We start from the raw sequence: 72,089 nt of genomic DNA on the forward strand, positions 1-72,089 counted from the left end.
AGATTGCACTTAGCAGTTTATTCGGTCACTTGAGCACTTTTAGCACTTCGGTTGTGTCTATAATAGTGATTGCACTAAGGTTCAGTCAGTCTTACCTAGCCTACACGATCGTGTGTAACAGAAAAGGCGCTATTTTGTTAAGGATTTTTATTTGGTTGGCGAATTTGTTTGTCGAAAATTGTTTTTCGATAAAATTAGATGGATAGATAAATTCCCTATTCTGTACAATATAAGCACAAATTCACCGTATGTCCTAATACAACGGAAAATTAAATACATTTTTCGGAACAAGTTTTGACTTCAAAATAAAAACCTGCATTGAAAATGAAAAGTAAATATGTATCTAGAGAATTGATTAGACAGGTAGCTTAATAGAATTTTCAAGGATGGTAGAGATCTGGACATATTCCCTCTCAACTACCAAGGCATTCAAATTTTAAAATCTGTATCACTCTCATATCAAATCAAATCAACAACAGATTTAGTTATTGGCCATTTTTCACAATAGATTAGAAAAGAAGATTTAGAGAATTTATCATTAAGTAGCGCCTTTACTCTGCATCACGTCACGATCGTGTTTAAAAGCTATCAGGAAAGGACGTGCCCCTCTCCCGCATGGACGATAAAGCCGCTCCCAGGGCTCACGACAGTGCTTAAACGGCATGGACGTTGAATGCCGTCCTTAGGGCCTGAGGCAACATAGCCGTGTCTAAACACTATCAGGAGAGGACATGTTCCATTCTGGTATGGACGTTGAAGGCAGTCCTCAGGGCCTGAGGCGTCACGACCGTGCTTAAACGCTATCAGGAGAGGACAAGTCCCGTTCTGGCATGGACGTGGAAGGCCGCTCCCAAGGCCCGGGCCAGGCGCGGGCCGGGAGCGCCACCGGCCTTCATATGACGTGCTGTGGCGGCTCCTCGTCCTTAGGTAACAGAAGATAAGATAAGAATATGCACAGACTAAACAGACACCGCATTATCAAGAACGCGAAGTCACCACACAACCTAGAAACCTTGTAAACACAGAACAGCTCATATTCATTCATAGAACTCAATTTTTGTGACTTAAGGTCATCAAATCAAGATCAAATTTGTAGGTACTAGAGGGTGTGTGGTGACCGTGAGTTATCTGCATTTTATGATTGAGAGAAACTGAGAGTATTTGTATACATCAATGGGTCTCAATGTTAAAAAAGTTAAAGGACAATGGAGCGGATTGTCAAAGTTTCTATGCGAGATCAAAATGTAGAAGCGAGGCCCAGGAGAAAGAGAGAGACTTACGTGCAGCAGTTGGTGTAAGACATTTCTCGTAGAACCAAAGTGCGCTGAGGCAGAATTTTTCTTAAGTGGCAACCGCAAACCAGAGGACAAGTTTGAACAACATATACCTTCATGAGTACGTAAGCCACGGGTCGCTTGACGTCCGCGGGGGGCGAGGGCGTGCGGCGCGGGGGGCAGCCGCAGGGGGACAGTGAGCTGCTGTATAGCGAGCTGCCGTAGAGCGCGCCGCCGTAGAGGGCCTGGGGACAAATTATACAATTTAACTCTTAGTTACGCTTTTGTAACTATTATTTGCTAACTATGAGTAAAAACCACGTTAGTGCTTCCCGAGCTAAATTCATTTTGATATTCCAGTAGGGTTAATATGGTTGGCTCTTTATCATTTGTCACCATGCCTGTCACGTTCTAACAAATATGTAAGTGCGAAAGTGACGCATGGTATGATAGGTGATATAAATGCGACCATGATACCGCTTCAGAAAACCAGACCTGCATTAAAGATATTGAGCCCACCTACTCACATAAGCAAGCATCTATAAAACTTATGTTCAGCTTTAATTCTACCCGCAGAAAAATATCAAATCTCTTCTTGCGAATTTACGTGTTGGGCTCTTGAGTATAGTAAAAAATAAATCAAAGTTCCACATACAGACATTACCTGCAAATGGGCCAGCTCCGCCGCCAGCTTCCCATCTTCTGGGGGCAGCTTGAAGGGGTAGAATGGGTAGAGGGGTGGAAACAGTGCGCGGCTTAGCTCAGGCTTGTCCAGGGGCATGGGCATCGGAGGCGGCAGCAGCCGCGGCACCGGCGCCATCAGCCCGCTGATGTTGAACCCGAACTTCGGCTCCTTCTTGACGAGCGCTTTGGGTTTTCGGCGTGGACGGTATTTGTAGTCGGGGTGCTCTTTCATGTGGAGGGCTCTGGAAAGAAGGTGGGGTTTAGTCAGTAGGAAGTTACTTAAAAATTAATAAGCAAGATTTTTGAAGAGAGAAAAAAAGATGCCGATTTTCACAAGGTCTCAGCATACTATTTTCTAACATCGACCGGACCCAGACTGGTATCCAGTCGATTAAAAAACCACTCAAAAAATCTTATTTTGTTTAAGTCAACATGATTGACTTAACTTATACAGTATGTCTTAGACATTTCCATTCAAACTGAATCGAGTAAAAATGACTGTTGAGGTCAATTTAATTTGCGCTCAGTCAGTGACCAACCATTTACGAGAAGCCAAGGATTTTGACCATGTAAGTAATACAGTTAACTAGTCTAGTCTAACTCACATGAGTCGTCGCCTATCTAAATAACTGACAGTACCAACATCAAAACCTAGTAGCGGATGAGACTACGGACAAATGTGTCTAAGTAAGTAGGTACTATTCTTTAATAACGAGCAGGTTTTATACCACTCATTATCATAAACACTCGTATGTGCTTTCATAAGAAAAGTTATAGAGCTTATATTACTATGTGCCTACACTTATGATAAAAGGTAGGTACTAGCGTAGCTTTGGATTATTTATATTGTATTTCAGTTGTACTTAGGTTTTAAACATGATTAGCATTATGTATATTAATTAATGGCCTGATGATGCCGACATGGCTCCCTGCTTCAGCTGCCACAAATGCGGTCGCAAATGCCGGTCCCGTATTGGCTTATACAACCACGAGAGACGTTGTTCCTCGCTTACAGACGCTGCATAAATCATCTGTCAAGATGTTAAAGGCCAAGATAATATTAATTAATAGGTATCAACTACGTATTTCTACTACGATACTATTTATTCATTCAAGGGTAAATAAAGTAGCGAATAATCAAATCATCCGAAATGCAAATCGAATACCTAAGATTCCACGATAACGTTTTTATATATTCTACGCAATAAAAAACAGATCACCACGTTATTGCCTCGAAAACCCACATAAAGCGAGCCTTATTATTATTATCGATATCATATCGATATTTACCGTATTCGATTAACTTGACGAAAATATCGATAAAAAGATACGTTTTTTCTGGATATTGTGTATTTTGTATTTCCTTCGTATCGCGTTTATTTGGTCGGCAAACAAAGTAATGAAGGAATTGATAGTGGACGGTCGACGACCCCAGTTTTTGTCGGAATCACAGATCGCGCACTAGATGGAGCAAATAAGAGCAGTCGCGGTGTGACACATCATATCATATAATTTTTGACGTATCTTAAAGTTCGAATCGAATCAGGCGGCCTAGCCAAGGTCATAGGCGTACCCACGGTGGGGCAAGGTGGGGCAGTTGCCCCACCCTGGTCTCTGACCATAAGCTAAGAATTTCTGTTTCAACCGTACCCTGTTACAACGTACCCAGCCTCCCCTACTTCTGCCCCACCCATTAAAAAATGCTGCGTACGCCCATGGCCAAGGTGACAATCGCCTACGCTTCGCCAGTGAATCGCTTTGGGTATCTCTGTCACTCTTCCATATTTGTGACAGTGACAATTGCGTTTCGTTCGCTACGGAGCGTTAGCGATTGGCATGTCGTCTACGAGGCCGTGTGTACTGCGGAGTCTAATAGAGCTACTCTACGGTCAAAATCGATCGTCTTACGAAATGTCAACTGGAATAACAAAAGTGATAAAGAGTCAATATCCACGGGACTTCGTTTCTTGCGAATAGTGAGTATATGAACGTATGTTATAGTTTTGGTGTCCACGTTCGACGTGTTGCCTCCCTGTCACACTTACGTGCGAATTTACAAGTGCGACAGAGAGGCAACATGTTCAACGTGGTTCGCGGTAGGCCCTCAGGTCCCTTGTAGGGGCGATGTTTGGCTTTTAAAACGTTATTTATGTTGTGTGCGCAATGTTCTCATAATATTTGTAGATGATAACGTTGAAATGTATCAGTTATAATAGTTTGAATAACAGTAAAATCGACGGTATTATCATTTATTCTATACTAGTTTACACGTATACAGAAAAATATTTTTTTTCCGAATTGAACTGATTCAGACAGGAAAATTTTGAAAAAAAAGGCAGGAACAAAATGATATGAAAAAAGCATGGGAAAATTGCAAACATTTCGATAAAATAAATTGAACTGATTTTATTTATATGTTTGAATTAGAATGTGTAACAAATTTTCACTTGCCATTTGTATGACTATGAGTAGTACTGATAAGTATAGTAGTTTAAGTTTACATTAAGTAATTTTAGATTATAGTTCGTTTTTTTTAGCATTAGAAATAAGGTAAACAATCTTGATGTGTCTTTTAATTGAAAAACGCATTTTAAAAATAAGTTACGGCAAATATGTAACAATTATGAATCTAATACGATCATTTATATTCTTCTGCTTTCATTAAGTAATAGTTACTGATTTTTAAAAAGCGTTTTTCAATTAAAAGACATGTCAAGATCGCTTACCTTCTTTCAAGTTCTTTCTAATGCTAAAAAAAACGAACTATAGAGATCATCCCCTATTATTAACGATTTACATTTAGAGTGCAAGGTAAGATTTTTTTTGCTGGTAGATATATCGTTGGATATTTATTTATTATTTACTTACCTACTATAGTTTTACACGTATTAACTTGCTATAATTTAACACGTCCAGAATAGAGTCAGCGAATGACCTAATCCATAATCGCGGCATCGTTATGACGTGATTCACTCCAGAACAATGATCCTAATCATTCACAAAACATCCCAAACATCGAACTATCGCCCCGTCCACTCGCATAATTACAATCGACTCGACTCGCTGACAATCGCGATTCTATCACAAAGCTCGCATAATCGGACGCTATGTCGACTGCACCCACAACAGTATACGTCAAAATCACCAAGCTTGCACAATCAAAAATGAACTTTAACGCAAAAGCGTAAGGTTTAATTTTCCTTGTGTTGTATGATCACATAGTGATGGGAACGTGTGAATGCTCGATTGTGACTGGGACAATGCAATAATCCTTGCATTGTTGGGTCGACATTGTTGTTTTAAGGGCGGCGCGCGCGACAATTGTACGCTTTATTGCATAAATAATATTATTTTGGCCGGTGACGTTTCATTGTCGCACTTTTGTTGCTAAAATTTGATATCGCGGAGGGATATAAGTTTTCGTTGTTTGTCTGGAGCGTCAAGAGTCTCGAAAGAGGGATGTTTCGAGTGATTTGATTACCGACACCATTTCGTTCGAGACATTTCTAAGGTTGTTTTTCTCAATCATACATGTTTTCGTGGAACAGGGTCTTAGAATGTGAAACTTATGTATTTTTAACGCATCGCATATTGCAAAATTAGTTGATTATTCAGTGTTGCTGTTTAGGTAAATTTAGTAAATTTAGTAGTTGTAAAAAGTTTGAAATGTGTTAATTTGCTGCAGTTGGCCATGTAATTGTTGTGATTAGAAAAATATCTGATTGTAATTTGTTGTTATTATTATCTAATAGTTCTGTCGTTAGACGGTGCATTCAGAGCTTAATAGTAGAATCTTTTCTGAAAGAGAAGAGTCGTGGAATGTATTGAGCCGCATACATTCACGACTCTTCTCTTTCCGCACAAACTCTACTATTAAGCTTCATTTATAAAGTGATTCTAATTGTTAATTTATAATATATATTATATTACCTATGCCATTGATTCGATATCAATCTCTATCCCCTATTCATCTCTCTCGCATTCCGCCAATATAGGAATGAGGGCGTGCGGGATGCACTGACAGTAATAATAGGTAATACAATTTTAAATCAATATCATATATTTTTTTAATCTGAATTCGCCTAGATTAACTCAAAGGCTGCATGTCTGTTGTGGTTTTTCATAATGATAATACCCACAATGTGTGTTGGAATTTTTGCACGTTGCGCGATAAAAACACTGACACTGCGGGGTTGCGAACTGCATCGCAGCCATAATTGTGTTTTTAGTTTTAAGATATATTTTGTAATAATATGTATGCTAGTTTTAAGGTATTTATCTTATGGGCCAATAGTTGCCTGAAAATAAATGTTTTCATTCATTCATAAAAAAGGTGCAGTCGGCAGCATTACCGTAGCAGTATTGTAGCGCGACATACTGCCACCTGCATTGCGGCCGCAAATGTCAAAATCGATGTTATAAAATTGACATTTAAAGCAATGCAGTCGGCAGTGAATCTCGAAGTATCACAGATGATATACAAATAACACCGTAACAGATACTGCACTCCTTGGCTCAACCACACCCCAACGTAGGTACCCATTTATTTTGACTTCCAAGTAAGTTCCTTCTGGCCGTTTCTCGGAATATTATTGCGTCGAACATCAAAAAGCCACAATTGTATCAAAAAACCAATAGTCACTGGATGCATATTGTATGTCGATCAAACATGATAAAAGCGGTGAACAAATAGGCGTCGCCCATTGTGACCGATAACGGTATGGGAACTTTAAAATAATTCTACAAACAATGTATTGATATGCGTTGCAACATACTTATTTCCTGTATTTAAACTACGACTTTTGGAGTTCTTATGAAAGTTATCTATGTTTCAATAAAGTACATAATAACATTAAATTTTAAATTTTAATATCACCCAGCACGTAAAATAATTAACCAATTTTGATAAATCATGTCTAAAAAGTAAAAACCACCGCTAAAAAACCTGCTTTTAAATATAAAAAAACGGATCAAAATCGGTTCACCCATTTAAGAGCTACAGTGCCACATACATACAGACAGAGACACACACATAGCGGTCAAACTTATTAACACCCATCTTTTTGCGTCAGGGGTTAAAAAGCAAGATAAAAGTACCTAAAACAAAGCGTTTACTTATGATTTAGTTTAGATATTTGACACTTGTGCAAATTATATTGTACAAGGCCCATGTCCAGCAGTGGACGTCCTCTGGCTGATATGATGATGACAAATTATAACTGACCGAGCGAGAGCGAAGGCCTCCATTTTAGCATGGACATAAATGGATTCGTATGTCTGTCCGTTTATCCGGGGGTTCTCTACAGGACGCATTTCTCTGGCAAGGTAAGCAGGTTCGATATTTTTTTGTCAATTATAGGTTTGTATTTTTTAGGGTTCCGTACCCAAGGGGTAAAAACGGGACCCTATTACTAAGACTCCACTGTCCGTCTGTCCATCTGTCTGTCTGTCTGTATGTCTGTTTGTCTGTCTGTCACCAGCCTGTATCTCATGAACCGTGATAGTTAGTCAGTTAAAATTTTCACAAGATCATTTTGTCAGTATTGACATAGTATTACGAGTATGTACAAAAGACCAGCCGACCCTTATTTAATGCAATACAAGGCGGAATGTGGCAATTAAATGGGTTAGTGCCACTTGCACTATCCCACTAACCCGGGGTTAACAGGTTAAACCGTCAACCCAGTGTCAAATTGTACTGGTAACCATGGTAACTCCAGGTTTAACTTAACCCCGGGTTAGTGAATGTTGCAACAGTACCTACACAGTTTTGAATGAATCACGGTTAGTTTCATTAGACTTATATCGACCGGGATATAAACCGTGATTACCTTTTGTATTGTTTTGTTTTGTTTTGATATTGAATATCAGGAGCTCGAAAACAATAGAAAAGGTAATCACACGCTTCATATCCCGACGTCGATATAAGTCTAGTACCTACACAATAAAAAACATACTCCTACTATACTCCTACCTATTGTATCTGTGTTTGAACTTCTAATATCACACATCTGACACGGTATGCAACTCGAGCCGATAACGAAGTTTCCGCCGTACAAAGAAGGGTTCGAATGCGTCCTCAAAGAGATTCACTATTCAGGGTAAAATGTGTTTGATTACCTATTCTATAACTAGAAGGGTAAGCTTGGATTACATATTTCCATAGTGGGATAGGGTTCAAAATTAGTACCGTAAAATTATAAAACTTTGCCCTTTTTTGCCCCCCGCGTCACAGTTCAGTAAAATCGAAGTAACTTAAAAGTACATAGTTACATACACTTTCTTCACTTTCCTTAGAATGTAAGGGTACGCTCGGCTGTTTGTGGGTCATATAATTTATTTACTAATGCTGATATAAAAAAAAAATACCAAATATTTTTTAATACTGACTGTAACTTGCCAAAAACCGAACTTAATATCTCATTATTTCTGAATGTTTGCTTACTAGTACTACACCTAAGTTTTTTCTCAGAACTCCGATATTGGTCTACATGTTTTCAAATCGTCCCATTTCCAATGTCTGTCCCTAATCTGTTTTCTGTTTAGAGCCGTAAGCCGCTTTTTATAGCCCTGCGCGCGGCGATAGCACACAAAGAGCCACAATGAAGACATTATAGCATACTACTGATGGGGTTGGGCAAACTTATGGAGATTAAATTGATTTGTAAGGGTTGGGGACTTTTGTTTTTGAATTAGAAGACTGTCTGGTTAATGAATGCCTTTGACGCGGCTGCCACATTGATATTAGATTTTTTGTACCTACCTTGTTAATATTTAAATACCTCTTTAATAATTGCGTATTTTTTTGTGTGTACGTACGCCGTGTACGGATTATGATAGATTGTAACATTTGTAACTAATAACATTGGTGACCGAAGAGCTGGCGGCTACCTCGCACAACGTATCAGCATTGCGATACAGCGAGGAAATGCCGCCAGCATCCTTGGTACAATGCCTCAAGGGCCTATTTTAGATTTAAGCTAGTTATTAATTTCGTTTAGTAGTACCACTGTATATATATTGTATGTAAATAAATGTTTTATTCCCAGTTGTAAAAAAAAAAAAATAATAACATTATCAGACATTGGAATTTCGGGGGCAAAATTTAATGATTACGTATGTAGAAAGTACCTATATTACCTATCGATAAACTCTAATTTCTCGAGGCCAAGTCTTATTATGGGTCAATGAGCCAACGGATTAGGTATGTAAGTAGAGTTAGATCAAGAAAAGTCTGCAACGATTTTGATAGCATACGCAGTGCAAGTGTTATTGATACGTCATAATTTAATAGAAGTTTAAAATAACACTTGCACTGCGTGTTTATCAAAATCGTTGTAGATTTGTCTTGGTCTGACTCTATCGACGCATCTCTATTTTGATGTTTTATAATAAAAATTTTGAAACATAGATATAATGTATAAATATAATAAGATTTTTGAAGCTTCATTCTTAATTTTTTAATAACCTAGCATCATTTAAAATATGCTTTGTGAAAACTAAGTATATTATTGATTCTGAAATAATACTTAAAAAAATATAAACACTTACTAATAAACCTGGGGCAATCAGTAGTATTTGAGAAAATTATATATATTTGATTTTATCGACACAGTAACTCCCAAAGTGTTTTATAATTTGCCTCTAATAATTAATAATCCGATGTCTGAACCTTATCTATAAATATGAATATGCCGTAGTGCAGGTAAGGAAACATATAATTTAACGCTTATATTATCAGTGTCACTCATAAAAAAAACAATGATAATATGAACAGAAACCCCATACCTTAAAAAAAAGCGAGAGCTTATTGTCATAACATAAAACTAACTTACTTATTTTATCACCTTAAACAAATAAGTAACAACTTTATTTTTCTTATCAAATAAAAGCACGGGCTTTTTAAGTTTTAATGTATAAAGCACCATGACATCTTTATCAATTAAAAAAAAACATCCGGCTGCTCTATTTGCTTCTGGTACACAGATTTAAGGGAGAATACCAACTTATAATGCAGCTAAACACGTTATCAAAATAGCAAGACGTGTTGTAAGTTTTTTTCTTGGCCACCCGCAAACTTGTGTTGGTATTCTGGAGGCATAGTGTAGGTCTGATTAAATAGTTTTTGTTGTATAATAATGATAACAACAGGTGCGATTGTCTCACTGTATGTTCGAGATAACACGATGGAAGTATTGTGGGTACAAATTAGATTATGAAGTAGGGTGCGAAGTGGGAGACATTTTATGTTTGTCCAAGGAATGGTCTTACAAGTGTTTTTACCACAGATCTACAATGACGCTTAAGTTTAAAGATAATTTAAGTGTGCAAAAGGGAAGCCATCACGTATATAACATTTCATGAGTGCGAAAGAGGCAGAGGACTACAAATGAAAAACGTGACCACTCTTAGCTTCATAGCGGCCGCTAACTGCTGCTTGAAAGGACAATACGACCGACAACAGTGTTGCCAGGTTGCCACTCTCAATATTATTCTTTAAGGGAGCGTTCAAGTATTACGTAACGCAATTTTTGTACATTTTTGACCCCCCTCCCCGCCATGTAACGCGCCGTAACGATTTTCTGTACATCCCCCCCCCCCTAGTAAAACGCTACGTAACCACCAAGTGACCATTATTTTACCTAAAGGCCACAATTATGTGGCGTAAAGTACCGGAAAGTCGCTAAAATACCTTTGTTTAACATTTGAAATGTCTAAAATTTTGAGAAAAATCACGTTTTAAAAAATGCGTGTGAGAATCTCTCTACGCGACCGTTCTGAAGGGTTAAAAGGCAATGTTACGTAACGCGGAGTTCAAACCCCCCCCTCCCACCCCTGTAACGCATCGTAACGTTTTACAAGACCCCCCTCCCCCCCAAATTCGTTACGTAATACTTGAACGCTCCCTTAGGTTCCGAAACAGTTGTTTTATTTCACATTAAGACATTTGATACTAATGACATTTATACATAGTATCGATAATCGAGTTTATCGATATAGGAACTCTCTACCGTCCATTTTGCCATAAAATGTTGCCCCCTAGAATCTAATGTCTGCTTAATATAAGTATAAGACATATCTAACTTCGTATAAGACGAATAAAGTCTAAGGAAAAAACGTGCCTCGGAATTGAAGCAAAAGTCATTCTCGAATAGATGGCGCACACACCTTTAGCCTATCCTCGGCTAGATGGCGTGACGACACCGTTTCATATTTAACAATTTTAACACATAGATATTAGTGAATGAACATGGATCAAAATGATATAAAAATAATAAAATCATTTATCCATATATATACATTTTTTGATAACTTTATACGTTTTCATTTTGAGTTTTAGTCGTGTGTCGATAGATGGCAGTAAATTTACTGTGACTACAAAATTTACAATGACAGGACCCCTCTATACTATCTATTCTTTTTGATATAAGTATAAGAACGCTACTGTTTAACAATCCATGCACTTGATACGCCAGTGTCTCTGAGGGGGAACAATGGCTGCCGGCCGCCATTTGCCCGCCCCGCCTTTCTTGGCACGTTCTTTTGGAAGGGGACACAGATAAGACAATGGCAATTTTGCACTCTGTGGTTATGTTGGTAGCAATTAACCTAAGAATAGGTAAACACGAACTTTGCACTGATAAACGATGTTAAAGGTATTTAAAATGTTTTTATAGAATATATTATTCAGTTACTTATAGGTAGTTTTTTTAATTTATGAATAATACACTTTTATTTATTTTAACTTAGATACACCTCAAAATAAAATAACCACAACTATTATCTTTCTGAGGTATGAAACTGATTTTTCATTTCTCATGCTCTGAAGAGGGTTATTTGAGGCTCTGTTGTTCTAAAAGGTGTGCAGAAAATGATACGTTTCTGCACTAGAGCATTTTAGGTTCCAAGTACGATTTTTTTTACGATAAGCAACTGAAATTTAGGTATATATGGATTTGTTATACAATTTCCATTCTGATGTTTGACTCCCCATTCCATAAATAACGAAACTTTTGCCTAAATTGTTAATTGAAAGTACCGTCAAAAAATACTATAAAAATGTATACTTAGTCATGTTTAAAAAAAAAACACATGCATTTTACTTTCCTCGTATTCGAAATGAAAATTAGAGTGTTTATCTCGGGTGAAAGGCATTATTTTAGCCTCGGACTATTTGCGTTCTCCCTGCGTTCGACCGCCAAACTACCTCGGCAGAAATGAGTGCCTTTAATCCCTTTGTTAACAATCTACTATTATAATATTATCTTAGGCGCTTTGAATGTTGAGTTGAGAGTGTACTATTATTTATTTTATTTAAAGTACTTACAATCATTAGTAACCTCTAACCCTTTAGTGTCTTTTGGCGAGAAGGGATAGAGATACAGATACGACACGATAGTGGTAATTTGGGGGCTCTGCAATTATGTTGGTAGAGTTAGACCAAGAAAAATCTGAAGTGTTATTTTTACGTCATAATTCGGACCCAGGACAATCGGCTCCACAGGCAGGGTCACTACTACCCACTAGGCCAGGCCGGTTACAGTTATTTGTACAACAAGAGATCAAAGTTTGATATTTCTTCGAGTGCTTATTTTGAGTCCCGTGCAAGCGAAATATTCTATAATAGATTCACGAGCGTAGCGAGTGAATCTAATTTAGAATCTTGAGCGTAGTAAGGGACTCTTAAGCGCACGAGATGTAAATAACTTTGATCTCGTGTAGTACACAACATTTTTCACACCTTAGCAGTGAGAACCTACCTACCTATTAGACAACTTGAAAAATGTAATCCTTCTTCGTCACTTAATACCTATGCACTGATGTTTTCTTAAGATATACAAACAATTAAGTTTAATTACCGCAATCGAACACAAAAACAAAAAGTAATAATAAATTTCAGTAAAATAATATGGAAATAACGAACATCAACAACTGACACTTCAACCGACAACTTTTTTTTTGTAAAAAAAAAAACTTCGTAAGATACGGTCCGAATTGCGGATACGTACTATTTGTCAACTATAGTAGAAATTCTTAAAAGTAAAATAATTAATTTTGCGTGATAATCTGTGTATTCTTTGAGTTCATTATTTTAATTGTACAATAAAATACCTAAAATATAGTATTTTTAAGAAATCTTAAACTTTATTTTAATTAAATAATTATTAAGAATTCATACTCGTACGGAGCTCGTACGTGGTTTGGAACGATGCGTTCTGAAGTTTTTCGGGGGTCTATTATAAACAGTCAATATACCGTTGAATGTCGTTTGAACTTTTATTCGTCTGTTTCTTTTTGCTAACAGTGTGAAAGGGACAGAGATAATAGAACCCAAGTATTTCGAACTTGTATTAGACCCCGCATGTTGAAATGACATTTGACTATAAAGGTCACTTGAATGTCATTTTGTCTCACTCAGTGAGCAAAATCGCATTTTGCTCACTATTTTTAAGAAGCAAAGTACCCTTGTTCGAGCTGCTGAGGTGAAAAAATAATTATGTGATCTTTCTTAGTAACCGTGTTTCTAACGTCGAGAGGGGAACTCAGATTAAGACAATGATGATTTTGCACACTGTGATTCCTGGTAGTAGATAATTAAACTAGCCAATTAAGGACTAATAATTGACAGATAGAGAGAAACGATTCATAGCTAATTCGGGCCAGTAACGCGTTTATGAATTATGCCATTAGATTTAAAAAATAATGCAATTATTTGTCTATCTGGGTTACTAAATTGGTTTTGGAATATTAGCGTAAAATTAAAAAATTGGTACTTATATGTATTCTGAGAATGCACTTTTATTTAGGGATGTAATGATACATGATTTTGCCGATACGATACCGATACCGATTTTTGAAGTAAATAATCGGCGATACCGATACAGATACCGATATCGATGGCACAGTAGTTAGTTAATAAATAAAATAAATAAGGAATTATATACTTAATATGCATAAAACATACTTATGTATAATAGACAGTCGATTTTGTGAAGTGTGAAAAACTGTAAAACAAATAAAGTAAAATGCCAAATCAGAAACAAAGAAAATAATTATTTAGGTACTTGACCATCAAGCAATCAATGCAAAAGTAAATCCAAATCAGTAAATATAGTTCACTTTAGGTAGATTTTTTGTTATGGAAACAAAGTTTATTCAAATTATTAGCAGCGTCATTCGTTTCACGCGCTTTTTAAACTGTGATATCGGCTGAATTTGAATCGGCGATGCCGATATATCGGCTTGCCGATTATATCGGCCGATATATCGGTATCGGTATCGTTACATCCCTACTTTTATTTATAACAAGGTATGTAGATAAATTTATTTTAGATCATTTTCTCTACAGAGTGCAGTGTAAGTAGATACCTACTTAAGAAATAACATTTTAGTTACTTAGTTGCAAAATAATGTTTTGAATTTTGATTAAAGACGTTAAACATTTAGCATCCGATTTTCATGTTGTGTAACTACTTAAAATAGTATGTGTATAAACTTTATAATTTATAACATGTAATGTACAGTCGCCATCAGATATATCGGAGCGGCCAAGGTGTTCACAATATCTGAACACGCGCTCTAACGCCCTGACAATAGAGGCGTGTTCCGATATTTGTGAGCACCTTGGCCGCTCGGATATATCTGATGGCGACTGTACCCATACAGTTACTAATTAGGCTACCGGTATAATATTACCTACTGATTATAGGTAGTATTTTTATTACCTATTAGAATATAATAAGTACTTGATTTTGAACATGATTTACCTAACTCATTTCCATTATCTTAGTTTTTTAAAGAATTAATATATTTTTTTGTTTTAGTAACTGTCAAAGTTTGGCAATATTTGTAACATTATTTTTATAGATTAAAGTGGTTAAACATATTTTTTGTTTTTAATTCAAAACCTGTATCTTGAGCCAACACAATAAGTGCAATGAATGCTCAGCAATTTTAATAAACACCACTAACACTATTAGGTATTACAAAATTAAATACAATATGGGAGATTGTAACGAAAAATAAATAAGTAATGTGATCTTTTTTACTTAACTGTTTAGAAATATGATTCCAGAGGAAAAAACTTGTACGTGAAGTGAATACAGATGTAAGAATTACTTTAATATATTTTTAGTATTTTTAAAACATTTATTAGAAATGAAAAACCGCCACAAAACACAGACACCGTACTTCGCTCACCTCAACCGCTTCGCTTCATCTATAAACGGCCGTTTTTCCATCTCCGTCAGTAGTTTCCATTCAGCCCCAAGCCGCTTCGAGATCTCCGAGTTATGCATCTTCGGATTGTCCTGGGCCATCTTTCTCCGCTGTCCCCTCGACCACACCATAAAAGCGTTCATCGGCCGCTTAATATGCTCAACGGGCTGCTTACCCAACGACATTTTCGAACGTTAGAATTCAAATTTCGAATCACATACACATTATTTCGAATTTTCGAAACTCATTTGTTTTTCGCGGACGCGTGAAAAGCTCCCGAAAGCTCAATGCGGTGCTTTTCTTGCCAGTGTCATGTTTAAAACGACGAGACCTCGGCCTTGCTTCCCCCCTTGCGTTAGCCCCCTCTAACATTCGACCAATGGGAGGGCAGCATGGGCGGCCGCTGGGCGCTGATTGGTTGAGACGCGGCGCGGCTCGGGCGCTTGCAACAGGTAGCCGGTGCGTTCTTGTTTGCATGTTTATTAGCAGATTAAATTTCTTTTTAAGCCGCAACCCGGCGAGATCGCGCGCTGATTTCATTTGGAAAGGTGGTGTGATGAAATGAATTGAGATGAATTTTCGGGTTTACTTTTGGATTGTCCGTTTGATTTATGTAGGCGAAGCTCGTCGTTTAGTTGCAAAAATATGTTTAACAACTAGCAGTGTGTATGACTAGGTATAGGTAAATTGTGAGTTTTTGTTTTATAATAATATACATCAAATTTGATAAATGTTACACAATACACATCATTTCATACCTATAAAATATTTTTTGAACAATAAGGTATTTTATTGTATAAAAAATCAGTTTTAGTCAATAAATTTTTCTTATTAATTCTGTTTTTTTACCATATACAAGTACCCACAATACATTGCGTAATAAAATAACACTAGTTACAATAACTAATTTAAAAATAAATATAAATTTTAATTTATTTTACAAATCCCTGATTTTCTCTCCCTACTGATTTTCATTAGATTCTGGTTGATTTCCACTTCGATAGCGCACTTTTTTTTAATGAAGCTAATTATTTTCTCATTCAACCATTGTAAACAAAACAACCATATTGTAGTTTCGGCGGTGGGTGGATCGCCGTGACATAACGTAGTTTTGCGTAACGCGGTTACCTGCCCCGCTCCCCGCGCCCCGCGCCCCGCTCCGGGCGGTGGCGAAAATGCCAATTTTGTTACGTGCCTGTGTGTCACGGTAAAAGCGGTGAAATGGGCAATGTGAAAATGGCTGGCTTTTGTTATTTTTCATTAAAAATTTGCATCAATAATGGAGTACAGTCAGCTTCAAATATACCTATAATAGCTGCAAAAGTGGTCAAATTGTTCGTTACATCATATATTTAGTACGATGTGACGAACTATTTGGCCACCTTGGCTGCTACAATATATTTGACGCTGACTGCACCTACAATACCTACATCAAAAATTATGGACATTAAATTGGATTTGTGAACTTAATTTGTATGACTGTCATTACATATACCTAAGTATATGCATTGATTGCTATTGCAGCTTTGTTTAGATACTCCTAGTAAAATAATTTACACCTTCAATGAGATGAGATTAAAGGAAAGAGCGATTCAAGGCGAAAAATAATGTTTAAGACGATATACTTACTTATAGGAAATAAAATACTACCCTAGTAGCATTTTCGTTGGGGCCCACGGTGCCAACGGTAGGGAAAACGTTGGGATGAGGTTCGTTCCGTAGCCAACATTAATTTTGTATTGGCCCACCATCGCATTTACCAACATTCGCTGTGGCACAGATGCCCAACAATGGGCCTTTGTGTATTTTGGTACCGTTGGCTAAACAACGATAATATTCGTTGGCCCAATGATGACATATATCGCATTTACCAACATTGGCAGTGGCAGTGATGCCCAACAATGGGCCTTTGTGTATTTTGGTAACGTTGGCTAGTCAAGGATATCATCCGATGGCCCAATGACGAAAAATATCACATTTACCAACATTGACTGTAGCATTGATGCCCAACAATGGGCATTTGTGTATTTTGGTAACGTTGGCTAATCAACGATATCATCCGATGGCCCAATGACGACAAATATCGCATTTACCAACATTGGCTGTGGCACTGACGCCTAACAATGGGCCTTTGTGTATTTTGGTACCGGTGGCTAAACAACGATAACATTCGTTGGCCCAGTGAGCACAAATATCGCATTTACCAACATTGGCTGTGGTACTGATGCCCAACAATACCAGTTGAGTTTGCTTGTGGCATCACTAGATGGCGTTACTGTCTCCAAACATCGAAGTTATAGTTATTTTCTCGATTATTCCGGATATAATCATAATATTTTTTAAAGTAACTTATAAATCTAATAGCTATAACTATAAAATTTATACATAAATTTAAAAAATTGTATTTTACCAACATTTTCTCAATTTAAATCTCAAAAAACATAAATCTCGCTTACGAAGTTTCGAAGTGCGGTTAGTATATATACAAATTAGAGTGTATAGTAAGTGTACTTGCTTCGGCAGTACATATACTAAAATTGGAACGATACAGAGAAGATTAACAACAACTACTGCCTAGCCTTAGGGCCTTCATGTGGATACAACCAATGCCTACCGTAGTGTAATTGTAATATTTATCAGCAAAGGCCCAACGTCGTATTACACAACCACTTACTTAACGTAGGGTAACTGTAGGACTCGTAAACAAAAGCCCATTACATAATTAGACTGTAGGCACACTATAAATTACACAACTATTTACCTACGGTAGTATTGTAAGAATCCTACACAAGGCCCAACGTTAAAGTTACAATGTTGGCCCTTTGTGGGACAAGCTGTGTTGGGCCTTCAACCTGGTGCACGACTACCTACCGACCTACCTGACTTGCCGTTGGGTAATTGTTGAATTTGCAAACAGAAGCACAACGAAAAAATTGCCCTTTTTTATTTTTTTGCAGTTGGCCCTACAGCAAGCCATACGGCCAAATGTAACAATTAACCAACCATCAAACAAATGTGTATAGGCCCAACCACGGCCCAACCAAAACCACCACCGTTGAATAATTGTATGATTTATTTAAATAGGCCCAACGAAAAAATTACTCTAATGGCCCTCTGTTGGGAATCTTCGGGAGGGCCTTTGTCGAGGGCCCTCCAGCAAATCGTACGGCCAAATGTAACAATTAACCAACCATCAAACAAATGTGTATAGGCCCAACCACGGCCCAACCAAAACCACCACCGTTGAATAATTGTATGATTTATTTAAATAGGCCCAACGAAAAAATTACTCTTATGGCCCTCTGTTGGGAATCTTCGGGAGGGCCTTTGTCGAGGGCCCTCCAGCAAATCGTACGGCCAAATATAACGGTTGCCCAACTAATACGTAAACAAAGGCCCAACAAAATCCCTACAAGAAAATGCTATTAGGGTAGTGGCTCTGTGAGCTGTAGACCTCGCGAGCATATCTTATTGGGCACGATGAAAATATAGTAAATAAAAAAAAAACAATACGAAAAGTGTAAAAAAAAATACAAAAAGTTATATCCCAGCATATAATTATTGGGGATCGAACCCAGACCTTCTGTGCAAATAAAAAAAAGCGAACGTTTGCAAAATACGCCATGATGGTTCTTACTTAAGGTGACGAAATTTAGCTACTCATTCTCAAGTAAAAACTAAATATCTTAATACCTCCAAAACCAGCGAAATAAAATTTCTGAATTTTTAGCCATTTAATCTGTAAACATGTCTCAAAAAGAATACAGTCTTATGATACCGATACGACTATTTGTTTAAGCGCGAGCTATCACAACTCTTCCATTTAAAAAAAAATCCAAAAACTGGCTCGACAAAATCTTTTTATTCGATCATATTATTCGGTTACAAAATTTCATGAGAATCAGTTAATAATTGCGACCTGTAGAGGAGAACATCCGGACATACAAACTAAAATATCTTAATACCTCCAAAACCAGCGAAATAAAATTTCTGAATTTTTAGCCATTTAATCTGTAAACATGTCTCAAAAAGAATACACTCTTATGATACCGATACGACTCTTTGTTTAAGCGCGAGCTGTCACAACTTTTCCATTTAAAAAAAAATCCAAAAACAGGCTCGACAGTTTTTTTTTATCGAATCATAGAATTTGGTTACAAAATTTCACGAGAATTGGTTAAGAATTGCGACCCGTAGAGGAGAACATCCGGACATACAAAAGCAAAATGCCCGAGTCAAAACGTAGACCTTCGCTACGCTTCGGTCAATTACGCATGCTAATTTCCAATGTCCATCATTTCAGTTTTCCAAATCCAACACTCCTGAAGAAAAAGTTTAAATAGACACTCTAGGGATTCCATTTATTATGATTTGGTTTACAATTTTTTTGTACGAGTCAGGAAAAACACGAGTTTTTGAATAAAAGCCACTATTTTAGCATCTAAATGCGACCAGCCTGCGGCGTCAAAATGGCACATAACGTGATATTGTCTACTGTACCGCCACGTCCACAAGTGTCTGCGATGCGATACAAGTTATACCTACAACAGGACGGGAAGCATTAAAAAAACCGGACAAGTGCGAGTCGGACTCGCCCACCGAGGGTTCCGTACTTTTTAGTATTTGGTGTTATAGCGGCAACAGAAATAGATCATCTGTGAAAATTTCAACTGCCTAGCTATAACGGTTCATGAGATACAGCCTGGTGACAGACGGACGGACGGACGGACGGACGGACAGCGGAGTCTTAGTAATAGGGTCCCGTTTTTACCCTTTGGGTACGGAACCCTAAAAATAAAAACCGGGCAAGTGCGAGTCGGACTCGCCCACTGATGGTTCCGTACGTTTTAGTATTTGTTGTTATAGCGGCAACAGAAATACATCATCTGTGAAAATTTCAACTGCCTAACTATCACGGTTCATGAGATACAGCCTGGTGACAGACGGACGGACAGCGGAGTCTTAGTAATAGGGTTCCGTTTTTACCCTTTGGGTACGGAACCCTTAAAACACTTTATTTGAAAAATAACAACTAACTTTCCTATACCTAGTTTAGTTTCTTTACCTTGGATTATATTAATGTTATCAAATCTTCCTTCTTGGTATTTTCCTGCAGAACATCTAATTTAATATGTCGACGTCACACCTTTAAGTAAATTATCGACTTTTGGTTAAATAATATTCCACATATTTTTTTTGTAAATTTTGTGTTATCTTAAATATTTTGATTTAAAGTCTTCTAAAGACCACCAAAACCAAAACCATAATCCAACCAACCAACCAACCAACCAACTAACCAACCAACCAACCAACCAAGGTACCATGAAGCTAAAAACAAGTAGGTATTAATGCTAAAAATAATATACTTATGGTGGGTGTCACGCTTTTACATGTGTTTAGACAAGGTGATAAGTAAAGGTGACATTTGACGTCCCCCCCCTCGCAAAAATCGGCAGACTGTTTCGTACAGAAAATGGCAGCAATGATGTCTCCAGTTACTATTGCTCTAAAGGGGCCCACTGATTTAACAGTCCGCCGGACGGTATTCGGCCTGTCTTGTAATTTTGTTCTAACTGACAGGCTGATACCGTCCGGCGGACTGTTAATCAGTGAGCCACTAAAGAGTGCTGCGCGCGACAGTACCCGTCAGTAACCGAATCAGCCGCGGCTATGTTCCAATCTCTGCCTTCCATCGTCCACACTACTAGGTACTACAGACTAAACGTAAGCCTTATTACCAACACATAAGGTTCACCGACGGTCGGATAAAATTGTTGCTGGTAGTACAGTCGAGTTCACATAGATCTTTACAATCCATCGTTCCAAAAATATTTTACACGACCTTATTGTCAGTGTTACAGGCCAATTCGAGTTTTATTATTTATTTCCGATACTGATGTGTCAGTGTCAAAAGTGACATTATATTTAAACAACCAAAAACGTCACTTTAGACACTGACAGATCAGTATCATATCGGAAACAGATCGAATAACTAAAACTGGAATTGACCTATTAGACGCGTGTAAATATATTTTTGAAACTTTTGTTAAAATTTTTAAGCTGACCAAATATATTTTTGAAACTTTTGTTGAAATTTTTAAGCTGACCGTATATCTCATAGTCCGAAACCTAAATGGTCAGCTTAAAAAATGACAACTATACCTAACTCTGACAAGCATACACGTAACATTTTATTGATTTGACTGCTATTGTCAACTGACCGATTTTACATAATGCAAGACTGATAGCTATTGACTGTGGTTTTAAATTCATTTAGCGTCATAGATAGTTACCGTAATCAGTATGTAACTTTAGTAAAAATAGTCCAAGATCATTCGTGTACACATCTTGAAATTTGGTTTGTTGGTCTGTCTGTAGCTTAGCACAGCAGCGCTTCTTACGAGATAGACTACCCGTCCTTCTCTGATTATACAGTTAGAAAAAGACATGTACTTACGGGCGTGATACTGTTGCGTCGCTCCTAAAGACATATGTAACTCCGTATAAGATGAATAAAGTCTAAGAAAAAAACGTGCCTCGGAAATCAAGAAAAAGTCATTCTCGGATAGATGGCGCACACACCTTTGGCCTATGGTCGGCTAGATGGCGTTGACGACACCGTTTCATATTTAACAATTTTAACACATAGGTATCAGTGAATGAACATGGGTCAAAATGATATAAAAATAATAAAATCATTTATCCATATATATAATTTTTTTCGATAGTTTTATACGTTTTCATTTTGAGTTTTAGTCGTGTGTCGATAGATGGCAGTAAATTTACTTTGACTACAAAATTTACTATGACAGGACCCCTCTATACTATCTATTCTCTTTGGTTATACTAAGCCTGACCGGGTTGCTACTAATTTATTAGCAAATTATCTTCGACGGATTAGCAGAGATATTGTTTAATTTAATCATTTTTTTTTTCACTTATGTAATTAGTTTTGAATGTTTTAATCACACATGGAATATTTCTGGAATAAATTAATTTCATTCATTCATTCATCATAGTGAATAAATCTAAAAATAAATAACATAAATACGATATAACAAAGAAAGTTTGCGACATACCTATTCATAAATAACATTGTGACCCTTGTTAGCACCCAGTTTGGGCTAAATTTAGCTATTATACAAACAATTTTTTATTCTATGAAGGGTATTCTATTTCCCGCAGATATTCTATCACATATATTATTTTTTATTTTTTTCTTTAATGTTTTTGGTATATCGTATCTTGTGTGTTATAAATCTGATACGTTTACAACTTTAGTAGCCAGGAAATTGGTAAATTTCTACCATTAACCATCCATTTTTTATGCAAGCAAGATGCACTATATGCCAGCACCAGTACCAGTACGGCAAATAATGTAATGTAAGAAATAAATTCTATTGATAATCATTTTTTTGATGGCTCAGGACAGGGATAAGTGGTGGACTCAATGAGAGCGATAAATGTTCAACAGTGGGCGATAAAAGGCTGATATGATGATGATGATGACGATGAAACATTTTTTGCACCTTCCTTACATTTCAGCTAAACTAAATTAATAAATTACTCTTAACTTAACTTTTTTCATTTTTAAACGAAGAAAATAAAGTTTTCTTCGAACTTGGCCGGCATTTACCGCGCTAATAATTCCGGGCGTGTGGTCGCATTAGCATGAGACTGGTCGCCGCAAACACCCCGTGTGAATGCGCCTTAATGGGCCTTCTGTGTGCTACTATGGGCGCCAATGGGTCTATAGTGCAGTGTAAGAAAATTGTGTTACAGATTGAGTATTACAGTGCGACATAAAATAGTAGAAAATAAATGAGGGCCCCCCTGTCTACGTGACTGTCACATTTTTGACGTTAAATGCTTAAACATGGCAACAATTTAGTATGGAATTTTTTTAGTTCCATTTTATTAAATTTCTACAATTTTATGTCGCACTATAACTTTGATATACGATTAATTTAATATTATTGTTACATATTATTTTAATTTGTTTTATTGGTTATAATGCAATTGCACTACGAAATCAATCACCAGTTCTTAAAACCATTAGCCTACTTTTTGGTTTAATCGCAGTCGGTTAATATGTTGGTACGGGCATGTGATTCGGAGGTATGAAAGTCATGTAGCGAGACGAATGAATGTGGAGGGAGGTACGAGGAAAGGAAAATTGAGGAAAAGGTGGATGGACTGTGTGAGTTAATTTCATCTTTTTTTATATTAACATATTCATTGCCACTAAGTGCTACGGGTTTCGCTCGAAGCGCGTAGCCACGTCTTTGCCGTATGGGGCTCATAGTTGCTACGAACAGTGTACCCGACGAATACGTCGGGTTCTTGGTGCTGAATGTGTTAAAGTAATAAAGAAGTTAAGGTTATAATAATATAATATCTTTTACATTTTCTGACATCTCTGATTGTTGCTTTTATCAGAAAAACGGTCAACGAACACATGACAAAATTGTCACAAAACATCACAAACTGTCAAAATCCGTGCATAATTGTGCCCCACAATAATGAGATCACGTGGTCACGGCGTAGCGCGCTACGTGCGTAGCCGCCGGGCGCAATAATGCGCTACGGCCGCCATGTTTGCGTCCGGTGTCTACGAGTCTACGAGCTAATAAAGGGGATGGTGCTTTTGTTTGCTCGTAGAAAAGTGGATAGAATAGAAAAATGTTTGTGACAATCGTGCAGTAAGGTAAACGTACTAGTGATCGACATGCTAATGCCCAATAGATGACACCTTGCTGCCTCTATTGACAATGACTTAAGTTTCAAGATGACATGTACTGGGACCGCGTCGAGCACCAGTGCGTTTACCTTATAGATACAATCGTAGAGAACAATAGTTGCGAGGCGGTTTATTAAGACAAGGCTGGCATTCCTATCGTCAAGATAATGACGGGAATTTAACTCAAAAGATGTGCGGAAATAATGTCGAAAAACCGAAAGGTACTAAATAGAATCTGTCTAAACTAAGTGGCATTTTTTAAAAATTTAATAACAGGTTATGAATTAGATCCATAATTCAACCAGATCGAATTCATAACCTGTTATTAAAATATTAGTCTGAACCTGAACCGACCTGTCAAGCGATGGAGTGTGGATGCGCCATTATAAACCTCAAATTCTTATAAAATAATTGTGAAATTTTTAGGGGCAGATTTAGCTTAGGTCAGATGTCCATCTAAGTAAACGTAGGTACCTATTTGCTTTAAAGTTTATGTCTTAAAAAAATAAATGACGGTCTTCTAAAGGATCGACAACACGCATGTGACACGTCTGATGAGATTCGCTTTCTACGTGTCAGACTGTATGCTTTTTCGCCACCAACGTGGTATTATAGTTATTTATGATACAAGTGCGAAATTCGCCACGAGTGGCGAATTTTAAAACATGACAAGGGAGAGTCGTACAGCGTTTTAAAGTACATATGGTCCAAATTTTCGACGTAGTTACGTAATGTGCTTATTATAGCACAGGGTATCATAATGGAGCGCCAGATGTTCTGTAAAATATATAAATAGCGGACAGAAACAACAAAACGCGATACGAAAGTGTTGTTACAGAGGCCTACCGCGAACCACGTTCGACGTGTTGCCTCCCTGTCACACTTACGTACGAATTTACAAGTTAGACAGAGAGGCAATACGTTGAACGTGGCTCGCGGTAGGCCCCCAGGCCCCGCGGCGCTCGGCGGGCGCTGATAGCAATTAGGCCGTCGTCCAGGGCTATTAGTGCCGCCTAGCTGCCATAAGTCTTCGTTATGGCTTTTAACCGGCTTTCAAAGGGTTGTGTTCGTGTAGTTTTGACAAAGATATTAGATAAGAGATGCCACAAATATTCGGCAACTATTCGGTATTCGGCCTATTCGGCCATTTTGCCAAATATTCGGTATTCGGCCGAATCTTGCCTAATATTCGGCCTAATACCGAATATCTGTTGCACGTACCTAAAAATAAAAGTTACACTACTAACTACAGTATGTAGTTAAATACGAATATCTGCTTTTTTTAAGCCATTGTTGATTACAAAATATTTTATTTTTATAGTGGGTCTGATTTGATTGACTCTAACTACAATCAACTACAATATCATTATCTTAGCACACGTTGTGCTTTGTTGGCGAACAGTTTTCATAATAAGGGTTCCCCCAAATTTGCCGAATCCGCGTCGATATATCTGGGGAGACCCCAATTGTGACTCATAATGCTCGCATGTTATGCCGAATATTCGGCGCTTCGGCCGAGAGAGGGGCCGAATATTCAGTATTCGGCCAAAATCACTATTCGAGGCATCTCTATATTAGATCTTACAAACAAGTGCAACTTTGAACTGCGGCTTACAAACGTGCAACATCGCAGCGCACTTTAAATTCGCACTCAAAAAGTTCAATTAACATTCCATGAGATTCTAGCCACGATCTAGGCGATATCTAGGGAAAACTGGGAAAAGAGACCACAAGTGACGTCAATGCCCAACATACATCGCCAAACGCAAAACAAAAACCAAATGTATCAGGATGACAGATGCTTGAGAATTTCCCTACATTATTTAAGTTTCAATTGGCGTATTCTATCATTGTCATGTTGGCTAGGCCCCCTGGAATAGCAAGGACAGAACGACAAGGACAGCGTGAACCCTATATGAGCACAGCGTCCACACAAACAAGCGGCAGGGAGAAAGGAAAATGTTACTCCCGCCGTATAATAGAATGTCTTCGGAGACGGCGTAGTAAACGGGGAAACTAATGCAGAGACTTATCTGACGATATCTAGGTAGTGCCACTTGCACCATCCCACTAACCCGGGGTTAACCATTTAGGCCGTTAACCCAGTGTCATGGTAACCATGGTAAGTCCAGGTTTAACCGGTCAACCCCGGGTTAGTGGGATGGTGCAAGTGGTGCTTAGTTGATCTTATATAAACGTCTAACAATCCCTTGATAATTGTTTATCAATTTTCTTAATGTTGTAATTTTTATTTCTTAGATTTTTTTTACAGTGATTTGCATAGTTTTATATATAAGGGGGATACTAGAGATAGATAAAAAGACATACAGGAGTGTGTCAGTGTGTATGAGACTGTATGAGCTTCATAGCGTCCACACAAACAAGCGGCAGGGAGAAAGGTAAATGTTACTCCCGCCGTATAATAGAATGTCTTCGGAGACGGCAGGGAGAGCGGGGACATTTTATAGAGACAAATCTGAAGATACAATTTTAATGCAACGCAATGTTTATTCATAACTAGCTTTTGCCCGCGGCTTCACACGCGCAGGAGAGTTTTTTTAATTTTGTTTTTTTTTTTACGGACTGAACAGTGACTGACCTTAGTCTCACCTGCTGGAAAGTGATGACAAGGCCGAAGGTGTAGCTCACTATTTCAGTAAAAGCTTATTCACAGTATTCACTCTTGACTTGAAGACACCTGAATTGTATTTATATTTAATATAATCTAATGTACGTTTTGTACCTAACACCTTTTAATTTATATTTATATAATCCTTGGTACAATGCCTCAAGGGCCTATTTTAGATTTAAGCTAGCTATTAATTTAGTTTAGTAGTACCACTGTATATATATTGTATGTAAATAAATAATTTATATTTTTTATTTATGTAGTTGTAGCCTTTTGTACCTATAGCACCTCCTTATACACTACATTAGTGGTTCTCCCTTGGATTGCTAGAGGACGATAAACATTGGGACTCAACTTTAGAGGAAGCTGCGTTGTGCGATTCTCCCTTCAAGCTGCGTGAACTTTTCATAATAATGTTAGTTTTTGACATTGGAAATGTCTTTTCGTTCGCTCCAGTATACGGTCCGATTTCACGAAAAAGAGCGATCCCCTTATATCTCGGAAAGTTGTGAAGATATGATATTAAAACATAGGCTCAAAAGACGCATAATCACGAGAGCTGTAAGGTACAAAAATAATTATTCGAGAAAGTCAAAAACAAAAAAAGTTATGGTCGAAATAGTGAAAATAAAATTCAATTTTTTCCGGATTTTTGATTTTAGTGCTCGATAATTTGGAAACGAAGAATGATATAAAAAATTTGAGAAAAACGGCTCTGGACAATTTAGTCAGCTACAATTTGAGCCTAAAACAAAGACGATCGGGTTAAGGGTTTGCCCTGTAGCCTAACCTTAAAATAGTCAAAAAGTCAGAACGACATTTTTCACAGGACATTTATGACTTCATGTTTCGCAGAGTTCGTTATCGGTGTTTGTTGTGAATTATCGGGATTATGACGGCAGAATAACACTTGCACTGCGTGGGCTTTCAAAATCGCTGCAGATTTTTCTTGGTCTAACTCTATCTATCCTGTTTGAGACGGGCGTAGATAACGCACTATTCGACAATCTATGCATTCTTGTGGTGGTGGAAATAGAAATAGAGATAGAGGGAGAGGGAGAGGGAGAGGGAGAGGGAGAGGGAGAGGGAGAGGGAGAGGGAGAGGGAGAGGGAGAGGGAGAGGGAGAGGGAGAGGGAGAGGGAGAGGGAGAGGGAGAGGGAGAGGGAGAGGGAGAGGGAGAGGGAGAGGGAGAGGGAGAGGGAGAGGGAGAGGGAGAGGGAGAGGGAGAGGGAGAGGGAGAGGGAGAGGGAGAGGGAGAGGGAGAGGGAGAGGGAGAGGGAGAGGGAGAGGGAGAGGGAGAGGGAGAGGGAGAGGGAGAGGGAGAGGGAGAGGGAGAGGGAGAGGGAGAGGGAGAGGGAGAGGGAGAGGGAGAGGGAGAGGGAGAGGGAGAGGGAGAGGGAGAGGGAGAGGGAGAGGGAGAGGGAGAGGGAGAGGGAGAGGGAGAGGGAGAGGGAGAGGGAGAGGGAGAGGGAGAGGGAGAGGGAGAGGGAGAGGGAGAGGGAGAGGGAGAGGGAGAGGTGCAACATAGACAAACGCTGTTATGGTCATCTCTCGTCGCGTCAAACTGCTGTCAAGAAAATTTCATATCTTGCAGCAAATTGGCCGCTGCCGATCACCACTTCTCGAGTTGACTACGGATTTGCCGTGTAATAATTTGTTTGTTCACATGCGTTATGTCCAGGATACTTGTGTTAGTCTAAGAATAAAATAATTATCATTCAACGTTGTAGTTTTATTTCGTAACTTTTTCCTTATCCAGACTTTCTCGTCGCTCAGCGACAATATTTTTTCGAATTCCGTAGATTCATTTCCAATGTGCTCGATAGTCGTGTGAGGCACGAAATCTGTGAATTTTTGTCAACTTACTGACCCGTTAAGTCTCTGGGAAAAATATAAGGACAGTTTTTCGGACGACATTAAACGGCAACTTGAGAGAGAATTGCAAAATGGTGCGGAGTTTTTACATGGATGAAGTGTATCAGTGTGTGTGGTTTGCTGATACCTAGCGGAGGTGTCACGGTTTACCTCGGGGTGGGTTTGCTGATACCTAGCGGAGGTGTCACGGTTTACCTCGGGGTGGGCTTGCTGATACCTAGCTACTGCTTCTCGGTGTACATCAGGGTTCATTTTTTGGTAATTGCTTACGGCAGCTTTGTGATCTGATGATTTGTTTTGCATATATTTATTTGCGGCAGCTTTTAGTTGTTTGTTCCGTGTAGTATTCGTGAACCTGGCACGGCGTTTTTTAGTAACTGTTTTGGTAGCGGTAAGAGATAATGATGAGTCTGATTCTAAATGGGGTGGTGGGGTGGTAATCTCTTCATTCCTTCTCGTGGTAATCTTCTTGGCAACCACAGAGAGGAGTGAAGAAGGGTGCTCTGATATTGTGGGTCTTACGAGTAATTCACTGCGAATATATACGTCAAAATGACCGCTAGACAAATCACTTGAAAATCTTAGTCGGCCCACCGGATTACCCACAGTACCAACTCTCATATATAGCTCATTGTTGCGGTAAACTTCGAAAACCCACGGAAACAGTTGTCCTGCCGCTACCAACTCGCAGAGACTACCGTAAGTAAACGGGCGCGAGACATAATTTCATTTCATTTATTTAAAACCACATGCAAGTTTACAGTGCTGGACCAAAACACTTACACATTAATTACATTATTAACATTAAAACATTTAAAAATTCAATACATTCAATAAAAAAATTATACATAAAGAAAAAAAATGTCATCACATCAAGCTTATACTAATATAAATGTCATTTGATAAATAAAGATAAAAGTCAACAAAGAAATAAAAAATAGAAAAATAAAATAAGAAATAAATAGTCAAATACAATTCGCGTCACTATAATCATAATACATTAAATACCATTCTATGTAGAGCAATTGTTAAGATACAGCGCCACAAGCCTCACAAACGTCCCTATACTGTCAGCGAATACGTCGACCTCCGGGAGGTGCTGGCCCATGTCATTAAGAAGCGCACACGCCCGGCGCGTCGGCGCGTTGTCAGTGCGGCGAGTACGCGCCACGCTTCGCGCGAACAGCGGCGGCCGGCGACGCGGCGCGACAGCCTGTCCCGAGCCGTCCCGAGCGCTCCGAGCCGGCACCGCTAGCCCTACCCGCTCTAACACCGCCGAACCACTAACTCTACCATTGAGTAGTTTATAGTAGTGGATCAACGTCAGCGTCTTTCTCCTGAACTCTAGCGTATCCAGCCCTACCATCCCTGATACGAATAGCGACGGATACAGATATGGGTAGTATCCGTACTGACGTTTATACAAAAACCTAGCGTATTTGCGCTGTATTTTTTCTACCACAGTGGTGTACTTCGATTCGTGCGGACTCCATATTATGGCTCCAAATTCTAACCTACTCCGAACAAACGCATTGTACAGCATGATTGCGACTCTGACATTCGAAAATTGATATGCTACTCTCATTATAAATCCGAGCATTTTACTTGCATTTTGGCATGTCATAGTCACGTGCTGTCTGAAGTCCAGTTGTCTGTCTAGTGACAGTCCCAGATCTCGAATCTCAGTTACACGTTCCATCTGATCGCCGCTTAAAGTATATGTAGCATAGATCGGCGTCCGGGCTCTGGTAAAAGTAATAACTTTACATTTTGCTGCATTAAAATATAATTTATTTTCTTCTTTACTTTCATTGAAAGTATTAATTTATTTTCTTCTTTTCTTATTATTAATTTAATAACAAACTCCTCCCAGTTGGCCACCACGTGACTAACGATTTGCTCGCGCACCTCCCTGGCCATCTCCTGCGTATCATACAGAAGATAGGAGATGGCGCGAAACAGACAGGCTCCATCTCCAATTATAGGTACTACGGTGTGAGCCAACATGGTCCCATCAATATCCAACAATTCAACAGCCATTGTAGGTATTAGTGAAATTTTCCCTGAGCTAATAGCTAAAAAAATTTACTTTAAGGGATTGCATTTTTCAAAAGTCTGGATCACGTGTGGCTGTAAATCAGCGTGTATGTTACAACCGTCTATGCTATCTTTTTAATTAGCGTTCCCCACCAGGGGCCATAGTTCACGTCGGCTACGTTATATTTTAATTTTGATCCCATTTTTGTAATTAGCGTCCCACAAAACCATGGAAATGATACCCATATTGATATTTTGAAATTTCAACACCATTGCACCCCCACCAGGGGGATGATTGTTGACTTCGGCTACGTTAATTTTAATTTTGATGCCATTTTTGTTATTAGTGTCTCAAAATACTATGAAAACGATACCCATATTGATATTTTGAGATATCAACCCTATTGGGGACTTTTCCCCCTCTTAGGGGTTCAATTTTCAAAAAACCTGAAACACGTGTTTACTCATTTATCTTTAGGAATACTCCTGTGAAATTTGGAATAAAATAGTCTAACTAATCTTGTTTCCCCATACAAACTTTGGACCCCCATTTCACTCCTTTAGGGGATGAATTTTGGAAAATCCTTTCTTAGTGGACCCCTAGACCTTATAAGGGATCTAGTTGCCAAATTTGGACTTTCTAGTCCCAGCGGTTTGGGCTGTGCGTTGATTTAAGTCAGTCAGTCAGTCAGGTCTTTCACGTTTATATATTTAGAAGATAAGATTTAAGATAATTGTTAAACAAAATAAATATTTAAAACTTATTCAACATAAATTTCACCACACTTACCATACAAGTTATGGGCTCGTCTTTTTACTAAGAAGAGAAGATTTTTTGCAATAACTCAAAAATGGCTACACCGATCATGTTCGCTATAATTTTCATTGAAAGTATTTATTAAGCTTTTGTTTCACGATTTGTTTCATATTTTTCTTGACTTATGGTTCTATGGTGACACATATTTTCGTCAAGCCATTTTTTCCGAAAATATTAACTTTATCAAAAAAATGGTTTGTGGAGACCCCTGTTCGTTTTGAAAGACCTATCCAACGATACCTCACACTATTGGGTCAAAACAAAAAAGAAATCAGCTAAGTTCTCTATGCCCGAATCACAACCACTTTGGTCGTTTTAAAGAGGTTGAGGTTTCTTAAAAGTCTCTGATATCTTTTTCAATCTGTTTACCATGTATCTTAAGTCACATCTTCCACCCCGTTTCCGTTCGCATCGGTGTAGCGCGGGTCTTTTATACGACTATTGATACGATATTTTTATTTCCCGCTCAACACAAGCGCTTTGTAACACTATTTACATAACTTTGTACGTACAATGTCGCGCTGTATGGGAGAAAATTCTAAATAACGACGTTATAAGATACCGGTTTGAGGTGCAGGGATTTCTACACATTATTTATCTTATTTTTACATATTTACTTAAAAATTCCAAAGTTAGTGTTTACTTGTTTAGTGTATGTTTAGGTACCTATGTATGTGGCTGATATTATAACACGCTTTTATTTTACTTGCTATGTTTTTGGGTTAAATCTTTCAAGCTAAATTAGACCCACTTCTTATTATTCGATTGAGCTGAAACTTCATATAAATAGGTATGTTATTATTGAATAAAACGGGACTTAGGGCTCGATTCGGAAAATGAATTAGATTTCTACTAGACTTCAACAAGTTACGATACGGATAATTTAAAGATATTTGTAAGATAGATATGTCAAATTTGACGTTTCCGCGATTCTGGAGGTCCTCTTGAACGATTTCGACAAGTTATGACTTAGATATCCAAGTCACATCTAGTCGATATCTAATGTAGATCTAGTTGATCTCTAAATCGTCTCAAAATCTTGTGATTATCTCGAAATCCGAATAGGCCTGTTAATGGCGTAAAATAAGTTTTAAAACCTCCGACGTTTCGAGGATTGCGTTGTTCCCGTGGTCTCGGAGCAGAATCGGAGGGTATTCTACCCTTTCTGTTAAATGAAAATATTTTGATTTTTGTAATTTTTTTATATATACTATTTTATATATATATTTTTATATTTTAATATATCAAGTAAATTAGACTGACAATCATAGTATACAATCCTTAGAATGTACCATGAATAAATAATTTTAAGTGTAATTGTATATTATGCCATAAAAAAAAACACCTACTGACATATATTATGTAAATTTATTAATTTCCGCTACCCAACAGTTGTCCGGAAGATCCCTTTTTAGCGATAAGACCGCCTATTGTTTACCTCTGCGTGTGTTTCTGTTTTCTTTTGTACTGTTTTCTTTTATTGATGTGTGCAATAAAGATTATTTGTATTGTATTGTATAAAGTGAATATAGTAAATGAGACTGAAACCTCTCAATAGGAATAAGTGGGTTCTCCATTTGCGAATAATTGCGCACGGAGATACACAAACAACGGGCACATAAAACTGAGGCTCGGGAGCGCAATAACAATAAGTTACGGCTTAGGGTGCCTTTTACTACACACGATCTTTAGGGGCCTTACCATGATGTCCATATAAATAAATAAAATAAATAAATATTATAGGACATTTTTACGCAAATTGACTAAGCCCCACGGTAAGCTCAAGAAAGCTTGTGTTGTGGGTACTCAGACAACGATGTATATAATATATAACTACTTAAATACATAGAAAACAACCATGACTCAGGAACAAATATCTGTATCATCATACAAATAAATGCCCTTACCAGGATTCAAACCCGGGACCATCGGCTTTATAGGCAGGGTCACTACCCACTAGGCCAGACCGGTCGGTTCTGTTTAGGACCTATAGTTCGTTTTGATTTAGCATTAGAAATAAGGTAAACAATCTTTATGTGTCTTAATTGAAAAACACATTTTAAAAATAAGTTACGGCAAATATGTAACAATTATGAATCTAATACGATCATTTATATTCTTCTGCTTTCATAAGTAATAGTTACTGATTTTTAACAAGCGTTTTTCAATTAAAAGACATGTCAAGATCGCTTACCTTCTTTCAAGTTCTTTCTAATGCTAAAAAAACGAACTATAAACAGAATCGCAATAAGGACATCATGGCAAGGCCCCAGGAAATATTAAGAACGGCTTTTCTGACATTTTACATTGTATGTGCACTGAAAACAATAATTAGCCGAACTCATTGAGTAACTCAAAAAACAACTGAACTGAATAAAGAGATCAATTTTGATCAATATCAAACGGATTTCGTTGTAACAAACCGACTTGTTGGCCGTGTAACATATATCTCCAAAGTCCTAATTTTTGTTTATGTAGTTACAAGAGTTATGCAAATGACTGCATAGTATTTCTTTCAGCGTACCTGTACATGGTGTCTCTGACCGCGGCTTTAAATCCAGGGCTTGATTTTACTCGCTAAACTGAGCTAATATTAAAACGTCGACATCTGATCAGCCAAAATGTATGAAAAAGTAAAAAGTTTAGCGAGTAGAATGGAGCCGTGGATTTAAAGCCCCAAGGTCAGAGACACCCTGTATGTTGTGATTTAAGTTTTTCATTCAAAACTTGTTTTTGCTCTATTTCGTTTGTTTTATAAACTGGAGCTATATAAACTAATTACAGGACTAGATATACCTCATGTCATTGTATGTGCAAAGTTTCATTACAATCCAACAGGCAGTTTTAAAATGAGAACGAAACTCCGTCTGTATGGGAAGGTGAAATTCGACAGGTGAATTACTTGGGGCCACTTGCGTCATCCCGCTAACCCGGGGTTAACCGGTCAAACCGATAACCCAGTAACATATTGTCCTGGTAACCATGGTAACTCCAGGTTTAACCGGTTAACCCCGGGTTAGTGATTGGTGCAAGTGGCACTGTACAAACCAAATATTTTGTTCCAATACCAGTTGGTACCACACGTCGTGTCGTGTAAACAATCCTCCCGCCCCACGACGGGCGGTTTTGTATTTTCTATTATAGCTTTACGGCGTCTTATTTCCATAAATATGGCGGCTAAACACTCGCCCTTTATGTCGGCCGTGATTTACAAAGTGTCGCCATTCCCGAGCCGATTAGGTGACGCGCTTTACGTGTTTCGGTATTTTTCTTTACTTTTAAGAAAAGATTCATTGTATAAGGGCCACTTGCACTATCCCACTAACCCGGGGTTAACCGGTTAAGTTACCATGGTTACCAGTTCAATTTGACACTGGGTTAACGTTTTAACTGGTTAACCCCGGGTTTGTGAGATGGTGCAACTGGTGCAAGTGGCGCTAAGAGGTGTACAGTCTTTTAAGACCTTGTGCTTTGTGTTTCGTATGGACAGCTGATGTCGATATTGCTGTATCGATATAGATGTAGTGCATAATTGTTTTCCATCGTATTGTCTCGGAAACTTTCGTATTTGTCATAATATGCTACTTCAATCAAAGTACTTTTTGTGCCGAGACTGCCTGCCCGATTCGAACTTTAAGCTACGTCAATTAATAGGTTTAGAAACGATATGGATTAGATGAGTCAGTGTCAAATGTAAATAGTCTAAAGTTAATTGATTCCATTGTGTTACCACGGTTAAGCCATTTCTATTTAAGTTAAGATGCATGAAAGTGTGTTAGCGTATGCCAGGGGTCACCAAATGGCGGACCGCGGTCCGAATCCGGACCGCCGACCTATATTATTACAAGCTTTTATTTAACTTGCAATGTACCTATGTAAATATGTAAATATGTTTGTACGGGTCAAATCTTGCAGGCTAAATTTGACCCACTTGCCGACTTCCAATGAAGCTGAAATTTTGCATACATATGTAAGCATTTGAATAAAAGCTTGTTTTTAAATAAGTTTTTTTACTTTTAATTTATTTTAATACTTATTTAATAAACTGAAGTAGAAACGGACCGCGATGGTCATATTATTTTGAAAAATTGGACCCCTGAAGAAACTAATTGGTGACCCCTGGCGTATGCTATAGACTTAGGTATATGTGTACGAATTAAGTACAATGAATACAATACAATACAATTTACATAGTTAATTTTCGTACCACAAATTAATCAATTAAGTTAAGACTAATCACAGCTTCTTAACTGCGCTTAATTACGTAAATTTTTTTTACAATTTACTCATATATTATATGTATAAAAATACAACACAAAGCAATGATTAAATGAATATGAATATATATAAATAGTTTTATTATTCGTTTATTTCGAGTTGTATTCCAGTAAGAATTATAAATATATCAACTTATAACGCCATCTATCTATATACAACCTTACTTCAGACAACAACGCCATCTAGTGACTAAGCGCGCGTTGATAGAGCAAGTAAGCTAGCCAAACGCGCTCAATTTTAGGACATGCCCGAAGTAGGGATTGAAACGGGAGTTGTGAACTTTTATGGTTCGTGAGTTTGCTGCAAGATGGCAGGGACAAAAATTACCATTAATGTCTGTGGGTTTGTGTGGGGTGTACCACCATATCGTCATAATGACTGAGCTGAAATGAATGAACACATTGAGTGCCGGGAACTGGAACAATACAAATCACAATCGTAGAGGTACCTCAATCGGCAGTCTTATCGCTAAAGAGTCATCGCTTTCAGGCAATCTATCCATCTAATGGCTCCTCTTCACGTTGGGCCAACGCCAACGCCAACGAGGGACGCAGCCATGCGGTAGAATGAGCAATATCACTTGCTCCCTCTAACGCATAAATGCGTCCCTCGTTGGCGTTGGCGTTGGCCCAACGTGAAGAGGAGCCATAAGAAGATTAGGAGGGGGAGGAAAATGTGTGTGTGTGGAGATGCGGTCGTAGGTTCACTATCGGCTTCGACAACTACTTACCTACTATTAGGACCGTGTAATCGTATGCTTGTTTGCCACGTATAAAATCTATGCCATTAGGCCACGGGGCTATTATGCGAGGCCTCGCCTTTCGGCTAAACTAAACCCCATAGAATTGACCATTTACAAGCAGGTATAAGTTAGTACAGTCACGTCTAAAAATAGCGATATGGTCAAAGTGCCAAAATATGTATATACTACCTTAATAACATGGGCAATAAGGTCGTGTATACATGTTTTTGTCACTTTGTCTGTATCGATATTTTTATACGTGACTGTACTAACAGAATTAAGTACCTAACCATTGGTAGTCCTTATGTGGTTGTAGTAAGATTGAGGAATGATCTGTTAAACTGTGTCTATGCTAGGTGGCCGCTCCTTCGATTCTAATCCGTTCAATACAATGCACATACATCGAGGATGAATGGATTTAGCGAATGTGTACAGTCAAATAGTTTTAGGATTTTTATGTTTTTTGGGTTATATTTCTGTGCCTCCAGTGTAAAAGGGTTTAACTCGAGTTTGTCCAAATTACAAATTTTGCCAGTAAAAGGTTTATTTCATGAAACTACATCTTTTGTGCTGACACCCACTGCCCTATGCCTTCTAATTTGCTGAGATATCGATTGTGCAAAAGGATTAAACTTTGCCAGAAATCATAACCATTATGTTCAAAACGATTTATTTTTATATAATCTCGTTTGAAAAATTTGATACTTAAGAATCGTGTTATGAACGATGGTTAAAGTTAAGTTTAATCTTAGTGAATAAACTACATTTCAAGAAACATTCGGTGTAAAGAAATCAAAATTCACTTAGATCTATTTCAACTACCGAGTCTAGTTCGTGAATGACGGTAAAACTTAAGTTTTTTTATTATTCACGAACATTTTTTAAGACGTCATGATGTGTAAAGGGGTATACCTAAATAATTTACTTTGACCGTTTTTCACCATCTAGTTTCGCTAAATTGAGTTAATGATTATGGTTAATGTTCACTTAGATTCCTTTCCATATAATTTTTTTTAGTTGGTCAATGTAGTGCAAAACGGTGGAAGTCAAATATCAAAAAGAAAGTCCTGTAGAAGAAAAGGCATCTAAAAGCAATGACCTTTTATTTATGTAGACGTGTGACGTTCATAGTTGACAAAATTAAAAATTGATCCAACGATTTTGACAGCTTGACAGGTTGGCGTCACCCATACGCCTAACTAAATATAGGTTCCGGAACCTATATTTAATGGCTCACAATCGTGCGCCTGGTACCCTATCTACCTCAATTTACTTACATCTATGTCTAAAAGGCTGATTATGAAATAATTGTGCAACAAAAACAAAACAAAAAAAAACAAAGATGGGGAAGTAAGACAAACAAGTACAACTGCCCTGTTGTCAGTACAACACTACTACAGTACAATAACATTACAACAGTACAACATTACTCTGTTGAAATAATGAATGGTTCAGTAACCATTCTCAATTTCAACACTTGTATAAGTCTTACCTTACCTATAAGTTTTATTTAGATAGGTACTTAGACTTACATGATCTGTAGCAAGTGTACCTACCTATTAAATATTCTGGTAATATTGCCAGGGAGGTTTTGGGATTATACTGTTGGGATTATAAAAGTTTTTTCGCGATTTCGGGGTTGGTCCCATAGTAAAAGTTGCTCAGTATAATCCCAAAACCTCCCTGGCGACGAGAATGCACTTATTTTGTAGCCCCCTGTATATTTTTTCCTATAATGAGGGGAACGGTATCTGACGTTAGGGCCAAATTGATTATAGTTAACATTTACCTACACCACCAAGTGTAGATTCCATCAAGTCGAGATTCATATAATGTTGCATAAGAAGCGTGTAAAATACATATTCTTATGACTATACAAAAAAGACTGTGTCAGATATTTTTGCGCACTGTCTTGTACAAGATATTATTGCAGGTGAGTGTACAGGTCCATCTTTTAATAAACCATCCCGCCGGCGCGCCTCGCACAAAACATACACCAGTATCATTTGACAATTTGTGAGCAATCAGTGCATTGTCGCCGCTCTTTATTCAACGGCAAATAATACATGGAAAATTGTCATTCCTATTGTACGGCCGCCATTGTCGGTCTAATGACAGCGTTCAGCTCACAGTACGGGCCTGGCCGGCTGAGCGGCGGCAATTTCGGCCAACTTAAAATACCAATTTAATGTAAACCAAATTAGAGCGTGAAATGCCTCAAGCCTCATCAAAATAGCTTAACCACTATGGCGTACCCGATAGAAACATCCGCTTTAACCAAACCAGTGCAAAAACTTTCGCGAAATCCTAATCCTTATCACATCAAACGGCCTATGAACGCCTTCATGGTCTGGTCTAGGCTTCAGAGAAAGAAGATATCATTGTTAAACCCAAAGCTTCACAACTCCGAGATCTCCAAGCGGCTTGGCTTAGAGTGGAAGAGCTTGAATGAGACAGAGAAGAGACCATTCATTGATGAAGCGAAGCGACTCCGAATCAAGCATATGCAGGATTATCCGGACTACAAGTATCGTCCACGGAGGAAAAACCGACCAGACATTACTGTCTTCAACCCTATGTACAGAGAACCCATGCCTGAAGAACCCCGTCCAGAACAGACTTACCAAATCCCATTAAGCTACTCTGATCAGTTAATGTACAACAATATGATAAGTTACACGGTCCCGACTGTGCCGCAAGCCTCGTACGTCCCAGCGAGGCCTAAGGAAGAAGCGCTGCCGAGTTTAGACTTGCGGCCTCTGCCTTCGATCGAGAGTATATCACCGAGGCCGTTCGCCCTCGTCAACCAGCAGATGATGGTGAAGGCGTATCAGGATCTGCACTACGTATCCGATGATATTACGAGGATATCCTACCACTATCCTTTCGGCGTCCAGTAGGGTGGAAAAGATGGAAGGTGTTGTGGATTAGTTACCATTTTTTGACAAGATTCTTCTTAGAAGCAACAGAGTTGTGAAATGTTATTGTGATGCAAACTGATGCCTGAACTGAACCCTGATTAGTAAGAAACACGTTCTCTTTTGACTTGCTAGAGTCACTAGAGTGCCAAGTGTATTGGAACAAACAAATATCCCTATTAGCTGAGTATAGTAGAGTCTTCAAGTGACACCCAAATGACCACCAAGTAGCATAATATATGACAGCAGTTGATTCTGTATAAAGGTGATGTTCGGATGGCAACTGCAGCTGCATTGCTGTTGCTGCTGTTTCTTATCTGCCAATTTCCTTGGTGTCTTATCTGCTGCCTGTGACAGTATTTAGGAATTCATTTTATACGTGCAATCAGCCGCATAGACAGCTGAATTACATTAAAGTTGGAGTTACTTCGTAACGCTACCGACTGTTTTTAAATATTGTCTTATTAGTAAAATTAGCTTTAACGTTTGTGATGTTAACAATTACTAATAATTATTAAATCTGAAAGAAGACGGTCATGATAAGTAAAGTTTTACCCACTATATTTTATTTAGTATTAAAATACTCATTAAAACACATTTTGGTCTTTCTGTTACTAAAATGACATTCGGCAACTATTTCTTCATATATGTATACACGTGTCGTATGAATGAATACAAAGGTGACAGTTTCTAAAGTTGTATACCCTTCATAACGCATAGAGCAATTTTTGTAGGTATTTAATACGATAAGGGCCACTTGCACCATCCCACTAACCCGGGGTTAACCGGTTAAACCTGGAGTTACCATGGTTACCAGTACAATTTGACACTGGGTTAATGGTTTAACCGGTTAACCTCGGGTTAGTGGAATGGTGCAAGTGGGCCTAAGAGTTCAATACAAGGTTTTTTTTGCACTACTATGCCCGCAGACCAGTGCCGATTTTAATATTAAGTTTATTTTGAGCTGTGAGTTTTATCGCAGGTTATCACCAAACAAACAAGTTCACGGCACAGATAAAGCTGAAAGTCATAGATTTATCAACTTTCTCGTACTTATTTATGAAAACTGAGTGAATCAATTAACTTTATTTTGATTTTGTTAATAACAACAATGAAAAACTTTTAAAGTAAATATCTATGTAAAGTAAATTAAAAAGTTATTGATAATACCGACATATAATTTTACTCTTCAAAAAAACTTGATTGCCGATAAAACCAGGGACCTTTACTAGTATAACTAAAAATCAAAATATCTCATAGCTTTCACATTATTTCTTTGATATTATAGAATAGTATTTAGGTAAGGATAGTGATTGATCAAATTAGCTAAATTAAGTGCAAAAATACACATAAACAACCAAGATACCGAAATTGAATACCGGTTAATTTGTATGAAAAATATACCGGTATTCGATCCCTGGATAAAACACAAAATTCTTTTAGCTTCAAATCAATCCTAGATGACAGATCGATATAAAATAAAAATAAAATATATCTTGTATATTACTTTATTCTGTACGGATTTCATAATTTTTAACATCCAATATATCTTTTTTTTTTATTAAAAAACAATACAATGCAAGCTTATACAGATTTCAATAAGAATAAAGAACGAGTACTTACATATTATTAAATAAAATAAGTAACAACTATTTCAAAAAAAAAACTTAAAAATCTAGGCTCTCCGAAACATGTCGCGCGAGTGAAAAAATACGTGAATTAAACCACAGAATTAGCTTAATTTCCAGTAATGTGTCAAAGACATTGTAAACAAGAAAGAATCAAAACTTTGAAAGGGTAATTTCGCAAATGAACGGTGACTTCCAGGAGCAGGAAGCGTCGTTGAGCAACCCGTTAAGGTGCAAGGAGCCGCAGTATTCGTTCACTACTCCACTGCCGTTGCTTGGCTCGCCTACGTCCCAGTTCGCGAATCCGGCCTCGACGAGCGTCTCACCTGGCAAAAAGAAAATAATCGAATATTGTTTATTCTCATACAGCCAAGGCTCATATCTACATATAGTATAGACTAAGATACGTACAATAATAATAATTATTGAATGAATTATTTAATATGTCTACACAAACATAAAAAATAATCATTTTGGCGACACAACAGTTTTCTGATGCATCAATTGTTCCGATATAGGATTCGGCAGATTCCCACAAATATCACACCCTCCGGCCATATAAAGATAAAGAGATAAATGTAAGGGTAGTTTATTTTACAAGTAGGCATATTACAATGCGCTTATGAACGTCAAATGAAGAAGTCGAAAGTCCGCGCTTGCGATGGTTTCAAGCAGCGGTCGCAGCACGCGCACCAACACGCATACGCAAACATTTCAAGGTCCCCCAATTCGTACAGAGCTATTGGCCTTACCTCTAGTCTAGTAGATAATCAGATAAAGGAAGAAGGATAATATACTCGTAGAAAGCATCTGGTACACCCCGGCAAAATAAAGTGTCGGATGCCTCGGCCCGGACACGGACCTTCCTAGTAACGATTGGAAAATAGGCCTATTCTTACTCACCAAATATAGTTGCCCACGCGCCATCATCATATTTCCTGAAGCCAATTAATGCATGCTTAGGTTGATCTGCTCCAGTGACTGTGTCTGTGTTGTAATTGTAAAGGTTCTTGAGAACAGCGGACTCGGTGTCGCTGTTGATGACGGCCAGATGTCCGCCCTCGGCGTGGCACGTGGCCAGGGCGAGCCGCCAGGGTTTTGATACGCCGTGGAACTTGTAGCAGCTCCCGGTGCTGGTCTCCCATTTGTAGTCAGACCCTGAGAAATTAAAATATATTTTTAAAGTGATAAGTGTTTTGGGGCTACGGCTGTACGCGGTGATGGGCCATCGGCCTTTTCATTTAGAGACGAGCCTCTCCCGGACCTCCTGCTCGCGGATCCTCGGCCTCCGGCCTTGCTTAAAAATACTTGTTTCTCTGTTTATGCACTGACCCCCCTTGAACCTCGTACCACCTCATTTGTGGATTTTGCAGGAAGCATGCTCCGGGTTGGGGAGTTGGTATATATATATATATCTTACGATCGTTGCATGTTCGCAGCCCAGATGTAGGACTTGTGATTTCATTGTCGGAGGAGCAGTTGTGGACGGTCTTGCGGCAAAAGTAGGGCAGCACTCTAGTGCAGCTGACGTCGGCCAGCGTGCCCGCGCCGGTCAACGCCAGGCAGTCCTCGGCGTCGAAGGCGTTGTCCGGCTCGCCCGAGGCCCACTCCAAGCTGTCAGCGAGATTCTCCCCTGTCAAAAGAATTTCCTTTTTGAAAAGCAAATCGTGGATTAAGTAATTAACATTTCGTTCAATACCCATCTTTAAGATCCGCTCCCGTTAGAAATATTTCTCTAACAATAACAAATTTTTTTTTAACAAATTTTATTCAATCATTCAGCAACATCTGTGCCAATTCCAGCAGTTGACCACGACACTCTGTAAAGAGTATAACGACAAAGAAGAGAATACATATATACTAAAGAGAGGAGTTCAAAATCGGCTATTTAATCCATTTACCGTCCAACGATTTAAAGTTTCCTTTGGAGAAACGGCTCGTTGCTCCGATGAACACGCTGTTCAAAGCCAGTTTGTGCTTGTCCATCACGTCCAGCATCGTACGCACAATTGCGCTGGATGTGGGAGATGCCAACACACCATCTGTAAAACGCAGTTTAAGGTCATTGTGGAGAATACCTTCTATCAGGTATTTCGTCTTGATAATTTTGTTATTTCGTAATTATAACAATGTATAGTGCCGGCCAAGGAACGTACGCTCGCCAACCGCCATACATTTGAGGCATCAGCGTTGAGCGTGCACGCTCCTGTAAGGCTATTGTACAAGCTTTTGCTACAGTGATAAAAGCTTGAATCAAAAATGAAAACTTGTTACATAAAACTTACCTTCGAGTTGGCAGTGCACGGCGGCGTCTGACCAGGCAGCGGGCACGATGTGCAGGCGCAGCCACGCGTCCGCCTCGCGCACGTATTCGTATTCCGTGACGCTCACCGGACTGCCGGCTGCGTACTGACACCCTGTAGGTAAATACGAGTACAAATTAATTCGAGGCAACAGGGGACTCTCGCGCAGGCACCTTTCTCCGCAAAGGAATGCCATCGCTATACAGCGCGGGAATGCTGCCTGCGCGATGGGCACCTTGCCGAGGGGCCTAATAGGCTTTGAAGGTAGGTTTTAGGGATTTTTATTTTCTAGTTAAGTTTAGTTTTAGTTATTTTATTTTATAAGGTAAGTACTTAATAAGTATTAAGCTTGTGTTATTTCCATTGTAAATATACAATTTTCTCATATTTAATTGTTATTTATAATTATGAATAGTATTTTGTTAATAATATTATATTGACAGAGCCATGTCAATTAAATATGATATTATTATACGCAGGAACGGAATTCGGAGTAATCGGAGCGCTTAATTGTTGCTCGCGTAAGATACGTTGTATGTTCTATCTCGGTCATTGTAGGTCGTAGCTATATATCATATCTACACATCGGTAACTGGTGGCATTTAGGTAGCACTTAAAAGATTAGTGATGAGCACACATCGGTAACTCGTGGCACTTAGGTAGCACTTGACAGTTTCTAACAGACTAGTGATGTGACAATGTTCGTCCTATACGAGTCGAGAAAAAGAAACCACTAAAAAAGGAATTAATTAAACTAATCTTTTAAGTGCTACCTAAATGCCACGAGTTACCGATGTGTAATCATATCATTACAAAGCCCGGATTGACGGGAGAAATTATGCGCTGACGTTTCAATAGTGCGAGGACACATATGTATTTTATAAGTCGATCTCGATAAAACAGCACGATGATGTACTATACCACCGTTATGAAATTCAGAAATATTATAGTTGTACACAAAATTAAAATGAAATGTTTGTATTTTTTTAATATTTCATATAATTTTCGTAATATACAATTATCATTATTTCAAAATTTTATCCATGTGATAAAATCCATTTCAGCCAACTAAAGGACCATCATAAATATACTGTAGTAATAAGGCCAAATTTAAATAATTCATGGTGTTGATGAATTGCTTCTGTACTACGCAGTTCCACTTCTTTTCCAGATATCAAATCATTTATGGTTTTCAAAATTGAAACACCAACGTGTAACACCAATTATGTAACAACCTGACATGTAAACTAATGAGTTTTATTAATAAATTTCTGTTTCTGATTCAAAAATTGTTCATATGGATGTCGATAGAACAGTCGATATTTAATTAAGCACTAGGAAAAGTGCATTTTTTCTCCCGTCAATCCAGGCTTTGTATCAATGATCAACTTGTTGCAAGGATTTTAAAACTTATGCATACTCAGTTTCATTTAGCTTGAAGGGACAATAAAATCGTCAAATCGATCCCGATGAATCCCAACTCAATCGGAAAAACGCGAATCCCAACGATAAGTATAACTCAATATAACACTTTAAACTCTCGCGTTTTGTATAAGTACCTACATATTTAATGTATTACGGGTCTAACGTGATTAAATTCCATTATTTTACCTTTCATCCAACAGCTAGAGTGCAACCTGGCTGAAACGTCGGATAAAAGGTAGGTATAATAATGAAATTTAAATACTTAATCGCGTTAGACCCATTAATGACATTACTATACAGTGTGGAAAGATAAGTCGGGCCCTGGAGGGAAACTACCTTAAATTTAAGGATTTAAGGTTGGCTGGCTCATTTTACTTAAAGGAGACATTCCTTTATTTTTAAAAAGAAACAAAACTGCATTCATAGAGATTATAAAACTCGCTTGCCTCGCCCGGGACTCGAACCGACTAAAAATCCAAAAAATAATCACTCGCAATTTTATTCTCCTAGTCGATACAGTTAATGTTAATGATAACATTTCTCCAAGAAACATTCGGTCTTACACTCGTCTGTCGTATAAAATATCCATAAAATCTAATATATAATACTCAAGATTTTTTTAGACAAGCCAAATTGAAGACTAAAAGAAAAATCTTTATATGCAGTTTTGTTTCCTTTTAAAAATAAAGGAATGTCTCCTTTAAGTAAAATGAGCCAGCTTAAGGATTTAATGTAGTTTCCCTCCAGGGCTCGACTTATCTTTCCACACTGTATATTTAATGTATAATTACTATATTACTATAACTCAATTTCGATGTGTCGCTTTAAAAAAAAAATAGTAATTTGACATTTAGGATGACATTTCCACACTTTGTTACTTATACAATGCAGAGGTAGCTTGGTCCAACTTACCCGTGAATAACATAAGACACAATAACCTAAAACAAGACATTTTAAATATTGATGTAAAGTACTTGTTACTTAATAGTAAAAAAAGTAATTAATCTGGTAACAATTCGTGGACCGTCTTGTTACTAATAGAAACTGTATAAATGAGCTGCCCTCGCGCACCCGTTATATAGGTATACCTAGCGGCGTAGCACGGTCGCGTTTTTATCCCATGTCACCATGCCCGTCACGTTCTAACAAGTATGTAAGTGCGAAAGGGACGCGCATAGTGATAGTCGATAAAAATGGAACCGTGCTGCGCCCGCTACTCACTATCACCACCGGGCTTAATTATGTGGCAGAGGTTATTTTTTTAATAGCAAATTCGCACAATCTTTGTAATACCCAAGTTCGTCAGTATGGATAAAACCCGGCCAAGTTCAAGTCTCGCGTTCCCAGGTTTCCGTACATTACACCATTTTTTTTTTCAATTTATAAGATACAATTGTTCATATCGGCTCTATCAAGTCCGCTTCTCATTACACTCGAGTGCTCCCGAGAGTCGGTCAGGGTCTCCGTCTCCGGCGTGTCTCCGTCTCCGGCGTGTCTTCGTCGGTCGGAGTGGACCCCAAGGGGACCCGCAGGACTCTCAGCTCTGGCTTGCCTTTATTGGCCGTCCAGAGAGGAGTCGTTAGAGCTATATGCTCCAGGGGTGGAAGTGAAAGATGCATAAGACGCGATTTGGCACAGTGGCTGGTAACAGCCACTGGGTAGAAAGCGGCGCACACCTCTCGACACCCCTGAGCCGCTCACACCGATGTTGCTCCTGGTCGTCTTCGCGACGGCAGTTGCAGGGGCCCATCTAGTCAGCGGCAAGTCACCACCTGCCTCGATAACGTGTTTTAGCATTGTTATGGCAGGTGTCCGGACTTCTCTACAATAGCCCAGTCTCATTGTCCATCCAAACTTCAATCCATAGACCCGGTATACTATTCACTTTTTCTACAATAGTCCCAATGCCTGCTGCGACCGGTTCATGGGTGTTTATTGTTGCGCCTGTGAACGGGTTCCAGCAGGCGTTCTACATGACATTAAAGCTCTCCAAGGGGCCTCTACGTGTTGGATCTATATCCCCACGCAAGCCTATCAAAAGACCGGGATTTGTAGACCCGTGAATTCCAAAATGGAGAAACAAATAATAATAATAATAAATATTCTTTATTGTGCACCATACAGTTAAAAATACACAGAAAATTAAATGTACATTAAAAGCTAGGTAACAACAGGTGGTCTTATCGCTAAGAAGCGATCTCTTCCAGACAACCTTTCGGTAGCAGGAAACTAAGGACTTACAACATTGAACGGGTAGTGCCGATATACATTTAATAAAAAATAAATAAAATAAAAATAAGACGAAAACTATTATATACTTTAATATAATACATACATACAAATATAATAAATACATATATACATACATACATAATATATTATATAGGCATAAATAAAGGCAAAATTAAGGCAGCGAAAGGTAATGAGATTTTAGAAGATTTTTGAAAATGGGAAGGGATTTAGCACAACTAATGTCTAATGGCAAAGCATTCTACAACCGAACAGCACGAAAAGTAAAAGAGTTGATATAAAATTTTGATGAAGAAGATGGTGGAGCAAGGAGATGTTTCTCCGCACACCGGACAGAAGAAAGATAGCTGAAACGCTGTTTAAGATATAGAGGGGTAGTGGGGTTGAAGAGAATATTATAAAGAAGAACAAGAATATGAGAGTTGCGGCGATGGCGAATAGGGAGCCACTTGAGCTGGGTGCGAAATTCAGAGACGTGGTCATATTTGCGTAAGCCAAATATGAACCTTATACATGCGTTTTGAAGGCGCTCAAGTTTATTTAGCTGGTCCTGTGTAAGATCAAGATAGCAAATATCGGCATAATCCAATATAGGGAGAAGAAGAGATTGAGCAAGCGCAATTCTGGTAGCGAGCGGCAAGAAGTTACGAAGCCTGCGAAGTGACCCCAGAGACGCGAACATCTTCCTACCGATCTCACTTATCTGTGGTACCCAAGACAGTGTGCGATCTAAGATTACTCCAAGGTTTTTCACCTGGCACGAGAATGGTACCGGGACAAAACCCGTTAACCCAGTGTCAAATTGTAATCATAATCATAATTAACTAGGGTTAACCGGTTAAACCTGGAGTTACCATGGTTACTAGTACAATTTGACACTAGGTTAACGGTTTAACCGCTTAATCCTGGGTTAGTGAGATGGTGCATGTGGCCCTAATTAGAGTCTCACAATAAGCCATTTCAGTTTGAAAATACCAGTTCAACTTAATTAGTCCAGTACTTTCATAGCCAATAGGTTGTAATAGACGGAGAGACAGACAGACGCACTAGTTATCCCACAATCCTACAAGGGTTCTGTTTATTGATATTTACCAGTCGCTTTTCGGTGAAGGAAAACATCGTGAGCAAACCGGGCTAACCCCAATAAGGCCTAGTCTACCCTTTCGGTTGGAACGTCAGATGGCAGTCGCTTTCGTAAAAATTAGTGCCTACGCCAATTCTTGGGATTAGGTTGTCAAGCTGACTCCAGGCTCTCATGAGCCGTGGCAAAAGCCGGGACAAGGTGAGGAAAATTATGAGTTTGAATGAACAATCCAAGTTTTGATTTCATCTTTAGGTATATCTATCTAAATGTGGATTCGAGTCATTTAAAACCCAAACTAATAATTTATTGTCTTATTTATTCAGTTTCAAATCAAATTATAATTATTGCCAATTTGAATAAAATAAATATAAATTACAGTATTATACTTATTAAACCAATCTTTCCGTTCAGATATTACGATATCGGCTTTTAAGTAGGTACGTACTTTTGAAAGGATTATATCGCGTATAACGAATTTCAAATAAATAAATAAAAGTAAAATACATCTCGATGTACTTATCGAGTCCTTTACGGCGTTCGTGGTCAACGGAAGACTGTCATATCACTGTCAAAATTACAATGTGTAATAATATTTTTAATTTACCTATGGGAGGTTATACATTCAAAATACGAGTAGTCTCATAAACTAAATTCATTATACGCAGTAAGTATACTGTTCAAATATAATTTTATTTCATGAATAATTATCGCGGGAACCGAATACAATATCGCAGTAGGTTAGTAATACCAGACCGCTTAGAATGACTTGCGCTGTCGACTGTATACTTGAAGCGAGAATGCAAATCATGCTAGGGCGGTCAGATTTGGTGTCAATCTAGCTTTCACTGTTGGTTTGTGAAAGGTATAAAGTCAAAATCATTAATTTTCGGGGTTTTCTCGCAGATATACGGGAACAGCGCGCCGCACGAGGCGTCGTTGAGCAGTCCATCCCAGTACATGGTTCCGCAGTTCTCTTCTCCTAGGCCGTTGGGTTCGCCGGGGGACCACTCTTCGAATCCAGCTTCGGCGAGCGTTTCTCCTGGAAAATAAAATAAAAACTTTAATAAAACTTAATATTTAGTACAAAAGCCTATGGAAATGTCGGAAAAAAATAAATAAATGATAAGATTGATTTTAATTTAATACCTAAACCTAACCTTCTTGCTTACACTGTAAGAGTCACTTAAAATCTTTTGAAATCTAAACATATAATTTGAAATTCATATAGCACACATTTTTTCATAACCCGAGTTCGGAAAGGCTCTCTTTATTCTTCAAAAACTGACGAGAAAGTTGCTTTTTATCCTCAAGAGTAGCAAAGTAATTTGATGCAACTTTTGAGTTGTTTCCTCATGTTGGCTGGTGATCATTTTGAATGATAGATATTTAATAGAGTTATTTTAGATTTGATAAGTAATGTTTTACAGTTAGTATTTTCTTCGCGTTGGTGTCGTGAAAAATTTTACGTTTCATTCGGTAGCAAAGATTGTCTAACCCGCTTTATTTTTCAAACTAGGTACTCGCTTCCCTACACTCGTGGTTCAATTTTGGAATCCTTTGCTTGCTAGGGTATCAATGTGCTAATTGCGCGAGAAGTTAAACAACAACTTTGCACCCCTGTACAACAAATAACTATTGACAAACCTCACCTTGCACAGTCACCCACTCGCCACCCCACTTCCTGAACCCGATCGACGCATAATAAGGGTTCGATGTTCCAGTAATCACAGTGTGGTTGTTCTGTTCGTACAGTTCTTTGAGAACTGTAGATTCGGTGGCGCTGTTGATGATGGCTAGATGTCCGCCCTCGGCGTGGCAGGTGGACAGGGCGGAGCGCCAGGGCTTCGCGGCCCGGTGGAACTTGTAGCAGCTGCCGGTGCGGGGCTCCCATTCGTATCCTGAAGGAATTAACCAATGAAAAACTTAGAGGCGGTAAATACATACATGGAGAGACTGATTGAGTGGAAAAGCGAACACGAATAGGTCGAATAGCTAAAGCAAATACGCTGAGGGTCTCTAGCCCTTCTCTAGTCGGGCAGCGCTAAGTTTTCATGCCAAGAGCTAAGCCAAATATGGCGCTCCTATGCGATATAGTATGTATTGTCACTGCCAAGTCGGTGCAAATTTAGCGTGGTTGGACTCCAGTAGTTTACTCATGCAAGTGTGATTTTGCATGTGTCCTACCTCCATAATCCACACTTTTGACAGTATTTTTTTCTGGTTATTCCATTAGGTATGGTTATTATTTATTAAGTCATCTTCATATTTTGTGTAATTAGTGTTCATAACGAAATTATCTATGTCTGATATCTTCAGATGGCGTTAATTTCCTCTACAAAAAGAGGACGACTTAAGTATATAAACGAATCTTAAAACAAGCATCAGTTTAACACAGTATAAGGGTCAAGTCTTACCATTGCCGTCGCACTCCTGCGCCGCTGATGATGTAGGAATTTCATCCTCGCTATTTTTACTATCGTCAGTATCAGAATCAACGTCAGCATAATAGCTGTAGTTGTCGGCAGAATCTTCAGTAGAGGGACTGGAGGGGCAGTTGTGGATACTCTTCCGGCAGAAGTATGGCAGTTCTCGCGAGCAGCTGGTGAAAGTCAGCTTGCCCGTGTCCGTCAGCTCTAGGCAGTAAGTGGTTTCGAACTCGTATGAATCTCCCGCAATCCATTCTAGGTCAACGGGTAGATCCTCTCCTGTAACAAAAAATTGTTTAATAAAATAGCGAACCATGCACTTTCTTAAACATACTTTAGCGAAATTGAAAATGTTTATGGATATATTTAAATACTCTATTGAACATAATATAGGTGGGCTATAAGGGATCTATTACAGTTAACCTTTAAGGGTAAGGGTCAAACAGATCACTGTGTTATGTCTTTCCTGTAGACATAACACAGTGATCTGTTTGACCCGTAAATGTTATGTAATACAACAATCTCACTGAACTTACCATCCAATGACTCATACTTTCCACTGGATCGAATGTCTGTTATTCCAATAAATACCCTGTTTGAGGCAAGTTTGCGTTTTTTCATCGCGTCCAGCATTGCTTCAGTCATGGCGTTGGTCGTAGGAGACGCTAACATTCCACCTGAAAAGACATACACGTTCGTTAAATTAAGCTTTTAGGTCTGCAAAGACATCGGCTAGCTTATTTAACCGACTTCAAGAAAAGGAGGAGGTTATCATTTATCAATTCGACCGTATTTTTATTTTCTGTGTAAAGAATTTTTCACACCGAATTATAAAAGAATGGTTGGCAAATTACACGTAATTTGTTGAATTTGCGGTTTCCATTACAATACCTGCGACTGTCATTGGACTAGACTAGATAGCAGAAGGTAGCTTCAGATCTTGTGGCTGTGCTAATACTATCGGCAAGACCAAAGCGCGTCACCTATGCCACATCTTAAGAATGGGACAGGATTTACTGCTGTATTCTAACTTCAAGACATTCACAAGAGACGACACGTACTAGATCCATTCTAGATACGTTATAGTTTAGTTCTTTATAGTATAGGCTTGTAAGTATTATAAATTGTAACTATAGTTTGATTAAATCATACATGATAAGAAATTGTACTTACATTGTAGATTAGTTATTATTGTGCTGTACATTATGCTGACTGTTGTATGAATTCATGACTTATTTTGTAAATGTATTAACAATAGTATTTGAATGTCTAAATAAATTATTACCATTTAGTTATTAAAACCTTTATTTTGTTCAACTAGTTCTCTTTTGCAGCGCAATTCGGACAACCAATGTCACTTTACGTTAGATAGAGTAAGATATCTATTAGATGTGAATTGGATCTCTAAGTCATATCCTGTGGAAATCGTTCAAGAGTATCTCCAGAATCGCGCAAATGTCAAATTTGACAGGTTAGATCTTAAACATATCGTTATCGTATCTTGGTGATGTCTAAAAGATATCTAATAGATGTCTATTTCAAAATCCGAATCGGGCCCTGCGGCGCTAAAATGGCAAATCATGCCGAGGCGATGTTGTTGAATGGCTGCGCGGTCTCCAAGTTACTGCCTTACAAGGACAAACTGATAGGAGATTGCACAGGATTTGTATTGAGATTGAAAGTGCCATTAAGTTAAGGCCCATTTAGACGATGCAAGAACTCGAATGCGAGTTTCATTACATTGCGGGTTTAGATCGGTCGGTTGAATTGGACGTAACCGACAGTCCGCAATGTAACTAAAATCGCATGCGAGTTCGCGCGCTGTCTAAATCAGCCCTTAGTTTCAGTCATTACCTTCGAGTTGGCAGCGCACGGCGGCGTCTGACCAGGCAGCGGGCACGCTGTGCAGGCGCAGCCACGCGTCCGCCTCGCGCACGTACTCGTAATCCGGGACGCTCACTGGACTGCCAGCTGCGTGCTGACACCCTGCAATGAGAAGCAATTGTCCTTTAAGTTTAATGAGATAAAAAACTGGAGCTTGTTGTGAGGGCGCTGGATGTCAGGTCAGGTAAATTTTTAGGGCTCCGTACCCAAAGGGTAAAAACGGACCCTATTACTAAGACTGCTCTGTCCGTCTGTCTGTCTGTCACCAGGCTGTATCTCATGAACCGTGATAGCTAGACAGTTGAAATTTTCACAGATGATGTATTTCTGTTGCCGCTATAACTACAAATAATAAAAAGTACGGAAACCACGGTGGGCGAGTCCGACTCGCACTTGTTCGGTGTTACTATCATTTGCATAGAAAGGTTATATCTTAGAAAATTTATGTTTTGAATTACCTATAAAACGAATGAAGATCATGGTGTACAGCTTTGTTACATTATGTAGGTAGTCAAAAATTATCGTTCGTGTAGGTATATTAAGTCTGCTATTTGTATTTTTTTTTTTATTTGTGCAATAAATATTAAATTAATAAAAAAGCGAAAAAGCCGGAACTTACCCATAAATAAAACTAGACACAAATAGCCTAAACGGAACATTCTTACTTAAACTTTACTGAATTAAAATAAATATATTAATTCCAAACGAATCTGTGAGCCGCCAAGTAATCACTAATCAGTGAAACTGTATAGCGAACTGCGCCGGAGTGGATTTTATATACGGAGCTGAGACAGCTTTATCAGATACTGGGAAATCACTGCATTCATGTTATTTTACATGCGTCATAAGAAATTACAAGACACGGAATATCCACTTTTAGCAATAAACAAATATTCATTGTATTAAAAAAAAAACAAAAGCAGTGATGCAACGTATTCGTATAAATATTGTTATTATTGAACTCTCAACGCCCAATATAGCCGACGATAGCAGTTGGAGAAGGTAACTGGTCTACTGGCGCCTCGCTCGAAACCGCAGTCGCCCCAGCCTACTAGATGCCCATGTGCGAAGCCCTCGACGAATATCTTCAACCGCCTCGCGATAAAGAATAAACTACACGATTTAAAAAACTGACTTTTATTACGCGGTACAAATATAAAAATACTCCTACAACGATTAGGCGGTACAGCTTCGGATCCCTCAGGTCTTCCTTGGTTTTCTTCCTTTGGTTTTCTTCCTTTTGGTTTTTCCTTTTCGGCTGCTCCTGGTGTACTGTACGATCCGAAGCGGTTCCGTCTTACTTTTATACGAAAAATCAAGAAAGAGAGTCACCTACGATAGGGAGATAAAATCATGTCTTAATTCGCGGAATTAATCGGCCTGTGATTGGTCGCTTACGTCATACGGTCATTTTCGGGTGAATTTTCATTATCCCGCTATCGTTCTGCGACTCATATTACATACATCCGATTAATTACTGACTTAAAACTATTACAAATAGTTAACTACGTTCATTAGTTATAAAAACAAACGATAACAAGTTCACTAGTCCTTACGACTTGGCTTACAATAGATAGGAAAGCGGCCGAAATGAATACAATGGATGGTTTATGGCCCTTTTGCCGACTCGCAGGCCTTTGTCTACCTGTGACTGCCTTATGATTCTTATCTAACTAGGTGACTAGGCTAACGACCTATAATATCTACAAATATTGTTATGATGTAACTTTAACAGGTTACGAATTAATTAATGAAACGTGTATGTTTCTAAGTGAAAATTACGCTGTATCGGAGCGCTGAGCTCGAATTTGGCCGACCAATGAGAAGCGGTCATTCTGTCCCTTTCATATTGAGACTTCCTTGTCTTGATCCGCCTTTCTTTGGTTAACCAATGACAGAGCCTACATTATTTTACTAAGTTTATAGTGATTACTTGGGAATTGGGAAATAGGTTTAACCATGTTTTTTCCTAACTTACTGGGTGACCTAAAACTTATTACGAACCTACGAGTTAAATAACGGATATTTTGAATACTTATGACTACTGACAATCTAATCGCGGTTTTCCCTACCTATCAAATAAATCTTTATTGAGAATACAGTCTTAATCGAATTTGATCTTAATCTAACTTATAATTATCCGCGTCTTGTCGTAGCGTCGCTAACATTTTGTCCCCGCAGTCGAAGACTCCTGGTGCATGGGTTGCGACGCGATGACCGCCAGCTTGCAGCTCGGCCTGCGTAGCGTCCCGTGCCTCGTTCTGACGTCTGCGGAGCGAACCCTCCCGTCGGGTCCATGATAGACGGTCTCGACGACTCCTTTAGGCCACACGCTGCGTGGTCCGTTGGGTTCAGAAATGATGACAACATCTCCCGGCTGGATCTGTCGCCCTCCGTCGTCGGATGATTTGCGTGGTGCCAGCAGTGGAAAGTACTCCTTGGTCCAGCGCCGCCAGAAGTGGTCTGCTAGCGCCTGGGCAGCCCTCCATTGTCGCTTGTCGTTTTCCTCGTAAGCGCCAATCATAGGTAAGTTAGCGTTATGAAGTAGAAGAAAGTGCGCAGGTGTGAGACTTTCTTCGCTCTCTGGGTCGACGTTCACGTGTGTTAACGGCCTTCTGTTAACGATATTCTCGATCTCTGCCAGTAGAGTCTCGAACACTTCGGTTTTCGGTGCTCTAGTGTTGAAGGTATAGAGCATCGCTGTCTTCACGGTGCGTACCATTCGCTCCCAAGCTCCGCCTGCAGATGGGTTGCCGGGGGGAATGAATTTCCAATCCATTCGTCGCTGCACGCCGTAGTGTTGCAATTGCGGAAGCCATTGCCTGTAGGCCTCGCGCAGCTCGTTCGATGCCGCCTTGAAGCAGGTTGCGTTATCGCTATACATAACGCTCGGCCATCCTCTTCGTGCGGCGAAGCGCCTTAGCGCCAGTAGAGCGCTATCCGTAGACAGGCTATGTACAGTTTCGAGGTGAATAGCCCGAGTTACTAGGCATGTGTACAGACACACCCAGCGTTTCTCTCGTCGTCGTCCTATGGTCACGTACATAGGCCCGAGGTAGTCTTGCGCGGTGTAGGTGAATGGCCTCTGGTAAGCCTGTAGCCGCTCGGGTGGTAGATCGCCAAGGGGCTGCGCTCGCGGTGAAGCTCGACGTAGCTTACACAGCGCGCAGTCTCGCGCTACAGCTTTCACAGTAGGTCGCAGTTGTAATATCCAGTAATGTTGTCGTAGCTGATTTACCACTGCCTCGTTATGAATGTGCGCCATTCGCCTGTGTGCGCGTTGGACCATTAGTCTGGTAAATGAGTCCTTGCCGTCCAATATTACGGGTCGTACCGATGTGTACAACACTGGAGCGTTTCCTAACCTCGTCTTCATTCGCAGCACGCCGTCGTCGCACAGCTCGGGTGCTAGATTGTATATTCGCGATTTCTTGTCCAAATCGCGTCCTGCGCTTAGAGTGCGCAGCTCGTCCGGGAAACTTCTTCGTTGGCTATTCTGTAGCCACATATGCTCGGCTCGCTTTATGTGGTTCACTTGCAGCTGCAGCGTCTTGTTCTTATTTTTCATCTTATCTATGAAAAGTAGAACGTAGGCCGTCGAATTCATTAGCCTATCGTAATTACTGAAGCGTCGTATGTCAGGTAGCACGCTCGACGGATCTGACTTTGACGTAGTAGTAGATAACGTAGTCTCTACTGTGACTCCGCTTTTCCTTTCAGGAAGGTCTTCAGTCGGTCTGCCTATTTCTTGACTCGGCCACTCCACTTCTGGTCGGTGAAGAAATGACGGTCCTTTGTACCATTCGTCGTGAGCGGTGATTTTCCTCGCCGGCTTCCCTCTCGTAGCGTGGTCTGCGGGGTTCACGTCGGTTGGCACGTACATCCACGCCCGCCGGTCCGATTTTTCAGCTATTTCAGCCAAACGGTGCGACACGAACGGCTTGTAGTTTCTTGCGTCGTCTTTGATCCATCCTAGCAATACTCGAGAGTCCGTCCAGTAGATAATTTTCTTGACGTTGTATCGTTGCTCCTTTTTAATCGTCTCGGCCAATCGAACTCCGATTACTGCGGCTGTAAGCTCTAGTCGTGGTACTGACAATACTTTCAGGGGGCAAACTCTGCTTTTGCCCGCTGCTAGGCTGACTCGTACATCTTCTTTGTTCTCGATACGCCAATACGCCACGGCGCAATAGGCTTCAGTTGACGCGTCGGTAAAAACGTGTAACGTGTATCTCGTAGCTCCGCCCGGTGACTCATACCTTCTAGGTATGCGTAGCGCCGCTACGTGTTTCAGTGCGTTCTGCCACTGAAAAAAGTCTTCAGCTTCTTTATCTGGTAGCGGTGCGTCCCACGTAGTGCCTTTTGTCCAAACTCGCTGAAATATCATTTTAGCGCTGATGACGTAGTGAGCGATAAGTCCCATGGGGTCGTATATGGACATTATCGCGCTGAGAAGTTCCCTTTTTGTCGGCGGCCGTTCTTGCGTCTTCACAGCCTCGGGAACTCGCAGCATTTTCGTGTTGTAGCCCAGAGTGTCCGTCCTAGGGTCCCACGTCATGCCTAGAACTGTGGGTTGACCTTCGCCCAGATGCGTCGGTCCTTGCGCTGCGTGTAGTTCGTGCTCGACGCTTGCCAGCATTCGCGTACTGTTGCTCGCGTAGCCTCGTAGATGAAAACTGCCCTCCGCGTGCGAGTCTCGCACTTGTTGTGATACTCGTAGCAGCTCATCCTCGGTCTCGTACGATGCCACGTAATCGTCCATATAATGATTATTGTGGATGTCGTAGACCGCGTCCGGATATTTGTCCTGGTTGTCGAGCGCGTTCCTATTACGCACCGAATGCGCGAGGAAAGGCGATGACACGTTGCCAAAACAAACTCTGTTTAGTTTGTACACCTGGGGCTCCATATCTCTTCTAGTGCCGCGCCACAGGAAGAGTTGGCTCTGTTGATCTTCTTTTCGCATTTGAATTTGCAGGAACATTTCTTGTATGTCCGCGACCACCGCGAAATTCCATTCGCGGAATCGTAGCAAAATTCCTAATAGGCTTCGTAGTAGGTCTGGCCCCGATAAAATATAGTCATTCAGACTATTTCCTTGACTTTTTGCCGCGCAGTCAAAAACGGCTCTTCCTTTGCCTTTATTTAAATTAAATACATTAAAGTGCGGCAAAAACCAGGTTCGGTCGGTCTGCGGCGGCTCCATGATACGTTCCGCGTATCCTTTCTGTAGTAACTTCTGAATTTGGGCTTCGTAGTCTTCAGCGAAGTCCTTGTTGCGCCGCATTTTCATCTCCAAGTTGTGTAGCCTCGACCGCGCCATTACGTAACTCGGTGGTAGCTTCACGTTGTCCGACGCCCACAGTTGACCGACCTCGTACCGGCCCCCTGCAGTCTTGCGTACCGTAGCGTTGAAAATGTCGATGGCTCGCTGATCGCTCGGACTGACGTTTTCTTTATTCGTTACTCCTAACGCTTCGATCGACCAATGCTTCTTAACTTGATCGATTAATTCGTCGTCCTCTGTGCGGCAATGAAGTACGGTTTGCTCGATCGTGCGAATGATGCGCGGCATTCGCCCAAAAAATACCCAACCCAAGGGTGTCTTCATTGCGCAAGGCTCGTCCTCTCCGCCCTGCCTGATCTCGATGGGAGTCTTCAGGTGGCAGAAATCGCCTCCAATCAGCATCTGCGGTACTCCTGTACCCACGTAGCATTCGTCGCCCAAATCTTCTAAGTGTTTGTGCTTCATCAATTCGGCCTTGTTGAGTGATTGCGATCGTATGCCAAGTCCTTCTACGGTCTTCATGACGATCTCGTGCACGGTGCCTCCTCGCAGCGGTCCCACTTGCGCCTTTACAGTTTGCGTGATAGATGTGTGCTTCAGGTTTCTTATCCCACGTAGACAGAGAGGTTCGTCTTCGCCTACTGCTCCGATTTCATCTGCGACGTCTTGATCTATCATGGAAAGCGTTGACCCGTCGTCGAGGAAAGCGAATATTTGAGCCGTACCCTTCGGCCCCGTGACTGTTACAGGCAGCACCTTCAGTAGCACGTTGAAGTTTGGGGTTGACGACACGTAGACGCGCGGATCGTTGTCCTCTCGTTCTGTAGGCCGCGACTCCGTTTCGGCCGCTGCCGCAAACGATGACGTCACTCTCGGTGAGGCGACCGCTCGATGCGTCGACTGAGCTACCGCTATTGTAGCCCCACTGCTGTTGTTCGCCTGTGTAGGCTCGGTGTGCAGCAAACGGTGATGCGTGTGCGGGCAGCCTGTCACGCCGCACCCTTTCGCGTTGCATTGCGACTTCAAATGTTTCGCGTCCATACATCTGAAGCATATACGATTGAGTCTTGCCCATTCCCATCTAGCGCCTATACTCTGTGCGGCCAGCTTGCGACAATCTGTAGTAATGTGATTGCCACCGCAGTACAAACACGTGCTCTTCGCTGTGATTTGTCGAGCCGCATACGTCGCCTTCTGCCCTCCGCTGCATCGATTTGCGGCCGGAGCTGGAGTGGGGATGGGATAGCGCGGCGCGGGCGCGTTCAGCAAAAGAAAGAAAAGAAAGGAGTCGCAACTGTGACGTTGACGGGACCGCACGCGCTTGAGCTAGCTCTCGAGACTTACGCACCCTAACCAACTCACTAGTTGACGTGTGTTAACGCCAGTGTTTGTGCAGGCTAAGTATTGTTGTTAGTGTGCCCCAGTGTCGAAAAGACCACTTTCGCAGTGATCGTTTGCTGGCGGATACCTAACGGTGACAACCCAAGCCCAAGCGTTAGCAGTGGCCGTTTGTTTGGCGGATACCTTACGGTGACAACCCAAGCCGCAAACGGGGCGAAAGCCCGGACACATCCGGCGCTAGCCATACCAGCTTGTACTCACATCTGTCGTTTTCCAGGTCAACCGACGCCGACGCCGCACACACACGCCATCGCCATGGTCATCAACAGGACGCCTACCAAGACGACGGAGGCCGTTCAGGAGGAGGACACAGCGGCAGCACCGGCTCCGGTGCATGTGGTGGAGCTCCCGGACGTTGACCTGCTCCTGCTCGCCGGATTCGCGGGCGAACCAGACAACGATGGACCAAAGCGTCTGCCCGCGTTTGGAAGCTTCACGGGGTCAACAATGTCAAGCCGCGGCTCGGAAGAGTTCCTTGACGTTGTAAGCTCCGTGGAGGATTCTAACGAGGGCTCAGACGCTGAGGACCAGCGAAACTCTGAGTCACCCGTGACCGGAGAGCCGGGGCGGTCAGCCGACTACGGGGACCAAGCACGTGGTGATTTATCACGTGGCGATTTATCGCCGCTTGATTTATCACCACGTGTTAGGCATTCACCACGTGCCGAGAGCCCGCTGCCGCCCCAGCCGGCCGACAAGTCTCGACCTGTCACGCCGCAACCGGCTGACAGGTCTCGACTTGTCACGCCGGCCAACTCACCGCAACGCCGCCGCCAGTCGCCTTGCCGGCCGCAGGCCGGCCTCGAGATAACCGAGGGCGCCTGGATAGCGATTTTCGGGAAACTCGACAGAGTAGCTCGGGGGTCGCTAGACAGTTGCGTCCTCGGGCCGCTCGAGGCGGCCCTACTCTCAACCCTGTTGGCGCACTCTGGGGCGCGCCAACAGAAGAGACGGCGGGAAGAGGACAGCCCGCCGGCACAGGAGGAGAAGCGGGAATGTAACCGCATCACTCCTATGTCGCGCGGTCTTAATCAACCCGTCGTCTGCCCTCAGGACTCGCAGCAGCAGCAGCCGATGGACACAGCCGTGCCATCCACACCCGCCGCCGGCGGCTCGCACCAGGCCCCGCCACGCAAGGTGTTGCTACCTGCCCCGGTAGCAAGCACCGACACGTACGCGGCCACAGCAAAAGCCCCACCTAAAGTTTCTTCACTGCCCACAGATACCGCAGCCAGCAAGAAGAAGAAGCAGCAGCCGCAGCCGCCGGCCAAAAGGGCCAAACCGCCCCAGATTCTGGTCGAGGTCCTCCCAGACTCGGCCCGCCACCTGACGGCCATCAACGAGCGTCTCGGTTTTGAGGCCAAAACCGAGAACGTCGAACCGACCGGGATACGGTTCTACCCCAGGACCGCAGAGGAATACCGTGTGGTATTCGCCTACCTCGACAAGGAGCAGGCACTCGACCCCCGGATCCAGTTCGTCAAGCACCCGGAGAAGTCGACCCTGCCGATGAAGGCCGCTATCCGCGGCCTGCCGTCATCTATGTCGGTGCAGGACGTGAAGGACGCCTGTGCCAGAGAGGGGTATTCAGTATCACACGCCCGACTTATCTCCACAGGTAGAGGACGAGGAGGCACCATCTTCTTCGTCCAACTCAACGGGACGGAGCGAGAAAACCCAGGTTTTCTCGACCTCACCAGCATTGCGGGCATCAACACCAAGGTTCGTGTCGAACCTTGGCGAGGTAAACCCGGGCCACCGCAATGTTATCGGTGCCAGGGATTTAGGCATTCCTCACAGGGATGTCACCGACCGGTGCGCTGCGTCAAGTGTGCGCTGCCGCACCTGTCGCACCAGTGCACGCGACCCAGGGACGAGCCAGCAACGTGCGCAAACTGCCTGATGGACCACCCAGGCAACCACAAGCAGTGTGCAATTTACTTGCAGGAGCTGCGCAACTGGAGGGGGGGCACCCGCTCCTACACACGCCGACCGCCGACCCGCCGCCCGCAGCGAGGCCCCGACACTAGGGCCTCGGACACACCAAACCTGGTGGAGGATTACTCAACAGGTTCCCTCATGGCACCCGCCAACCAGCCGAGGCAGCGAACAACAGGACACCGAGGACGGACGCAGCCACAACACAAACCGCAGAGGATGTCGCAAGCGGAGCCCCGAGCGACGCCGCCTGCAGCGCCCCCAGCGCTCGACACCGTAGCGCTTCACAGGGACATAGTTGCCGCAGTGCAAACTGCGGTAACTGTGTCCCTGAGACCAACGCTAGACGAGTTTGTACTAGCGATTAAGTCTCTGTCTAAGCCTGACCAAAATCAGGCTTAGCTCGCCCTCCCAGCAATAACGCAAGTTATTCGCCAGCTGCACTATCTCTTACGGCCTAAAAGAGAAAGAGCTAAGAATTGTGTATTGGAACGCGCAGTCATTAACTGGTAAAATTAATGATCTCCGTACTTTTCTCCACAGCCAGGACATCGACATCATGCTGATCTGCGAGACGTGGCTAAAAGCGTCACTGACGCTCAAAGCCAGCGGATACATCGTGTACCGCCTCGACCAGGCGAACCCCGAAAACGGGCGCCCATACCGAGGCCTCGCAATCATCGTCAAGATGACAATCATCCACCAACCGGTGGATATCGAGCAGCAGCCGACATCGCTATCCGCACTGGGGATAGATATCAAACTACAAAGGCATAACCTGCGTTTGTTTGCTATCTACAGGCCCTGCGGAAACTGCCGGCCGGCAGAGATGCGCGACGACCTCAGGCGGCTGCTGCTGGACTCCCCCGTGCCGACCATCCTGGCCGGGGACTTCAACGCCGAGCACCCCGCTTGGAACTCGTCCGCGCACTCCCAGCCGGGAAACACCATCTACCAGATCGTGGAGGACCTCGATCTGGTAGTGGACGGGCCATACGAGCCCACACACTACCACGACGCCGACCCGCTCTGTCGCGGCACCACAATCGACTTTGCGATTTCTCGCGGAGTCGACTCAGTCATGAGGCACCAGGTATTTTACGACCTCACCTCCGACCACAGGCCGGTGCTCCTGACCATCGCAGACGAGGCGACAACGAGACTCAACAGGGGACCAGGACGCCGCTACGACTGGACGGCTTTCACAGAAGCCATGGTAAAATCTCCCCGTACAGGTCCCATATCGACCGCAGAAGAGGTCGATGCAGCAGCAGCCACAATCACCGGGGACATCAAGGCGGCCCTCGACGACGCCACCCACATCATCCCGCCTTCGGACCGGCGCAAGCCGCTCCCAAGGCCGCTTCAAGCGCTTTTGGAGAAAAAGCGCTGGTACAGGAAACAGTGGCAAAGGACTAGGGCTCAGTCGGTCAAGGCTGAGCTCAATAGTCTCGAGCGACTGTTAAGGGTAAAACTCAGCGAGCACAGAGCTGCAAGCTGGGAATCGCACATCGAGAGTCTAACTGATCACGTTCCTTCCATCCACAGGTTATGCCGACAACTCAGCGCGACACCCGAGCCGATACGGCCCCTAGTGGACGACACCGACGGGGAACTGAAGTACGCGGCCAAGGATAGAGCGGAAATACTCGCTCGCAGCCTTGAGCAGCAATTCAGGCCATTCCCTGACACCGACCCGCAACACACAGCGGACATCGTGCGGCACGTTCGAGACTACCTCAGCGTGCCCGTAGAGACCCACGATGATCCACTCTATTTTTCTCCTTCACAGGTCCAGGCGACAATCAGACGTCACTGCAAGCCGAAGAAGGCGCCGGGCCCCGACGAGATCCCAAACATGGCGCTCCGCCAACTGCCGCTAAACACCTTAGCGGCAGTGGCGCGCCTGTTCAACGGGATCTTGCGGTCGGGGCACTTCCCCACCATCTGGAAGTCCGGACGGGTCATAGTCCTTCCCAAGCCCGGGAAGGACAGAAGAAAGCCGGAGAACTACCGGCCCATCACGTTGCTATGCAACCTATCAAAGGTGTTCGAGAGGTTGCTGCTCCGGCACCTCTCGCCACACCTGACACCCAGGCCGGAGCAATTTGGTTTCAGGTCTCAACACTCCACCACGTTGCAGCTCACCCGCGTGCTACACCACATGGGCATGGCGCTCAACAAAAAGGAGTACACAGTCGCTGTCCTCCTAGACATGGAGAAAGCGTTCGATCGAGTTTGGCACGAAGGTCTAATATATAAACTTTCTCTGTCCACAGCCCCCCGCCGCATCGTGAGAGTCATCGCTTCATTCCTGGCAGACCGACGCTTCCACGTTCAAGTGGAAGGCGCACTGTCACAGGAACGCCCGATACAGGCAGGCGTCCCTCAGGGGAGCTGCCTATCGCCCGCATGCTACGTGCGCTACACCGACGACATTCCAGTCGTAGGACAAGCGCAACTAGCCTTATTCGCAGATGACGCCGCTTACTTTGCTTCCTCATTCCAGATGCCGCACGCAGTCTCCAAGATCCAGCCGACGCTTGACGCCCTCCCTGACTGGCTCTCCAAATGGAGACTATCAGTCAATGTGGGCAAGACGCAAGCGCTCATCACAGGGGCAGCCAGGGTCCTGCCCCCACCTCCCTCTCTTCTAGGACAGCCGCTGTCATGGTCACCCACAGTGAAATACCTGGGGGTGACCATAGACAGGAGGCTCAACATGAAGAAGCACGCCGCGGAGACGGTCATACGAGCGAAAACCGCTCGTATGAACCTCCGCCCGGTCTTCCGCAGTAAGCTCCCTGTACGGACCAAACTCGGTCTGTACAAAGCTTACGTCCGATCGCGACTAACTTACGCTTCACCAGCCTGGTATTCTTTCTGTTGCAGGACCACCAGGACCAACTTGAGGCGTCAGGAGACCCTCTCGCTACGGACCATCGTCGGGGCAACGCAGTACGTCAGCAACGCAGCCATCGCCGAGCACCTGAAGTGGAGCAGCAGCCTGGAAGACTTCATCATCGAGCGTCTCGCGCGGGGCATGTTCGACCGCGCGGACAACACCGACCACGATCACCTGCGCGGGATTGCGCCTCACTACACGCGCCCGCCGGACCAACACGGGGCTCGGCATCTCCCCCGAGCCCTCCTACACACCACACAAGAAGACGACGAAGAAGAAGACACGCACACACCACACCGGATGTCGCCTACATAGGCACGATGCACACGCCAGCCTAAGCTGCCGGTCGCCTTCTCTGCGTCCCCGATGCCTGGCCCCGCTCAAACGGTATCACCAGGCTAGGGGTCGCGGGGTTGGATAAACGGCCGGTGGCGAGAAAGCTGGCCCTCACGGATACACAGCCGTCCCCAAAATGACGAGCGACCGACCGCCCCACAAGGTGGGGCGCGACCCGAGACAGCCTCCGCAGCCGGAAGGCGGAAGAGGCCACTCGCACCCCTTCAAAAGGGTGCCGAAGGATTTCACAGTCAGGGCGCGTTCAGTCTAGCGCCAGGCGCGCGCGCGTACGGTGCTGTCATCGGTCCCTGCGCGCGCTTCGCTGGTGCGCGCGCGTGACAGAATGACATCTCTAGCTCGCTCTCTTCCATCAGAAAATCAGCCAACTGCAGGATCTCGGGGTCGTCAGTATCGCGATGTCTGTTGGCGTAGTCGCACCATCTGCTTCGTAGATGAGGCGATAATCGATCGGTTACTTCCCGTATCAGCATCGGGTTGTCGGCGTAGTGTCTTCTATCTATGTCCATGATAGTAGATACGACGTTCATAATCTTGATCGCAAACGTATTGAGGTCGTTCGCGCTCGGCCCCAACGGTGGCAGTCTTCGTAGGTCCTCGATTGCTTTATCCAAAAGCACCTCGCTTCGGCCAAACTGCTTCTTCAAAATACGTATAACCATGTCTGGACGAGTAGCTGTAGACAGGACATGTGACACGCACATCTTAGCGTCCCCGCGTAACGCCATACGCAGTCTTGCAACGTTCTCGTAGTCGGTGAACTTGTAGCGCTTCGATGTCTCGATGTAGGTATTGTAAAAGCTTCGCCATTCGCTCACATCTCCATAGAAGTGAGGTAGCTCGAAGATATCTTTAGGTGCCGGACGAGCCGCCATCTGCATCTTCTCGAACAAATGCAGCATAGACTCCGCAACTGTGCCTTCTTGCGTGTGTTGCGTACGCGCCGTGTGCGGCGTACGGGGCTCCTCCGGTGGCGATTCCGATCGCCGTTGACGTTCCACGCGGCTCGGTGAGCGGCGTCGCATATGTCGCTCGTCCCGCAGAGGCCGTCTAGGAGTCTCGTAGTCCGGTGGTGGCTCGTTGGCTAACCTCTTCTTAACTGGCTCGGTTATAGTCTTGTCATCCTGAGAGTCGTCCATCCACTTCAGGATTCGTTTCTGTTGTGGCTCGATGTCACCCGCATCTGAGACTGCGCCCGTGCTTCCTTCCGCTATAATCTGTGATTTCTGCGCCTCTAGCCTCTTCTTTATTAAGTCGGCTTCGATCCGCAACTCTTTTCGCTGAATTTCTGCTAGACGTTCGCTCGCCTCAAGCTCCACTTGAGATAGCCTTGCCTCGATGACCGTACTAGCGCATGAGTGCACGGACTGAGTAGGGGCAGGTGCATACGGAGTGCTCGACTCCATAGTGCCTCCCTGCTGCGTAGCTGCGACGTCCTTAAGTTTCGTTCTCGCCCGTCGCAGTGGTAACGGTGTGGGCCTCGCAAGTCGTCGTAACCGCTTGCGGAGCTCTCTGCTCCACAGCAGTGTATTTACTTGCGAGGGAGACCCCGGTGGCCTCGTGAAGTCGTCCGCCCTGAGGGAGTGCTGTGGTGCGGCCGCTACGCCAAACGGCTCGGCGCTAGCCGCGCGCGGACGCTCGCTGAGCGCGTCGGACGACGTTACAGGGGTGAGGAGGGGGCGCGCCGCCTCGGCGCCCTCTGACCTCTCGGCGTCCGCGCGGGCAGCCCTCTGAGCCGCTGCCGCGCCCTCCGCTAGGTAACGCCGCCTATCTTCGTCGCTCTGCATCGACGCAGCCTTTCGCGAACGCGTACCGACCATTTTATCGGTCATTTGTGACGTTTCTTCGCAGCAAGTGTAGACTTGAGCACGACGTCCCGGTGCGCTGACAGTAGATCCGGTTCGAAGGACCAGAAAATATTGAACTCTCAACGCCCAATATAGCCGACGATAGCAGTTGGAGAAGGTAACTGGTCTACTGGCGCCTCGCTCGAAACCGCAGTCGCCCCAGCCTACTAGATGCCCATGTGCGAAGCCCTCGACGAATATCTTCAACCGCCTCGCGATAAAGAATAAACTACACGATTTAAAAAACTGACTTTTATTACGCGGTACAAATATAAAAATACTCCTACAACGATTAGGCGGTACAGCTTCGGATCCCTCAGGTCTTCCTTGGTTTTCTTCCTTTGGTTTTCTTCCTTTTGGTTTTTCCTTTTCGGCTGCTCCTGGTGTACTGTACGATCCGAAGCGGTTCCGTCTTACTTTTATACGAAAAATCAAGAAAGAGAGTCACCTACGATAGGGAGATAAAATCATGTCTTAATTCGCGGAATTAATCGGCCTGTGATTGGTCGCTTACGTCATACGGTCATTTTCGGGTGAATTTTCATTATCCCGCTATCGTTCTGCGACTCATATTACATACATCCGATTAATTACTGACTTAAAACTATTACAAATAGTTAACTACGTTCATTAGTTATAAAAACAAACGATAACAAGTTCACTAGTCCTTACGACTTGGCTTACAATAGATAGGAAAGCGGCCGAAATGAATACAATGGATGGTTTATGGCCCTTTTGCCGACTCGCAGGCCTTTGTCTACCTGTGACTGCCTTATGATTCTTATCTAACTAGGTGACTAGGCTAACGACCTATAATATCTACAAATATTGTTATGATGTAACTTTAACAGGTTACGAATTAATTAATGAAACGTGTATGTTTCTAAGTGAAAATTACGCTGTATCGGAGCGCTGAGCTCGAATTTGGCCGACCAATGAGAAGCGGTCATTCTGTCCCTTTCATATTGAGACTTCCTTGTCTTGATCCGCCTTTCTTTGGTTAACCAATGACAGAGCCTACATTATTTTACTAAGTTTATAGTGATTACTTGGGAATTGGGAAATAGGTTTAACCATGTTTTTTCCTAACTTACTGGGTGACCTAAAACTTATTACGAACCTACGAGTTAAATAACGGATATTTTGAATACTTATGACTACTGACAATCTAATCGCGGTTTTCCCTACCTATCAAATAAATCTTTATTGAGAATACAGTCTTAATCGAATTTGATCTTAATCTAACTTATAATTATCCGCGTCTTGTCGTAGCGTCGCTAACAGTTATACAAATACGAATAGCACTTTCGTATTTTACACATATGAATACGAATAGTAGTAATAGATACAAACTGAACTTTGCCGTTGTCTCCATACGATGACATATATTCATACTAAATTCATGTAAAATTCAAATAAATTAATAAACATAGACCGTCAATTGTAAATATAAAATTGTAAGCAAGCTTACAGCTTTCGGAGTATATAGACATTGTGTTACCATTACTTTCGCCCTTCTTTTAAGACATTCTTTTTTGATAAATATATTTCATCGACAAGTAGGTAGGTACTTACCCTATAGATTTTACCTTTTCTTTAGTTTTTGTATTCATGAAACAAGCGACATAAATGGAAGTTAAGTTGCGGTGAGTTACAAGTTAGATTATTTTTACGAATTCAAGGCTTGAAAACTTGATAATAATTAGTGTAATACAATACCTATTCACGGCTCGATTCGGGAAATGAATTAGAGATTCACTAGATATGAAATAGTAAAGATTATCTTTACTATATCGTATTTAGTTAATCTCTAATTCATTTCCCGAATCGCGCCGTCAGTTTGGTCCAGTATCACTCGAGATCAACTTTAACCAGTTACATAAGATCCCTCTGTACCCCCAGTGTAAACATTCGATAGCGTGACGTAAGTACGTGTTTGCGTTAAGTGTTGTTTTGTATGAGATTTGGAGACATAGCACAAACGCGAACGCTCGTCGCACATCGAATGAAATTCACACTTCGAGTTCTTCTCCCATTTTAAACATAATGCTTCGAATTTCGAAGCTCAGATATGGGCCATTCCGTCTGAAATCGACAAATGGGGTGCGCCGTGTGATTTTTAATATGAATAAAAAAAATTGTCAACTATCGTTATGGTGTCCGAAAACATAAGCCACCACCATTTTATTTTTTTATCTTCTTGTACATATCTATATCTGCGTGTACATAATGTGCTCTAACTTTTGATGTAGAATAGGTAACCAAATAAGTCTTTCTTGATTTGATTAGATATGAAATGAGCATTTAATATTGTATAACAAAAGTTAAGGTTTCTTCCGGTTGCGGCGGCGAACTGTCAGTGCGCATGTTATTGTCTCCCGTGGAAAAAATCGATTTCCCGTGCATAAAGTGTCAAATAAGCGTTATACTATAAGTAATTCAGTAGAACACCAGTGAATAAACACTTTGAAGAATAAAACTCAGTGCGATCTTCAAACTCTGTGTGTAAAAGTGCAAATTAAAACCCAACGAAACATATCAACATAACCTAAACGGAAGTCGCCATTACTCAAGCAAGTGCTACCAACATTTAGAAGTAACGTCAAGTGTCAGTGCGACAGTGACATCCAGAGTGTTGCCAGTGCAAGAAACAAATAGTACCAAAAATAAAACATGGACAAAAACACGGAGTACCTATTGTCGAAACTCGATGAAAAGCTGGAGCAACAAACTAAAACAATAACAAAATCTGTAACGGAAAACGTACTGGAAGCGCTGGACGAAAAGATGAAGAATTTGGCCAACGAAAACAATGTACTAAAAAACAAAGTATCAGAACTGGAAAAGAAAATTAATTTTATGGAAAAGGAAAAACGCAATAATAACCTTATATTTTTTGGCACCGAAGAATCAGGAAAGCCAGAATGCGAACTAGTGGATTATATAAAAGAGATCATTGTAGACTTAGGAATTTATATAGACAGCAACGAACTAAGCAACGTATATAGAATTGGACACAGGACCTCCAGCGACAAAAAGCTCCCTGTGGTGGTCTCCTTCACAACCATATGGAAGAAACACCAGATTATGAAAAAGAAAACCAGCCTCCCCCCCGGCATCTATATAAAAGAAGATTTCCCTAGAGCAATTATCGAAAAACGTAAGGAATTACAGCGGCAAGTTGAGGAAGAAAAAAAGAAGGGGAACATAGCCTTTTTGAAGTATGATAAATTAATAATAAAACCACAAACGCAACAAAACACGAAAAGAAGCAGAGAAGAGTCAGATTCTCCTAAAATGTCAACACAAAAGAAAAGTAACTCACAGAGTAGCCCAGAACAAACAGTATCCAAAACAACAACAAAAGAAGTAATTAAACCTAGTATGTTAAACTATGTCGAACGCGGCAGACCCGCCCCAATATCACTACAGCCAAAAAACTAATAAACTCTATCGAAAACCGGAAAAAATACAAACAACTGAATGCAACTAATTTACAACAATCAACACAACATAATTGTCTCCCAACACGGCCGGTCCCCGCGGGAGTACTAGACCAAAACCCTCCAAAAAATCATTCAATCAACAATAAAAACCAAAGAAAGATTAAACTGGAAAGATCGCGCCGATTAAAAGTCTGCACATACAATGTAAGATCATTATCAACAAGAGAAAGACTCATAGAACTAAATAATGCTACAGAGAATATAGATTGGGACATTATAGGACTGGCAGAAATTAGAAGAATGGGCCAAAAGATCGAAGAACATGAAAACTATATCCTGTGTTATATAGGCGAAACACCAGGCTTGCACGGAGTAGGCTTCCTAATAAAGAAAACACTTAAAAATAATATAGTAAATTTTCTAGGCATATCTGAAAGAATTGCAGTTCTAAAACTAAAATTTGAGCAGTTACCAGTTACCATAATCCAAACATATGCACCCACTGAAAGTTCAAGCGAAGAAGAAATTACCAAATTTTATTATGACCTGAAGACAGCACAAGAACAAGCTGACATACATTTTCTTGTGATTGGGGATTTTAATGCGAAAATCGGACAACCAAAACCAGAAGAAAACATGGTAATGGGAAAATATGGATTTGGGAAAAGAAATAGTAGAGGGGAACGCCTTATACGACATGCTAATGAATACAAACTGTCGATAATGAACACATTCTTCAAAAAGAAGCAAACCCGTAGATGGACATGGATATCACATGGGTACATTATACCTAAGTTAAAATATTTCTTTATAATTTTATAATTTTCATTTATATGTATTTTAGCTTAAATTTTACAATAACACGTCATTTTTAGGGTTCCGTACCCAAAGGGTAAAACGGGACCCTATTACTAAGACTTCGCTGTCCGTCCGTCCGTCCGTCCGTCCGTCCGTCCGTCCGTCCGTCCGTCCGTCCGTCCGTCCGTCCGTCCGTCCGTCCGTCCGTCCGTCCGTCCGTCTGTCACCAGGCTGTATCTCACGAACCGTGATAGCTAGACAGTTGAAATTTTCACAGATGATGTATTTCTGTTGCCGCTATAACAACAAATACTAAAAACAGAATAAAATAAAGATTTAAATGGGGCTCCCATACAACAAACGTGATTTTGACCAAAGTTAAGCAACGTCGGGAGTGGTCAGTATTTGGATGGGTGACCGTTTTTTTTTTGCTTTTTTTTTATTTATTTTTTTGCATTATGGTACGGAACCCTTCGTGCGTGAGTCCGACTCGCACTTGCCCGGTTTTTAGGGTTCCGTACCCAAAGGGTAAAACGGGACCCTATTACTAAGGCTCCGCTGTCCGTCCGTCCGTCCGCCCGCCCGTCCGTCCGTCCGTCCGTCTGTCACCAGGCTGTATCTCACGAACCGTGATAGCTAGACAGTTGAAATTTTCACAGATGATGTATTTCTGTTGCCGCTATAACAACAAATACTAAAAACAGAATAAAATAAAGATTTAAGTGGGGCTCCCATACAATACCACAAACGTGACTTTTGACCGAAGTTAAGGAACGTCGGGGGAGGTCGGTACTTGGATGGGTGACCGTTTTTTTTTTTGCCGTTTTTGCATTATGGTACGGAACCCTTCGTGCGCGAGTCCGACTCGCACTTGCCCGGTTTTTTTTTTATTAATTACTCGTTAGCAATATCTTCCGATTCACGAAAGAAATTTCAGACTTTCGGGTAATTCTGTTTATACTACTGGCAACACAGGATAGCGCTATGCACATTTGACAATTCGGATCTAGATAACTTCATGCCCTGACCGTCATCCTTGTCGAACGCGTGTTAATTGTTATTTCCTTCTCGCTCAGTGTCAGCAGTCGCAGTGTTTTCCAAACTTTTCACGTCGTAAGCTTGGTAATTAATGTGTAACTGTGAATTCTTTTTTTAAACGTTTGTCTTGTATAGATAAATAAAGTTTAATTTAATACATTAGATTTGTTTTATTTTACTATGTTTCTACATGAATAACTTAAAATTAATGCCGTTAAAATAATTTTCACCGTTGGTTAAAATTCTCCCACATTTCAAAGTTTGAGAACCTGTAAACAGCATGATGACGTAGTCGCGTGTCAGTTAGGTCATACGCGAATCTCGGAATGGAGTACCAGGCGGAGTATATTATTATACCATGCACGTGATCACCTGTCATGTCATAGAAAAGTAAGCCCCGAAAGCTCCGGCCCGGACACGGCCCGGTCTAACGTGAGTCATCCTTAAGAAAGTATGGGCCCGATTCGGATTTTGAAATAGACATCTATTAGATATCTTTTAGACATCACCAAGATACGATAACGATATGTTTAAGATCTAACCTGTCAAATTTGACATTTGCGCGATTCTGGAGATACTCTTGAACGATTTCCACAGGATATGACTTAGAGATCCAATTCACATCTAATAGATATCTTAATACCTAACGTAAAAGTGACATTGGTTGCCCGAATTGCGCTGCAAAAGAGAACTAGTTGATATGTAAAACTATAACGTATCTAGAATGGATCTAGTACGTGTCGTCTCTTGTGAATATCTTGAAGTTCGAATACGCAGTATACCTATTTATTACCTACATAAATGTCCAGTAGGTATCCTTACCGATCTGGGGGACAATGGGTCAAGTCTCTAATAGGTAAGC

General features: G+C 41.4%; 4 protein-coding genes across 5 annotated transcripts; 1 reads left to right on the plus strand and 3 right to left on the minus strand.

The window, feature by feature from the left end:
- Positions 1-773: 773 nt before the first annotated feature.
- On the minus strand, positions 774-15,781 carry LOC134790459 (transcription factor Sox-14-like). 2 transcript variants are annotated; one of them, XM_063761267.1, is made up of 4 exons: positions 15,159-15,781; positions 1,939-2,200; positions 1,388-1,519; positions 774-922 (listed from the first exon to the last, which is right to left on the minus strand). In XM_063761267.1, exons 1-4 carry the CDS (start codon positions 15,359-15,361, stop codon positions 893-895), a joined length of 627 nt encoding a protein of 208 aa, XP_063617337.1. In that variant the 5' UTR covers positions 15,362-15,781; the 3' UTR covers positions 774-892. The 2 variants fall into 2 exon arrangements, with proteins under 2 accessions (XP_063617337.1, XP_063617336.1); XM_063761266.1 differs by having other exon boundaries at positions 1,930-2,200.
- Positions 15,782-38,214: 22,433 nt separating this feature from the next.
- On the plus strand, positions 38,215-39,292 carry LOC134790416 (transcription factor sox-3-like). Its single transcript, XM_063761183.1, has one exon. The coding sequence runs from the start codon at positions 38,542-38,544 to the stop codon at positions 39,193-39,195; it is 654 nt and encodes a 217-aa protein (XP_063617253.1). The 5' UTR covers positions 38,215-38,541; the 3' UTR covers positions 39,196-39,292.
- A 1,491-nt stretch (positions 39,293-40,783) lies between these two features.
- On the minus strand, positions 40,784-45,608 carry LOC134790453 (macrophage mannose receptor 1-like). The gene is made up of 6 exons (XM_063761259.1): positions 45,482-45,608; positions 43,127-43,258; positions 42,743-42,883; positions 42,262-42,474; positions 41,745-41,999; positions 40,784-41,167 (listed from the first exon to the last, which is right to left on the minus strand). Exons 1-6 carry the CDS (start codon positions 45,519-45,521, stop codon positions 40,995-40,997), a joined length of 954 nt encoding a protein of 317 aa, XP_063617329.1. The 5' UTR covers positions 45,522-45,608; the 3' UTR covers positions 40,784-40,994.
- Positions 45,609-46,051: 443 nt separating this feature from the next.
- Positions 46,052-52,971, minus strand: LOC134790448 (lymphocyte antigen 75-like). Its single transcript, XM_063761255.1, has 6 exons — positions 52,833-52,971; positions 52,184-52,315; positions 50,866-51,006; positions 50,318-50,608; positions 49,553-49,801; positions 46,052-48,942 (listed from the first exon to the last, which is right to left on the minus strand). Exons 1-6 carry the CDS (start codon positions 52,870-52,872, stop codon positions 48,746-48,748), a joined length of 1,050 nt encoding a protein of 349 aa, XP_063617325.1. The 5' UTR covers positions 52,873-52,971; the 3' UTR covers positions 46,052-48,745.
- Between the last annotated feature and the right edge of the window lie 19,118 nt (positions 52,972-72,089).

Source organism: Cydia splendana, chromosome 5 (genome assembly GCF_910591565.1).
Source record: "Cydia splendana chromosome 5, ilCydSple1.2, whole genome shotgun sequence".
NCBI lineage: Eukaryota > Metazoa > Arthropoda > Insecta > Lepidoptera > Tortricidae > Cydia > Cydia splendana.

Excerpts from the sequence above, each read along its gene's own strand:
- LOC134790459 (XM_063761266.1), bottom strand. The coding sequence starts at position 15,361 with ATGTCGTTGGGTAAGCAGCCCGTTGAGCATATTAAGCGGCCGATGAAC. Across the intron at positions 2,201-15,158 it reads GATGAAGCGAAGCGGTTGAG|AGCCCTCCACATGAAAGAGC; the intron begins GTGAGCGAAGTA and ends CCTTCTTTCCAG. Across the intron at positions 1,520-1,929 it reads CCCATTTGCAGGTAATGTCT|GCCCTCTACGGCGGCGCGCT; the intron begins GTATGTGGAACT and ends ATTTGTCCCCAG.
- LOC134790416 (XM_063761183.1), top strand. The coding sequence starts at position 38,542 with ATGGCGTACCCGATAGAAACATCCGCTTTAACCAAACCAGTGCAAAAA.
- LOC134790453 (XM_063761259.1), bottom strand. The coding sequence starts at position 45,521 with ATGTCTTGTTTTAGGTTATTGTGTCTTATGTTATTCACGG. Across the intron at positions 43,259-45,481 it reads GTGTCTTATGTTATTCACGG|GGTGTCAGTACGCAGCCGGC; the intron begins GTAAGTTGGACC and ends ATTTACCTACAG. Across the intron at positions 41,168-41,744 it reads CGCGTGGGCAACTATATTTG|GTGAGACGCTCGTCGAGGCC; the intron begins GTGAGTAAGAAT and ends TCTTTTTGCCAG.
- LOC134790448 (XM_063761255.1), bottom strand. The coding sequence starts at position 52,872 with ATGTTCCGTTTAGGCTATTTGTGTCTAGTTTTATTTATGG. Across the intron at positions 50,609-50,865 it reads AAAGTATGAGTCATTGGATG|GAGAGGATCTACCCGTTGAC; the intron begins GTAAGTTCAGTG and ends TTTTTGTTACAG. Across the intron at positions 49,802-50,317 it reads GCAGGAGTGCGACGGCAATG|GATACGAATGGGAGCCCCGC; the intron begins GTAAGACTTGAC and ends TAATTCCTTCAG.